Source organism: Cyprinus carpio, chromosome A24 (genome assembly GCF_018340385.1).
Source record: "Cyprinus carpio isolate SPL01 chromosome A24, ASM1834038v1, whole genome shotgun sequence".
Lineage (NCBI taxonomy): Eukaryota > Metazoa > Chordata > Actinopteri > Cypriniformes > Cyprinidae > Cyprinus > Cyprinus carpio.
Window position 1 is genome coordinate 3,462,021 of NC_056595.1, and position 72,089 is coordinate 3,534,109.

Consider the following 72,089-nt stretch of genomic DNA (forward strand, 5'->3'; position numbering starts at 1 on the left):
ACCAGCTGGAATAAAGCAGAAGCTGATTGTCATACACCTCCAAGTTTTTTTGGCAGGAAGCAGAACCAATGGGTGTAGCCACTAAGAAAGTGGAAAGTAAAAGACAAACACAAAGAAAAGCGAAAGAGAAACGAAAACCACAAACAACACACAAAACGGCAACCAGCCAATAACAACAAACACTGTGGGCGATATCGTAAAATTACTGGTTTCCATCCCCAGGTGGTCCAGTCTGATCTGGGGATCGAATATTGTGGGGAAGCAGTAGGTAGAACTGGTTTTTGCTTCCCACAAGTCCTCTGAATGCCAGTTATACTGTGAGGAGTTCATTATCGCCTGCACCTTAACCAACTAATACTAGAAATTAACACTTTCTATTTCTCTGTCGATCATATTCATAGAAAAAAAAAAAAACCTGCTACGGTGTTCGGTACGAGAACTAACGAGGACTGGTCCATAGACTTTTGATATACCGTTGTTGGTTCTCTTGTTGCATCTGCTGTTTTCTAACTGTTCTCATTTTGTAAAGTCGATTTGGATAAAAAGCCTCTGCTAAATGACTTAAATGGGTAATGTAAAATGTTTCACTGAAAAGAGCCACCCCTTGGGCATGGATGCACTGGCACACAGCTTGAGACCACGAGGCCTACTCCGGAAGTATGCATTTTCCTCAGTGGAGCCTTCCCTCGGAAAAGTCACTGTGCACAAGTCCTGGGGAGGACGAGGAAACAGAGCCATTGATAGTTGGATAGTTACTGGCCCACACCCGGACCTGGTTTTGTGGAAAACTCATGCTTCCTCGCAATAGCCCTCTTCTGGTGGTTCTCACACCTGAGGAATGATCCTTCTTTCCCAGGATCAGGGGCACCATAATGGCAACCCACATCCTCAGCTGTGGAAACCTTTCAACGTGTGGCTCCTGGATGGGACAACAGGGCACAGACTTAAGGTGTAATGCTGCACACCGGCAGGTGGTATGGTAGACGCTATCATTAGTGGAAGTGTTTATTTGCTGAGATGATTGTTCTTCTCGGCTGAAAAGGAACCACCCGAAGATTGCCACAAGTTAGAGGTCATGCTTTCTTCCTGCAAGAAAGTATATGTAGAGTATGACTGTCTCCCCCCACCTGAAAAGTGTAATGGTTGGCTGCTCTAACACAGTGCATCAACGACAGGGAGGAAAGTCATGACCAGAATCATCAGGTTGCTGAGGGGTGGCCAAAATGCTAAACCCTCCTTCGGGCCCGCCCTCGTGTCCTTCTGGGATCTCTCTGTTGGTCCGTGCGGGACTTAAGACTGGTATCAGATCACTGTTGAGCCGCTGGTAGTACAGTCGAGATTAAGTTCCTGTTTCTCTCAAAGACAGCACGTGGACCGGGCGCTCACCTCCATCAAGAGGGGCGGGGACCTACAAGCATTGTGCGGTGAGTGAAGACTGCTTGGTGGTTCAGTGCCAGGCCTACTTTCCCAGGTTCCTAGAGCCCTGGCCTGGATACGTGCCAAAACTAGGGTTCCAACTACTTGTCATTCCGGGGCCAGGTGGGGACTTATTAATATTCAGGATAAGATCTCCATCTTGTGGAACAATTTCATTTTTATTAGACTTCATACACAAAAATTTCTCTAGATTCTTACCAAAATTCAGTGGAAGTGAAAAAAAGGATGTTTGGAAAACTCATTTCATCATATTACAGTTTTCTAGACTCCTGCAATATACATTAGCTTAAAATTAAGACGTTGTAATTGGCCGTTCACTGTGTTAGCAAGCAGCCCCTCGGGCATTGCTATGGAGAAGAAGGCATGCTTGCACTATGTTTGCATTTGATGTACATTGCAGTAGAGATGTTTTTTCTGAAAATTTTATCCATCAGTAGAAAAACACACATTTGCTTCCTGTGAGAGAGATTCTTGGTAAAAACAATCTTAAGTTGTGCTTTATCAATTGTAATGTTACGTTTGATTGTGAATTGAAATGATTGACTTTATTTTTTTCTCGTTTGTGGATCATCGGAGAAAACATTTCCGAAATCACAACCAGGTTTTGCGAAAAGTGTATGTCTTTTTTCTCCTCTTTTAAATTTACACACAAACACACTCTCACATTGTGTTGATATCAGGGTTCATGAAATTTGCTATGACCGAACCCAAAATTACCCCTACACCTAAACCTCAACATAAACATTGTGCACAACAACTATAATATTAATAGAATAGCAATAGAGAATGCAAAAATTTTAAACATCCCAGCTCTCAAAAATCGTTCTAAGTCAGAGAAAAAACATGTGGAACCCAGGCCGATTACATCCTCAGATATAGTGACAACAGTGACTTTGCTTCCAGTTTTTCAGTTAGTTATTCATTACTGTTGTTTATTTGGCTTTAAAAATAAAACCAAGAGCTCAGTTATTGTGAGCAGTGTGAGGCCTCTGCCACAGGTAGCCTGAAACAGTGGAGCGTAGACACGAATTTTGTAATTTTGGAGGGCCCATCCTTAAAAATTCGAGGGGGGGGTCACGGCACAGATTTACATATAGGCTTATAATGTCTGTACTAAAATGTGTGCACATTTGCTAGTTTGTTTGTGGAGGTGGAAGGGTGGAAGCTGAAATAGCAGCGCACTTCTACTTAAAGACAGGTTTACAGGGAGGCATTCCAAAGTATTTCAATATTTCGCATGAGTGTAAGCGGTTAATAACTAAAGGGGATACATACAATGTCTTCACTTAGTCATGTTTATCATTGTATATGTTCACTATATCAGCCAGTGATAATGCATTAACCAAGAAACAGCAGTCATTCAAGTACTAAGTTCTAATCGTCCTCTTTTTGTGTTACGGTATGGCCTATGATCTCCCACTAGTATGCCGAACACCAGTAAACGCTCAACTCATCTTGTCTGAGGAAAACAGAAAGGTGACAACGGTTGTGGAAGAGACTTTTCATGCCAATATCCTGATCATTACAGAGAGATTTGTTGAGTGCGTGTCAGATTCTGTGTAACAGTCGGTCTGCGTGGACAGCGCTGTTTACTGGGAGGCTGGAATGGAGTGGATTGGTATATATATCAGTGGCATCTAAAGGAATCAGTAGGAAGAAAGAAGGGAAAAAATAATAACTCACTTGGTTTTGGATACAATGACAAAATCTTGGAGTCTGAACTGCTCTAAAAACAGCATTGCACTGTCTGGACACAATAATCACCACGAACTGAAATTCCGCGCTCTGAATTTCCTCTAATAGAGTAGGGAAGAGTATCTGGGAACGGGTTCGTAGCCGGAACTTTGTCCTTCTACAGCCATCTCTGACCACACACACACTCACCACACTTATTACAACATTCAAACACCACATTCACTGAAACCCCGTGCTATGCTGGATTTGGGGTGTTTGATTCAACTCATGGACGCTGTTTCAAATTAAACAACATGCTGAGTAGTTATAAATTATATGTGAGCTGGAATTAAACAGCATCAACTTCCTAAAAAATAAGGAGTTGGTAATTTGATTATATTGCCTTAAAATACTCAGTAATACTACAAATGACTTTCAAATTGATAACATAATTACAGATTTTTTCACCACACCTACAATACATTACATGAGATCGAATAACCTAACTGATTTCTCTATGAATTATTATTGTTTGTTTCTAAAATGTTTTATAATTTATAGATGTTATAGGAATTGTCTTGATAGAATTGCAAACAAACAGGACCAAGACACTTATGCAGGTGTATATATCTACTAAAATATTTACAAATTTTGTTAAACCACTGGATATCAGATTTTTACCACACCCAAACTCTTTTCCTTTCATGAATATTGCAAGTCAAATCATACTCCTGAATGGGCACATTTTTAATTATTTTTAACACATGGTGATTCATTTAGTGAAAAGGTCCATTTCACAATGTGAATAATGTGTTTATGGATGCTAAAATCCTTGGGGAGATTTTAATCAATAAATTAAGTCAATAAATTTAAAACCCCATTGGCCTATTCACGCATTATCTGATGTTTGGTAATATGGATCCAAATTCTATCTATTGATCCAGAGAACCCCAGGTGAATTTAACCAGGGCTATTAAGAGTATAAGTTATTTCTTGGTAGAAGGGCCGTCAGGGTCCTAACTGATGGACCTAATTAGCAAAGGCTGGAGTCCACGTGTAAGAAACTTGTTTTTTCCAAACTAAATTATGTAAAGTTTTCTTTTCTTTATTTATACCTATATTTAAACAATTTATGTATCTGTTTGCAACTAGATAATCTTGAGTATTAGTTACGATGTTCCCGGCACCCGGAGGGATCTGAAATTAGGTAACTCTTTTTGAAAAAAAAGTGCTCTTGAACTTCGCTAAATGCTAGTATGGTGTGATTGCAAAGACTTCTAATTGATAGAGACCATCGAGTGGAGTTAGGAGTTCTCCATAAAGGATTGTTAACGTGTGCAATAATGTAGCGATTATTGCAGTAAAACCTAAATACCAAAAAAAAAACGCACTAGGGCTAAGTGTTATATATTTTGTTCAGAAATTTGAGTACTTACAATATCCGCAACAGTATTTCATGAATATTGATGAGTGCTAATACAGTGAGAAAATTGTGATTTTAACCCAAGGATCGGGAAAAGATGATGGTGAGGGTGTCAGCATGTCAATGGCGTCATAGTCCCCGCGATAACACTCGGTTTTTACGCTTTTACAAGCGGAGATGTGCCGCGTAAGAACCATGACAACAAGTCGTCTCGTGGACAAAGTGTGGAAAGATTATAGTGTAGGAGTCTATCAAAGCAACTAGGCTTGTATCGCACAGTGATCGTATATGGGACACAAGTATGCTTTAACCGTTTGGAAGATGTTATCTGTCAACAAAGAAAAGTCCCCATAAATGTACCATCCATCATAGGGGATCAATATTTTGGGGACTCAGACCAAAAAGGAAACAAAAGTAAGACAAATGTAAACAAGGATCAAACATTCAGTTGTGGCAATTTCCGTAAATGGAGAAGCACTTAGAGCTGGAAAAAAACTTTCTAAGCTAGGGACAGAGGACGGCCGATCTTGCATGTGTTTTAACCGCCAGGCGATTAACTTTTTTCGATTCCTTTCCTGATAGAAAACTTATGATTTATTGAATAGCGATCAACAGTTGTTAGTCTTACGGCTCGTTCACAACGGGGACGAATATCGTGGCGATTATCCCCGCTGACGTTTAACGCCTCGTTACTAAAAACAAAGGGCCGCCAATGGGAGGTGCACACGACACGCACAAACCGCGATTCGTAAAAAAGTGCATTTTTTTAAAAAACCGCCTCGGGCCCATTTTTTTTGTGGTTTGACCCATTGCCGGCGTTAAAAAACTGTTGCCGACCAATGAGACTTGTCCGCTTTTGTTTTCACCGTGCCTGGAGTGCTGCTGCTGAAGTTACAGTAAACACCTGGACTTGGTGGCGCTCCACGCACCAACACGGTTTTTTGGCACAAGCACAATTGGATACCTAACAACAAAGAGGAAGATAAGCTAGACCAAGCGTGTATTGAGGCACCATGAATGTAGAGCGGCTGGGCTAATTGGTGTCTGAAGGACTAAAGGGCTTTATGAAAAAACCGCGACAGCGACTACAAAAAATTTCTGCTCAGAATGCGTTGTTTATGGAGTGGAATTGCCCGATCAAATTAGGATTCGATGTGTATACCGTATGTTATGTCTGTTTTTCATTAAGCGCCCTCTAATGTAAGGGAGGGACAACACTAGGCTCATCGCCAGCGAAAACCGCTTGGGTATTAACACCAAAAGAAAGCGACGACAAAAACGGCACAATACGCATATGCGATAATCGTCCCAGTGTGTGTGGAGGGCTTGTATGGTTTGAATGTCTTTGTTCTTGTCTAGTTGCATTATGATGTGTGAAAAATGGTTGAGTGTGATGTTTTATCACGCGGGGAATACTTCATTTTCAAGGCACTGTGACTGTCAGTTTTATATCATATGGCAGAATGACAGAATGGTACAGAAACAAAACACTTATTAAAGACGTTAATCAAACAAGGCGACGAATGAACACTATTAACCTCAATTATTATATGATCTCCAAATCAAAAGCGTACAACAACAAAATGGGTAGTTCTGGGTCTGTTGTTTGTCAGGGGGGTTAGCATCATCTGGAGGTCCCTGATGTGGGTTGACATCATCATCTCTTCTCAGGTGTTCTGGATCCAGAACTGGAGCTTAACGTGAACCATTCTAGTTACACAAGGATGTAATCCAATACCAAAACAACAGGAGGACCCCCCAAAAGCAAGCCGAGACCAGACCCACCAAAAAAACCAAAAAAAAAAACAAATAAAAAACACAAAAAAAAAAAAAAAAAAAAAAAAAAAAAAAAAAAAAAAAAAAAAAAAAAAAAAAAAAAAAGAAAAAAAAAATCTGGAAAAAAGAGAAAAGAGTAAATATTAGGATTAGTATGAAAAGAAAGTAAAGTAAAAGTGTTTAAAAAAGATAAAAAATATATGAAGTTAGATCAGATATAAATGCAGTCCAAAATTATGAGATGCAGTATTGACTTGATTGGCAAAAGGAGGTGTGTTTTTAAATCGAGATGTTAAAACATAGAGAGTGTGTCTGAACCCCGAACATTATCAGGAAGGCTATTTGTCCACAGAGTTTGGGGAGGGCCAAATGTGAAAACGCTCACCCTCCTTTAGTGGGACTTTGCTATCCTAGGTTACTATCAAAAGTCCAGAGTTTAGTGGCCTTAGGGAATGTGATGGTGTTTGTAGCTTGGTATGAAACTCTAGGTAGGTATGCAGGAGGGCTAAACCTTTGAATGGACCTTATAGGTACAAGTAAGTAAGAATATTTTGTAAACTGTACGGAATACTTAATGGTAGGCAGTGCAGAGACTGTAGAAATGGAGGTAATATGATCATAATTTTTTCTTGACCTGGTACAGGGACTTTAGCTTCTGCATTTTGGACTATACCTGTAGCTTGTTTATTGAAGAAAGATGCAGGAACAACCACCTAGGGAAGGTGCATTTACAATAGTCCAGTCCTAGAGGTCATGAATGCAATTAACTAGCTTTTTTCTGCATCAGAATCAGGTAATGTTTCGTAGTGTTAGCAATGTTTCTAAGATGGAAGAATGCTGTTTTTGTAACATGGGAAATATGGATTTTCAAAAGAGAAAGTGGCTGTCCTATATAACACCCAGATTTGTTGAATGTAGAGGAAAGTAACAGTATAATCGTCCTAGTTGTCACAATATCCCAAATTTAATATTGGTTCATACCAAACTTTTTACATTTTTAACACACTCTTCTTTCACACACTGTAAGTTCTTTCTTCTTCGGTATACAGGTAACAACTCTCTCTTTCCGTAATTTAGTGGGTACAGGGATCTAAGAAAACTGTTGTTGGTTTAGTTGCAGGAAATAACGTGATTAAGCTCCTTCCTGTCCTATAGCTGTACAGCACTGCAGTTTCTTCTCTGGGGTGAGTGCGGATGGATGAACTGGGGGAAGTATTAGAACACAGTGTAGAATCTTTAATTTCGTTATTGTTTTACTGATGTTATACTATGTTATCAGTGAAGAAAAATCATAAAAGTCATTACTATGTAAACTGTGAGGAAAAATATTTAAGATCAGTGTGGCATCTGGTGCAGTTGTTAATCTATCGCCACCTGGTGCAAAATCAACACCTTGGGATGGTTTATGGTTTATTTTCTATGCGGTTTGTGGGTATGCTTGTCCCTGGGCAGCTTTTAAGAGCCTAAAAAGCTTCCAAGTTAGTTTTTCCCTTTTCTCATTTGCGCATCAAGGATACGAGTTTCTTTCTTGAGAGAAGTAGGGTAGTTAATGTTGTAGCCATGGGCCACAGTACGTTTTTTCTCTGACCTTGTTCAAATGTAGTGGGGTATACAGACTTCTAATGTTATTAGAGAAGATTTAAGTGCCCATGTGGACAGGTCATTTCTGTCTAGTTTCATGTGTCTATATGGGTTACACAGAGACAAAGTTTGAGAAAAATCAGGCAGGTTATTTGGCGAGCCCGTGACCTGGAACTAATAGTTTTCTGCACCAGACGATAAACGGCGAAAGCCCATATAGTGTAAATTCAGGTAATCCGCGAAATGGCACAGTACAAGGAAATCAGATAGAGAAGTAGTTTGGGGTTTCAAGTACATCACATCATCACTTTGAGCTACGATATATTGTATCAGTAAGATCGATTCCATGCGATATAATCAAAATACTAGTTTATGATGTAAACGAATGGAGTGGGGGCCCCACGGTGCATTTTGCGTTGACATCCAAAAGAGTTTATTAGGTTAGTAAATGCAAGTACTAATGCATAATTTGTAGATCAACGTGAAGGTTTATGTTAAATCTATAAGACAATTAATCAACGGATAACCAATAAGTCTGAGAGGAAATCTGCAATATCTATTAGGAATTATGAATAAGGGCCACTGGTTGGTCAACACAGAAAGCAGCGCAAGGAAAACAAATTAATTTCTTTTGCATATATGAACCAGGGGTAACATTAAGCAGAAGTATTTCAAAAATGAATTTAAAACCTGTATCCTGGTTTCTTCCTGGGTACAATTGCAGAATATCACTACTATATTTGTTGCAACACCCTCCCCCACGACCAGTCTGATGGGGGCTACATGCTTATATAGATGTAGATTTACAGAAAAGGTGAAGGAATCGAAGGAATTTAAGGAAAAATTTGAGAGAGCCTTTATAGTAAATGTGGGTACTAGAAAGACAAATAAACGCATCTTACACAAGAAGATAAACTGCTACCCATACGTGAATGAAACATGGCCCCCCCCCCCCCTACCCGTATCTTATGCTAGGCCCACCAAGTCAATGTGTTCGAGGAAGGACAAAGTGAACCAACACGGCACTCTATTGTAACAGTGGGGAAGAGAAAGTATTCATACCCCCTTAAAATTTGTTTCACTCTTTGTTTATATTGCAGTCCACTTGCTAAAATTAACATTTGCAGTTCTTTTTGTTATTTCTTTTTCCTCATTATACTGTACACACCAGCCACCCAATATTGACAGAAAAACCACCGAATGTTTGCCATTTTTGCACAATTATATTAAAAAAGAAAAAACTGAAAGACCACATTATGGTCATAATTCATTCACAAGTTTATTTGTTATAAGCGCTTTTTACACGATACAAATCATTACAAAGCAACTTTACAGAAAAATGAAGTTTCTAATCCTTCTTCTACAATATTTAGTAGGAGCATTTCAGTAGAGTGGACGTCACGTTCATGTGCATACGGCAGAAAATGTTCAGAAAAATCAATAAAAAAGAGACTAAAACAAACAGACACGATTAAACACTTATTAACAGCAATTATGGCAATCAAACTTATAGCAAAATGTGGTAGTTCTGTAATGTTGTCTCTGGGTTAGCATCATCTGAGGTCCTCTGAAGGGGCTGGCATCATCTCTTCTCCAGGTGACTTCTTGAATCTCAGACTCTGGAGCTTGTTGTAAATCCTAGTTTACCACGGGGATGTAATCCCGTGGCAAGCAGAGAACCTAAACAATCGAGACCATAATTAGCGTAGGCCTGCCTGTTCCAGCACAAGTTAAAAATTAATTCGGTTTAAACCCAACGCTAAAATAGAATAATAATGCACATTTTGAATCAAGATATAACTGCAGTCCAAAATTCATGACGCATGGCCATTATGGAAGGCTTGTGCCAAAAGAGAGTGTGTTTTTAATCTAGATTTAAAACAGAGAGAGTGGGTGTCTGAGCCCCGAAACATAAAAATAAAAAAAAAAAATATTAATCTGTCACGAGTGGTCTGTTTATGTGTCTCCCTGGAGTGGCCATTAGAGGTCTCACTTCCCCTTAATCGTCACCCCCACTTTAGAACTGCATTTACCATAGTCCCTTGTCTGTTTCTTTTCTTGTCACTGCTCATTGCACTCAGCTGTACGTGGTAAATCAATCACTGTGTGCACTCAGAGCCAATTCCCCGTTAGATCATTGTTCATTTCCCTGTGTAGAAAACTACCCGGTTGTTCTGATCATTGTCCACGGAAAGTCCTGGGTGGAATGGTCACACCCTGCGTTTTCCATGGTTCCCTGGTTCTCGTTATGGTTTTTTGTATGTGGTTGTATTGTTTCTTGTTTGGACGGGAATTCCCTGGATGTTGACCTTTGCCTGGCTAACTTATGAGTATCTTTCTGGATTTACCCATTAAACACACTGCCATTTTGGATTACTCTGCTGTGGGCGTTAGTGACAAAGGGACTCGTCACAGCCTAGATCCAGCACGAGGTGTGTATTACGACATCTGTTCCCCAGCCACCATGGAGGAACGGAGGTTGGATATTCCGGAACTTAAACCCAACCTTCCTTCGTCCAAAGGGGGATTGAGGTGGGGTGGCCTGGCGCAATTGTTTTGGACCATGGCGGTCGGATGGGTTTATAATGATGCAGCCTAAGGACTTTTTTAAACAACGTCTGGATGACCCTTTACTCAATGGAGATGAAGGGTCTGGAGATCTAGACTTTTGGGGGTTTACCCCATAACCCTGTGCCATCGTGCTCAGTGGGATACTTTCGACCACACCTGTGTCCTCCAGAAGAAGAGGGCGCCAGCCCAGCGCCACAGCACCAGAATGTCCCCCAACCCAGCGCCACACAGCACAAAGATGGCCGCCAGCCGCGCCAGCACAGGATGGCCGCCAGACCCCGAGCCGCACAAGATGGCCGGCCAGCCCAGCGCCACAGCCACAAGATGCCGCCAGCCCAAGCACGAAACCACAGCACGAGATGACCACCAGCCAGCACCACTGCACAGGAGGGTCGAATTCGACACCTGTGTTGACAGACAGATGGTTAGACTCAACGCCTGAGTCTTTTCCGTTCAAGAACCACCGCACTGGCAATCGCATAGAGGGCTGGAGTGAGGAAGGAGACAGGCCGTCCTGCGGTTCCTCAAAGCCCGGAGGACGTTCGGCGGGGCGCTGTATGCGTCAGGAGGGCGTTCCGGCGGGCGCTGCGTCCAGGAGGGGGCGTTCCCGAGGCGGGCGCTGCGCGTCCAGGAGGGCGTTCCCGGCCGGGCGCTGCCGTCCAGGATGACGTTCCCGAGCAGGCCGCGGGTCTTCCAGTGTGCGGTGTCCGAGGTTCCCGAAGTGGTGCCGAGGTGTTCTGAAGGCGGCGGTGTGCCCGGTACCGAGGCGGTGCCCGATGCTGCTTCCGCAGTCTGAAGGCGGTGGCCGGCGGTGCCGAGCTGTGCCGATACCCGGCGGTGCCGAGGACTGTGCGATGCAGTGATTGCCGACTCTGGCCGGGTGCCCGATGCGAAGGCGATCCAATCGTTCTAAAGGTGGTTCCGGTGCTGGTATCGATGTGAGGGGTGCGATGGCGGTGCCAGGCGGTACTGGCGAAGTTTGTGCGATGCAATGTCCGATGCCGAGGCGGTGCCCGAGGCGGGTCCGCCCGATGCAGAGGCGGTGCCCGTTTGGGCCGAGGCGGTGCCCGAGGCGCGGTGCTCCGTTGCCGAGGCGGTGCCCGTTGCCGCAAGTGGTGCCTGATGCCGAGGCGGTGCCCCGATGCGGTGCCAGAGACGGTGCTGGTGAGATTTGTTCCTGATGTAATGCCCGAGACCGAGGCGGGAGGTCGAGGCGGTGCCCGATGTTGTTCCTGGATGCCGAGGCGGTGCCCGGCGTTGTTTCCGAGCACCGCAGGCTGTGCCCGATGCCGAGGCGGTGACCGATGCTGTTCGCAGGTCGGTACGGGTGCCCTAGGCTGTGCCCGGAGGTCGAGGCGGTGCCCGAGGCTGGGTACCGATGCCGGCGGTGCCCGAGGCTGTGCCCGGCGCGCAGGCCGTGGTCGCTCCCGAGGCAGTGTCCTTGTCCAAGGCCGCGTCCAGGCCGTTCTCGGTGGCTTCGCTCTCGATGCCGGTGACCGGTGCCGCAGCCCGCGGTGCCCGGCGTCGGCGGTGTCCTTTGTCTTCGCAGCTCCTGGTGTCCATTCCTCCGGCCGGTTTCCTGAGGCCTGCTCCCCGCAGGCGGTGCCCGGCGCCAAGCACGTTCCTGAGGCGGCGTCCTTGTCCGATGCCATTCCCCAGGCGGTGCCCGATGCCGTAGGTCGCTCCCGAGGCGGGGTCCTTGTCCAACGCCGCTCCTGAGGCCATTCCTGAGGCCGTCCATGAGACCGTTCCGAGGCGGTGCCCGATGCCGAGGTGCGTTCCCGAGGGGCTGTCCGAGGCGTCCGAGGCCTTCCCGAGTATAGTAGAGAAATCATACAGTTTCCTATGGTTTAAATAGTATAATCTCACCCTTTTTGCTAATGTTTTGGAACATGGATAAAACCCAGATAATGTTTTGAAATTACAAACCACACGCAGTTACCTGTTGAACACATTTAGTTGAATCATTCTTGAGCGAGACATCCCTGCCGGAGACGTTACGTACAAAGTTCCGAGAATCCCCTTGTCAATCCAACACCAACCATTCATATCTCGTCTGAGCAACACGACGTATCTCACCCCTACCCGAAGGGACAAACACATAGACCAGTTTTTGGGATCCTAACCATAGATAACAAACACAGCCCTGATCTTGTCATCAACAAACGAGACCTTTCTCCGAGCCGAGTCTCACTTCCTCAGTTTTCCGCCGACAACATTCATTTCTCAAATCTCTAAACCAGGGAGTGTGCGCTTCCAAATTACTGAACACACACAACATACAGGGGAATTTGGCCTCACAGATGGGAAAAGTCTTTAAAATGCATACCGTGGTGCGGCTGTGTCCCATCTGAAGCAAAGTCGGGAATTAAAACCATTATGTGGGAAATTTAGTCTTGGCTCACTAAAAATTTAGATCCACACGCCAGAACACGAAGCCTCGGACAGTGACCATCAGAGCCTCTTCAACATGTGTGTTTGGCCCCACATAACACAGTGAGAGGCCCCTGAGAGGGTCTGTAGGGAGGAAGCTTTTCATCTTTAGACTCGTCACGAGCTGCTAAACAGGACCGCTGATATTCAAGTATGTTGTCATGGTAAGCCACAGATGGGAGTAATTCAGGTAATACTAGCGGCATTATTATAATCAATCACCATCACACCTCAGTAAATATGCGTCTTTGGAGGAGAAAGTGTTACAGTGATTTAGGTTGTCTTCCGTCTGGTCGTGATTGCTTAAATGCATGATCCAATAGAATTAGGAAAATGCTAAATTCAACTTTCAAAAGGGCACATGATGGTAATTTAATACACTGTTGTAAAGGACTATTTCAGAATGTGAGAGTCCAAACAGCTGATAAAAACATCACAATATCCAAAGCAAACCCCCACCACCTCTCCCCCCGCATCAAGGAACTCTTATGTGCCATAAGCTGCATGTTTGTAATAAAACAAATCCCTATCATTGAGGAACCATTTTCAACTTCAACACCATTGCTCCAGCTAAACTGATGAGTCCTTTTACTCTAAACAAAACACTTCCACATCACATGATGCTTGGCAGTAGGACATTCGCTCACATGCCTCCGGAGAATGCCAATAAAAATCTAGTGTCATTCACTGCCATTTTAGCCACAAGTTATACATGTTTCCCGCATTCTATCTTATTTTATTGTAGGGGACAACGCACAGCGTAATGGGGAGAGCATCCACCCGAACCACTTATGCTTGGATAATGATAACATTCTAAAGCCAACTGCAGACATTCTGTAGGAGACGGACCAGAGCAGGATGAGTACAGATAACAGCTGCTTTATCTGGAAGGTTGACAGACAGGACGATTTGCAGTGTTGATCTCTGCTGGAAACTTCTAAATCATCCGAACGCCCTGGCGCAGCCCCTGAACTGACATAAGATAGTGCAAATGCAGCCAACAACAGTAATCTAGTCATTTTCATGAGAGGGTTTTTTTTAAAGAGGAAAGAGCAAGAGTAAAAAACGGGGCTGTTTCAACAACGTGCATAAATGATATAGAACTGTTTTGCGAGGATAAATCGAGCTCGTGAATTTTACGGCATGCCAGTAAAATCTGCTGTCCACCAGTGTACGGCAGTAGTGCCATTTTAAACATAGCACACAATTATTCAATAAGTGTGATATGAGACAGAATAAAAACAGAGGACTATGGAAGTGAAACTGATCCTTGAACTTGCAAATTAACTTGCTTTAATGTTCAACATAAATTCGTCGCAATATAATCATAATTCTGCGCCTGTACTAAAAGAATAAGTGATCATGATTACAAATTTTAATTGTTATGAAATTTGTCATTATTTCCCAAATCTTACAGTAAAAAGCGTAGTAATATTGTGAAATGATTTCAATTTACAAAAGTCAACATTTCGCAATTTCGTTCTTACTATATATTTTTAAAATTAACTTTTCAGCATAACGTACTCAGTCTGCAGTGAACATGATCGTCAGAAATCATTTTTCTAATATGCTGATTTGATGGCTCAAGAACAATTTGAGTATAATCATGGGTGTTGAAACCTAGGAAGCCCCAGTCTCCGCCATTGACATAAAGTAAAAAAAAAAAAATATTTTTGACTGTTCGGTCACTAATCTGTACTTTTTCGTACAACTTGTGTGATCTATTATAAACTGAAGTTCTCACTTTTTTTCACAGAATTGCAATATCAACTCCAATTGGAGAAATTAAGTCAGAATCTGCAAGATATAAAAAACATAATTGCAAAATATGTAAACTTGTAATTGTGAGACAATATAGGCAGAATTGTGACGATATAAACTCGCTGAATTGCAAGATATGTAAACTCACAATTCGGAGCAAATAACACGTCAGAATTGATTAGATATAAAATCGTAATTAATTGTGAGAAACAAAGTCAGGAAATTGCGAGAAAAACAGTCAGATTGCGGAGAAATAAAAGTCAGAAGGTGAGAATTATAAAGTAGAATTGCGAGAATATAAAACTCGTAATTGCTGAGAAATATCAGTCAGATTTTGTGATGATTATAAAAACTCGCAATTGCAGATATAAAATAACAATTAGGAGAACTACAGTCAGCATTGCTAGATTATAAAACTCGTAATGTGAGAAAAAAAAGTCAGATTGTGAGAAAAAAAGTCAGAATGCGAGAAATAAGTCAGAATTGTGACGTATAAACTCGTAATTGCGAGAAATAAGTCAGAATTGCGAGAGATTAAAGTCAGACATTGCGAGATATAAACTCGTAATTGTGAGAAATTATAGGCAGAATGTGAGATATACTCGCAATTGCAAGAGTATAAAACTCACATTGAGGGAAAGAAAGTCAGAAGTGTGAGATCACTAAACTCGTAATTGCGGAATAAAGTAGAATTGCGAGATATAAAGGCCAGACAGAAATTGCCGAGATATAAAGTCCGAATTGCGGATATAAAGTCAGAATTGCCGAGATATAATCGTAATTGTGAGAAATATAGTCAGATGGAGATATAAACTCATACTTGCAGAGAAATTGAAGCCAAAAATGCAAGATATAAATCATAACTGTGAGAAATAAAAAGTCAGAATTGCGCGATATAAAGTTTCAGAATTGCTGCGAGAGAAACTAAGACAGAATTGCCCGAGATATAAACTCATCATTGCGGAAGAAAAAATGGAAGTCAAAAAAGCAAGATTATAAAACTCATAATTGCTGAGAAATGAAGTCAAAATGAAGATATAAACCATAATTGCAGATATAAAAAACTCATGAACGTTGAGACTATAAAGTACAGAATCTGCCCAGATTATATAGCAACTCCCTACTGCAACGAAATAATTATCATAACATGTGAGGACTTTAAAAATGATGCAATTCTGACTTGTGAGTCTTCTATCTTGAAATTGTGAAAAGAAAAATCTACATATATGAGCTTGGTGTTTTGACAACTGGGCGTCTAAGTCCTGTGATAGAGCCGAAACAACAACCACTGTGCACAATTTGTCTTCTAATGGGAAAAAAGTATTTGTTTCAGTGTTGACGGTATCAGCAGGGAGTTCTGACGGAGGACCTTGCGAGGACCTCTGCGTGGTCACGGTCGTTGTGGAATACAAACGCTGTTCTATACAGAGAATGGCACAGGTCATGGCCGCCAGCTGGCGTGGGGGCCTATCGTTATCAGTCAAAGCTGGAGAATCTCTCTAGTACGGCTGTGCTCAGCTGGAGTACCAGGATACAGCGGGGGAAGGGAGGCGAGGAGGAGCTCTCGCCGCTGGATGTCATTCTTCATGACCACGCTGACGAGTCAAGAACTCTTGGGCTTGATGAGGACGGCGAACTAACATTGCGGTCTGCCCGCTTATGGGGCCAAAGAGCTGAAGGAGAGACCGTAGCGGACGTATCGCGAGCAGACGGATGTCTTTGACACCCTACGCTTGGGCTCTACGTCAGACAGGAGGAACCTACACCTTTTCTGTGGGTCCTGCAGATTTACCAACCACCACGTGGCCAAGCATCTAGCTCCCGTGGTCACTGTTTACGCTGTGGAGTATTGGCGGCCGGACATGCGTCTGGGACCCACCATATTTTATCGGAAGAGCTGGACGCTGAGCCCTCTCCGAAACCTGGGGGCGGACAGAGGAGAAGATGATAACCGCTGTAGAGACATGGTTGTGTGCCCGACGTGGCTCTGAGCTTCCTAGAAGCTGGGTGGAGCATTTCGAGAAAAAAGACTTTCTCACCAATTGACACACTCTGTGACTATTCAACCCCCACTAGAGAACTTGCTATCAGGAAGGGACCTGACGGTGAGGGCTAAAACACCAGTAACAGCATGGGATTGACGCAGGGTTTCTTCCGGCCCAGGTACTATTTAAGACTTTTAATATAATTTTAAGACCAAGTAATACAATTGTAGTCCATAAATGGACCGGGGAATACAATACGTCAATATATTCTCTAAACTGAAATGTCCTAGGGCCCACGCTCAACACTGACTGTATTGCACCATTTGAAAAGTCTGAAAATAAGTTTAAAAAAAAAAAAACATTTCGTGGTGGAAAAAGCTTTGAGGCGTGAATAGCTTCCTTTTCAAACAACTTTGATCACATCCGCAAAAAAGTGACTGTACGTCATTAGTATTTTTTGCTTGTGTTCCAGTGCAAATGTTTAAAGATTCTTCAATCAAGATATATTACTTGAGAAACAAATGACACAAGATCGAAGTTTGTTTTTGAGAAACATTGAACAAAATGGAACTGAGTGTGATTAAAAACAAGACACAAACATCATGGGCTCAGAAAAATCTATATATTCAAATGGAATAAAAGTTTGTTTTTAAACAGTATCGACAGTTTTTAGTGTGTTAAGTCATAAATCACTTGATTTTGTTATTCAGGAAACAACAAGATTTAAGGATTTTAGATATTTGTATTTGAAAACAAGATGTATTGAAAACTGAGGAGAGTGATTGTTCCTTGAATGCAGTTATGACTTTTTAAGCCTTAAATTGTTAGAAGGGACAAAATTAAGACGTTTGACCCGCAGAAACCCTGCAACAGCGCACATCAGTATCATGAAAATCCAAACGGCTTCAAAACTGCCCACTCAACCATAGGAGGTATTATTAATCAAATATTATTGATTGGCTCTTATTGTGGCATGTAGCAGAGGAAGTTCAATTTTATTGTGAGAGTAGACCGATTTCTTACTTCATAGCACCAGGAAAAGTGTATGCTCTTAGACGAAGTAATGCAACATTTCTCCTCCAAAACTGTGTATTAGCCACAATTTAACCGTACTTACGAGAAAGAAAACCATCATTTTGTAGCAATTGTGAAACTTGTTTATCGACATCATTACTGTTCATCTTTATTTGCTTAACGTGCGCATTTCATCACTTTTCGGCACCTGATTAACCAGTTGGTAAAACAATGCTGATAGTCCATGAAAATAATGGCAAAACTAATTCAGGGTGGATCTACCTTAAATGATTCCGCATATCAATTTTATTTAATCAGAAAAATATGATAGTGATGAAACCGATTTTAAGAAGGAAGTAAATGCAAGTGGTTCACAGTTTATTGCAATGTGAATGTAGTTAAATTAAAGGCAAATCTTATTAAATACATTAAATATGATAACATATTCAACAATGTTCTTTCCAGTATCAGATAGATTGTTATTGTAATAATAAGATTAGTTTTAGATTATTCTGCAGTCCTGTTTTATAGTCAAGTATTATAGGAATAGTACAATTAATGAGCGAAATTCCATTTTCCAGATTTCATTATAAATCTGCTGCTCTGGGGCTTGTAGGGTCCCATAATATCCAGGTTTTAGATTGATTATGGAATTATGGAGTGATAGGGTTTTATGATATAATTATTATAACGTGGAGTTCATCAAATCAAGCCAAGTATTATACAGCAAGATACAATATAATGTGAACTTAAAATATTATGACATCAACATCGGTTGGAACCGGTTATATTTTAGAGTCTGTAGACATACTCAAATCGAATTTGTGTCCAGCGAGACGATGAGATTGAGATAAATGAGGGTTTTCTGGGTTTTTTCTACACACTGCTAAAAACACCTGACATCATGCAGGCTTGTGGTTGCTCATATGAATGCCCATCAATCAAATGCCAGATAAACCATATGCCATTTTCGTAAACATGCGTTTAAGATTTTGAAGATTTTCTGCTAGTCTGATGGCTGTGTAAACACTTTGGCCATATCAACGACTGTCCTGTCCTGGTAGGTAGAAGAATTGTTCATTTCATTCACAATTATTCTTAATATTCAGATAGAACAAAAGTCAGCAGAGGCAACCAGAAGAACAGCCTGTGTCAATGCTACGGCATCTTATTCGTCTAAGAGCTGACCACAGAGGATTTGTATACAGTATTATCTAGATCTGAAAACTATTTCATCATTTAATATATTTTTGCTTCAAATCAATGTATTATAATTTCAGTTTCATCTAATACTGGAGTATAAGTCTTATATCTTGATTTTTACAATGTAAGCAGGAACATCTGACCTATACAAAGACGCTGTCAATTTGTAGCGAAATGTCTCTTAGTTGATTAGAGTCCTAAAAAAAAAATAAGGCAGCATATATATTTCTTTAATTGTTATTTTTCTGCAGCCTCTTCTTTCTTGTTTTTTATTTCTAGATTTTAATTAGATTTCAATACCAAGATTTTATGTGACCCCGCTTGGTGGTGTGTGTATATATATATATTTAATATATATGATTATTATTTTGTTTTTTCACTGGTCAGGTGCGTGGCTAAGAGTGGGACATGGCTTTTTTTGAGCCCAAAAGGAGAGACATCTTGCGCAGAACTGCACCAGCGAACAATGACTGCAACTTCTCGAATGCATTTCTAAGTGTCGATAAAGCTTAAACAACAGATGTGGGCCGAAACGCAACCCAACAGAACCGTCAGGTGAGGAGGACATTAATTATTCGCAAAATTTCGTAATTTTTATTTTTCTATATTTTAGCAGTCGCAGAATCTTTATTGGCGGGTGATATGGTTAGCCATTATAGTGATAAGGTGCTGAAGTGAAAAAAAAAAAAAAATAACGTTGGTTTTGGAAAAAAAGATGTCACCAAAGGAATACCAGGAAAATATCGGAGAGACAACATCTTCAGCTGTAAAACACTGCAAGAAAAATGACGCGGAATGTTCATAGTTCATGCTTAACGTGAAGGGAATCAGATAGCGCTGTAATTACTGCTCCAAAACACAATGCGGCGGGTAACAGGGTTTAGAATACGGGAGCTCCTATATTAAGCATTGCGAGTACAGAGCATCATCAGTGTCGCTACGGTCAACGCAACAGGGCCTGCTACAGCTCATCTGAGACTAGCTAGACGTTTGTGTTATAAATCGTTATAAAAAAAAAATGTCTGTGTTTTAAATGCAAACCAACAATTCCAATTTTTTTAAATTTTTCTGAGAGGTTGTTCACATGACTTTTTAAAAAACATAGCACATGTCAGAGTGTTTCTAGACTGCCCGCATGTGAGAACAAACACCATCACTGGCAGGTTCACCAGCGGCTGTTTAGTTTTATTGATTCAAGATAAACATTTTCAAAATCTTTATATTACATTAAAAATAAAATAAGCCACCCCGAGTGAAAATGACACAAAAATTGTTGGATATTACCACTTAAGTTAGAATGCCGAGGGAAAAAAAAGAAGAAGAAAAAAAAGATAAACAAAAACACATCATATAAAAACACTTCAATATTCAACACTTAAATATCTCATTTATTACCAGATATGCAAGAAGCGCAGATCAGAAATTTGTTGTTTAAAATTCAAAGATTTTAGCAAAAAACTATGGAAGTTTATTGCATCACAGAAAGAAAAAAAATATATATAAAAGATAAAATAATGACACTGAAAAAAATTTAAACTTACAATCCGATTTTATATCTTGACAATTCTGAAAAAAAAAAAAAAAGTCGAGGGTGAGATATACTGTAAACTCAGAAATTGGCAAAATAAAAGTTCTGTGTTGGACAAGCTTCCATAAAAACAGAGCTGTGGCCACATTCGGGGGAAAAAAAAAAAGTTACAAAATTTTTTTACTATTGCAATGAAATTACTCGAGACAGATGACCATAAACAGAGTATCATGTAACTATTTTTATGAATGCTACAACCATTAAGTTTATTTGCTACTTTTTAACTCTTTTTAAACAGTTCTTTTTCTTGCAGTTTGATATGGCAAAAGTTTACCTCTTTTTTCCCCAGAATTCTGTTTTATATAATTCTGAGAAGAAATCAAGACTTGGGAATAGTGAAATACGTCGCAATTACCTTTTAATTTTGCCTCACCATTAGTGAAAAAAAAGGTTAAGCATACGTACAACTCGGGGAGCAAAGTTATGAAAATACTATTGCAATGAATTAGAGAAAATATAAATACTGGGGTTTTCCAGATTGCCGCCACAATTACAGTATGCAGGGTTTCAGTTCTCCTAAGATACTTTGGGCAGCACGAAACGTCTTTCATCTGTCGTGAGGTTTGTTGGTAGTCATAACTGCTGTCAGTGCCAGTCCCTTAAGGAGAACAAGCAACAGACGACGGTCCGGGCCCAGGTGGTGAGACAGAGCCCATTCTCTCCGTTCCCGATACTTAACGCAACCTTGGTGACCTCTCCTTCCCATTGTAGGGCTGCCATTAAGAACAATGAGGCTTTGTAATGTTAGGCCGCCTGGGTCAAGGAGACCCTGCTTTCAAAACGGTTACGCAAATAGACGAAGATGGATGATGATTGCTCTGGAGAGATGACTGAAACGAGACCAGGATGGCGCTAATGGCCACTTTACCTCATCCCTACGCATGCTTTTCCTTTGGGGTCGATAGGCTGCATGCTTCTCTCGTTCTGTCTCCTGCAGGTGGATCTGTGAGAGATCTTCAGGCCTTGGTTTCTCCCACGCTGCTCGGTGCTAAAGCGGGGCTCACCCCTGCAGGTGGAGCTGCCGCGGGCCGTGCAGACGTGCGGCTGCAGAAAGACGGCGGGGGGACGCCAAGAATATGTGGCGTGAGAAAACAAGCTACAGGATCTGCTCGTGGAGCTCATTCCGGAGGACAGGGAAACCAGGGTGAAGGCAGGAACAGCAAGATGAGCCTTTCTCCCCCCTGCACGCGTCCCCTACGGCCACTTACTTTATAATCTCGAAAAGGATACGAAAGAACAAAATCATCAACTGCTGAAATTCTGAGAACATCTCAGATGACTATCCAGTCGAGGATTATGGTTTCAACGCAGTCCACGATACATTCGCAGGTAGTCTAATACTAATATTCAAAAATGTCGTTAACCCTCTGGTGCACCTTGGCTGTTCAGTAATTTTGAAATTTTACATTTAGTTTTTTTTCCACCCAATTTTTTTTTTTTTTTTACTTCATCAGAATGGTACGAAACATGGTTTTGGCACTAACTATGGGAATACACAAAAATCAGGTTTTCAAGTTTCAAGTTTTTTTTTTTTTTTTATCGCACATGTTGGTTTATTGATAAAGATAACAAAGTTATCTGTGCTCCCAAAGCACTTCTTAAGATTGAAAATTCTTTTAAGGGTCTATGATCAAAAGGCAATAAATAATGATGGCTAATAACTATTCTAAATTAATTTCGTACCTGAAATCCCATTTAACAATACAAAAATATTAAATAGACCATTATCAACTAAAATAAGTCATTCATGTCATGGGGCAATAAAAAATAAATAAAAAATAAAATTGGTAGCAGACCGCAGAAGGTTAGTCAGCTAAAAAAATAAGATCCCTATGAATTTTTTCTCACTCTCATGTTGTTCCAAATTATCACGAGTTTTGTGACGACAAAATAGTTTTTTTTTTTTTTTTGTTTTTTACGTGTTCCTAGAAGGAAAATATACAGGTTTGTAATTTTGGTAAAACTATCCTTTAAAGGTAAAGCTATGCCTCTTACGTTACAACATATGATAATTATATTAGCGTCACACCAATGTAAAACATCGTTCACTGCCGTTTTTTTGTCCTCTGCCCCTTTTAAATACTCACGCTTTTAAAGCAGGTTATCTTATCAGCTGACAAAAAAAAATATTTGCAAGTGATTCCGCTATATTGTTCCACTTGGTTATAGTTGAGTGGAAATTTGAAATGATTTTTAAAACTATATCTTTATTGTATTGTTAAAGTCATCGTCCTTGGTGTAACAGACCTAAAGAATAAAAGTGAGGTCAGATTTATCATTGTTTAGTAAATTTTTGCTGGCAAAATCTAATAATTTCAACAGGAATCCACATGATTGAGAATTTCAAAAAGAAAGTGAAATATTCCCCAAGCAGATTTTGCAACAGGTTCAAGTTGGTGATGAACTGATTCATCACGCTAACCGGCAGAAACCTGCTTGGTTTCTTCTCTGTGAGCTGCTTCATACCCTCTACAATACTGACACAGACTATGGACTTTTTTTCAGTGCCATTTCACTTATGTGACTACCTAAGGCTTTTACCAAAAAAAAAAACAAAAAAAAAAAAAAACTGGATCATCTCAGCTAATGTATCCCTGGTCCCCCCTTACATACGGATATCAACTGGATTGAAAGCAAATAAAAAGTATTTGTCTGCATTTGTAAATAGGAAGACACTAGAGGGAAAACAAGGTGCCTACTTTAACTAATACGAGACACCACAATACTTTCTGGAAATGTTATGTTTAGATTGCCAGTGAGGGGGGACTTATACAAAAAAAAAACTAGCAACCCTAATTGGCATTCTACACTCTCCAGAATCTAACAGTTGCTGAAAGAACAGGTTCAAAAAAAGCCAGCGTTTCATTTTGTTGATAATGAACTATAGAATAAAAGGATGTTCTTAAGAGTGGGATTTTGGATTCCTCTATTTCTCATTGCTATAAAGCTCGGAAAGACTTTCATTAGACGCGGGCTGCTGGATAAATTCCCATGTCTTTAGGAAGTAAAATCTTATGTAACACTAGTGTCTGTTATATTAACCCCAAGACTAAAATGCTAACTGAAATAAAATATAAACAATCTATTACTTTTTATTAGTTATTTAGTTACCTCAAACCTTTTATGTAATTCTTCAAACATAAACTAAAGCTTGGAAATTTAAAAGAAAAACAAACTATCTTTTTAAATACACCAACAACACACACAAAATAAACTCTTAAGTTTGCTGCTATGTAACATGCTTCTGAAAGTGTTACCACACTCACAGCCTTTAAGTTAACTATTATACATTAGCCACAAAACTAGATAAATAAATAAATAACTTTCACTAAACTAAACAACTGTAAATGTGATGTGGATGCCTTTCTCTATTCAACCAGTTTTGAACTAGAAGCAAAATAGATATTTAAATCTCAACCACTACCAGGCACGCAAAACACCGGTTATGTCTGTAGTTATTTTGCTTTAAACTTCAAATGCCTACAGAACTTTAAACAACAATACAATTGCACATTGTTAAAAATATTAATTCATAATACAATAAGCAATCTCAGCTGTCATGTCGCAGTTGTTAGCGCTACCTCAGAAGGGATTTTGCGAATTATTCCACCAAAAGACACACAAAGAATTCATCGGATATATACAGTTCAAGGATTGAATCATGGGACCAGCAGAAACGCGCACTCCATTAAAGGCTTAAGCTTGTCCTCGGGGGAAACTTAAGCTCGTTTAGAGCCACCTGGATTATGTGCATGCCACACGTGAGTGCTGAAAGAACATTTTGTTTTTTGTCACACATTGGGAGCGCAAAGTCCGGTGGCTCTTAAAGGGGGATTGAAATATGATACTGGCATCAATTAATGGGAAAGTTTTGCACGCAACTATCATTACCTAAACTGAATGTGTGGTCAGGAGCAGGCTCACCAAGTTTATAACTAATATTAACACGAACATGTGAAACTGTAAAAAAAAGTTTGTTTTTTTAGTTTTTAGAAATGTAAACAAAACTTTCTACTTTTCTACAAAATTTCATGTTTAATTTAATGTGACTGTATTAAAAAAAAGTAATTTGATTTTTTAATTAAAAAACTTAAGTAAATCTAAACATCCAAAGTCATGGTGTAGTCAATAATATATATATGCAATGATTATACAGACATTAAACTGTATCAGAATATATACTATAGATATAGTATATTCTTATACACACCACACCACCACAACACACCACACACACACACAAACAATATATATATATACTAGAATATTAGACATAAACCCACACAACACACACACACCCGCAAACCATATATGTATATATTATATATATATATATCATCAAGTTATAATGCTATCAAACATTTCATTTCTATATCACGCACACTTTTGACAGCAACTTGTACTGCTGCCCAACCTTGTGTTATCACTGTCATGAACTGTGAAATCTATGCTGACGGGAATGACATTTTTTGAGCGCCTGTAAGACATACATCAGGACACAACAAGTGTCATAAGTCTTAATATTTATAAGCAGGCTAAGATAAATATTTATATGGATCACACAGCTGCCAAGCCAGGGACCCGATACAATGATGACTGGGTCGGAGATACTAACTATGGGGTGCATGTCATGTTGGCAGTTAGGATGAAGTGAAAATAACAGAGTGGCTGTGTATTGTTGGGGTCGTAGTCAATTTGAAATTCTAAGGGAGGTTTAATGAGAAACATTTGGTTCGAGGTTTCACACTTCAAGGCTGTCTACAGAGAGTTATGGAACAAGGACGTTAATTCCACACAACATATTTTTATTTAATCATGTTATTTTGTGGGATTCTTTAATAGCTGATAATAACCCATTCGCTTTGCGAAAAAACACATTTTCAACCTGCACCGCCAAAAGGTACACTGTACACATAATTGTAAAAAACGGTAAAATCTTAGAAGATATGAAGCTCCGCACCATCAAGATCTCCGCACCTGAGCATGTCTACAGTTTTCGGACGTGTGGTTTGCTGTACTCTTCATTTTTTCTTCTTAGTACCACTTTTTACAATAAATATTGTTTTTAGTTTGATTTTTTTTCTATCTTTCAACATTTTCAGTGTTAATCCCGAGTGTTCTTGTCATTCTATTGTACTTATTTGTGAATTTCTTTTTTTCTATTCCCATTTCAATCCATGCATTCCAAACACCTCTTCATTCTAATCTGAACCATCACCGCATCTGTCATTGCCACACGGCACCAGAGAAAACACCGGCCTATCCAAATCCGGGTGGCAACAATTTAGTTCATGCAGGCACTTACATTTAGCACGATATTCTATCTACGATCCTGCGACTTCCACATAAGTGTAATATAAAGCTTAGAGGTTTGACTTTTGTTTATCTGGCGGTGTTTTACGTTAATGAAAACGTGATCCTTGCCCATCATTCAGTACATCTTCCAAACACTAAAGCTCTACTTCTCGTTGATGCATTTAAAAAACATCTGATAATCTCCTAACAGTTTAGCTTTTCAGGGCTCCGCATTGCAAATTAACCCGGTCCCGAGTGGGGATGTTCACACTATAAAACTGTTTATACGTTTTGGGCAGCAGGTGGCTGAGTAACTTTTGGGCCAGATATCCTCTTTGAATATCTCACAAGAGCTTTTTTTAAATCACACGCCTTTATCACGGTTGCCATCACACTCGTCACTGTGCTCACAACCAGGATGGTTATAGAATTTGTTGGCATGAGTGTTCTTTCCGTGGCGCGACAGTGCTGCTCAGGCTTCTCTCCCGAGTGCCGTGTTTCTCTTTAGGGGCCGCAGCTTACGTCTCCCACACTGTATATGTCTGAAGGCTAAGCTCCAGATGAGTGCTTTCCATCTGCGGTTGTGTAGACACAGTCCACTGACCATGATGGACATGTTTCATGGACTCTTCAATGTATCCTTCAAATGTTTTGTGTACGGTGGTTTTACTGCTTCAGATCGTGTCCCAGTTTTGATAGTTTCAAGTATCTGAAATCTGTCATTTGTCTGGTTTGATCTCGATGACCACATAGTTAATCCCCCTCTTCATTGGAAATCCATAAATTTACAGCATATACTTTAGATAAGCGGCTACAAAAGTCTTATTGCTTGTCACCACTCCTGCCATGTATTGTACAATAAATAACAGTAAAAAACTGTATATTGTGACTTATTATTACCAATTTCACTAACCACAGACATTTTTGTTTTCATACTATGGTGAATAGCATAATAAAATATAATGATTCATACCAGCACGCACTCCAGCACGCTTATTTCAGCATCATACTCCAGTATCAGGTCACATATCTCAGAAAGTATTATTATGTGAGTTGCTGCTAAGAAACTTTTTGATTAGTATCAATGTGAAAACAGTCGTAGTCTGTGTATTGTTTACCGACTCCCATAGGCTAACACACCCTGTGCAATTTATATATCATATATATAACTATATGATACTATATATATATATTCCGTTCATAGATTAGAATTCAATATGATGACAGAACGACATCACATACTTCAACTTATTATATAAACTTAATTGTATTTTTTTTTTTCATGGAAATTCTTCGATGAGGTCATAAAGCACAGCATTTATTCAGTAATATACACCTCCAGCTTCGGAGCACATCTATTTCTTGATTCACTTCTACTGCATCTCCTTTGCTCCGATTTACAAAATCGTACAAACTTAGTATCCATAAATTCCCCTTTACCTGACTCAACATTAAAAGCTCTGAAAAAATTTACAAGAAATATCTATTTGAGCATGTATTTGAGCATCATTGTTTTGCGATCCCGTGAGTTAATATTTTGTTATATAAAAAATGTAATGTTTTTAATTGAGCTTTTTGGGGGCGCTCACCTCCCTCATGTTGTTGTTGATTGGCATACCGCGCACGCTCACACACCCGGCAGACAATAGCGTGACCTTTTCCGTTTGTTATCCAAGTTTCCGACATAGTGGCAGTTTCTTGGTACAGTGAAAATGATGGAGTGACCAGCAGCTCGCAGACCTTCCTTATACAGACATTGCTTGGCAGGCTGGGACCTGGCCTGCACGACCCTACTAGGCCAGATGCAATAGACAATAAGACTGTTATTCTCTACGGGGTAGGTTTATCATTACCTTACATGCTCAGAAAGCCTAAGAAAAATATTTGCTTTTTCCCCTTTCTTATTTCATGTTTCATCACACAGCGCCTGGAGTTCGCTGCTATTGCCTCCTGGTGCGACTCTTCAAGAGCCACTTTAGTTTCTGCTCCCTAGAATATGGCCTCAGTATATCCCTTCTTCAATGTGCGAGTGTGGCGTTTTCTGTTTTTTTTTTTTACCAAGTCGGAAACAATATAGGTGTGTTGTGAAAAACTGGAAGTGCATGCTTTAGTAACAGTCCACACTCTCTCATCTCATTACCTCCTATCAGAAATACACACCGGTTGCGCGTAACTACTATTACTCACCTGTCTGTCACAACCAACTGTGACCCACGGATGAATGCTTAGCATAAGAGGGTTTATATGATCTGGCCTCCTTATAAAATCACCAACTCCACTAAGGTAGACGCTATCAGTATTAGTGATGCCCCCCCTCTGCTGCAAACGTGCTAAATATGTAACTATCATCCAGCACCGACAAGGATACAATGAGCACACTGACACCCGCCAAACTCAAAATAGATTATATGATGTATGCCCACTAAGCCAAAAGTATTCACTGGTGGTTGTAGATTTTCCCTGACAACAAATAATAAAATAATTTACTTAAATATGTTCAGATTACTTCTATTCCGCAATTGCAACCAAAACTTAAAAAAAAAAAAAAATCACCATAATGTAAAGATAATCACTATCGAATATGACTTAGTGGAATTTAATATATCTAGATTAAACGCAACCAGACCACGGCATGCTCGCCAAACCAACCGAATGTATGTTTTATACGTTATTCAAAAAAGTTATTTCTGATGTTTTTATAAAACCTTCGACACATGTCAAAAAAAAAAAACCTTTTGTTCTTTGTGTTTTTGTCATTCTTTATAAAAAATGTTGGAACATTCTATTTTTAGGAATTTCACCTCTGCAAAATTATGGGACTTCTTTTGAATGTTCCTGAACATCTACGGTCTAGTATATTTTAAAATAATAATATACTTAACAAAAATACCAACCCTCTGCTTAGATGTACCGCTCACAGTTTACCCTGTACCGTATAGTAGAGAAATCATACAGTTTCCTATGGTTTAAATAGTATAATCTCACCCTTTTTGCTAATGTTTTGGAACATGGATAAAACCCAGATAATGTTTTGAAATTACAAACCACACGCAGTTACCTGTTGAACACATTTAGTTGAATCATTCTTGAGCGAGACATCCCTGCCGGAGACGTTACGTACAAAGTTCCGAGAATCCCCTTGTCAATCCAACACCAACCATTCATATCTCGTCTGAGCAACACGACGTATCTCACCCCTACCCGAAGGGACAAACACATAGACCAGTTTTTGGGATCCTAACCATAGATAACAAACACAGCCCTGATCTTGTCATCAACAAACGAGACCTTTCTCCGAGCCGAGTCTCACTTCCTCAGTTTTCCGCCGACAACATTCATTTCTCAAATCTCTAAACCAGGGAGTGTGCGCTTCCAAATTACTGAACACACACAACATACAGGGGAATTTGGCCTCACAGATGGGAAAAGTCTTTAAAATGCATACCGTGGTGCGGCTGTGTCCCATCTGAAGCAAAGTCGGGAATTAAAACCATTATGTGGGAAATTTAGTCTTGGCTCACTAAAAATTTAGATCCACACGCCAGAACACGAAGCCTCGGACAGTGACCATCAGAGCCTCTTCAACATGTGTGTTTGGCCCCACATAACACAGTGAGAGGCCCCTGAGAGGGTCTGTAGGGAGGAAGCTTTTCATCTTTAGACTCGTCACGAGCTGCTAAACAGGACCGCTGATATTCAAGTATGTTGTCATGGTAAGCCACAGATGGGAGTAATTCAGGTAATACTAGCGGCATTATTATAATCAATCACCATCACACCTCAGTAAATATGCGTCTTTGGAGGAGAAAGTGTTACAGTGATTTAGGTTGTCTTCCGTCTGGTCGTGATTGCTTAAATGCATGATCCAATAGAATTAGGAAAATGCTAAATTCAACTTTCAAAAGGGCACATGATGGTAATTTAATACACTGTTGTAAAGGACTATTTCAGAATGTGAGAGTCCAAACAGCTGATAAAAACATCACAATATCCAAAGCAAACCCCCACCACCTCTCCCCCCGCATCAAGGAACTCTTATGTGCCATAAGCTGCATGTTTGTAATAAAACAAATCCCTATCATTGAGGAACCATTTTCAACTTCAACACCATTGCTCCAGCTAAACTGATGAGTCCTTTTACTCTAAACAAAACACTTCCACATCACATGATGCTTGGCAGTAGGACATTCGCTCACATGCCTCCGGAGAATGCCAATAAAAATCTAGTGTCATTCACTGCCATTTTAGCCACAAGTTATACATGTTTCCCGCATTCTATCTTATTTTATTGTAGGGGACAACGCACAGCGTAATGGGGAGAGCATCCACCCGAACCACTTATGCTTGGATAATGATAACATTCTAAAGCCAACTGCAGACATTCTGTAGGAGACGGACCAGAGCAGGATGAGTACAGATAACAGCTGCTTTATCTGGAAGGTTGACAGACAGGACGATTTGCAGTGTTGATCTCTGCTGGAAACTTCTAAATCATCCGAACGCCCTGGCGCAGCCCCTGAACTGACATAAGATAGTGCAAATGCAGCCAACAACAGTAATCTAGTCATTTTCATGAGAGGGTTTTTTTTAAAGAGGAAAGAGCAAGAGTAAAAAACGGGGCTGTTTCAACAACGTGCATAAATGATATAGAACTGTTTTGCGAGGATAAATCGAGCTCGTGAATTTTACGGCATGCCAGTAAAATCTGCTGTCCACCAGTGTACGGCAGTAGTGCCATTTTAAACATAGCACACAATTATTCAATAAGTGTGATATGAGACAGAATAAAAACAGAGGACTATGGAAGTGAAACTGATCCTTGAACTTGCAAATTAACTTGCTTTAATGTTCAACATAAATTCGTCGCAATATAATCATAATTCTGCGCCTGTACTAAAAGAATAAGTGATCATGATTACAAATTTTAATTGTTATGAAATTTGTCATTATTTCCCAAATCTTACAGTAAAAAGCGTAGTAATATTGTGAAATGATTTCAATTTACAAAAGTCAACATTTCGCAATTTCGTTCTTACTATATATTTTTAAAATTAACTTTTCAGCATAACGTACTCAGTCTGCAGTGAACATGATCGTCAGAAATCATTTTTCTAATATGCTGATTTGATGGCTCAAGAACAATTTGAGTATAATCATGGGTGTTGAAACCTAGGAAGCCCCAGTCTCCGCCATTGACATAAAGTAAAAAAAAAAAAATATTTTTGACTGTTCGGTCACTAATCTGTACTTTTTCGTACAACTTGTGTGATCTATTATAAACTGAAGTTCTCACTTTTTTTCACAGAATTGCAATATCAACTCCAATTGGAGAAATTAAGTCAGAATCTGCAAGATATAAAAAACATAATTGCAAAATATGTAAACTTGTAATTGTGAGACAATATAGGCAGAATTGTGACGATATAAACTCGCTGAATTGCAAGATATGTAAACTCACAATTCGGAGCAAATAACACGTCAGAATTGATTAGATATAAAATCGTAATTAATTGTGAGAAACAAAGTCAGGAAATTGCGAGAAAAACAGTCAGATTGCGGAGAAATAAAAGTCAGAAGGTGAGAATTATAAAGTAGAATTGCGAGAATATAAAACTCGTAATTGCTGAGAAATATCAGTCAGATTTTGTGATGATTATAAAAACTCGCAATTGCAGATATAAAATAACAATTAGGAGAACTACAGTCAGCATTGCTAGATTATAAAACTCGTAATGTGAGAAAAAAAAGTCAGATTGTGAGAAAAAAAGTCAGAATGCGAGAAATAAGTCAGAATTGTGACGTATAAACTCGTAATTGCGAGAAATAAGTCAGAATTGCGAGAGATTAAAGTCAGACATTGCGAGATATAAACTCGTAATTGTGAGAAATTATAGGCAGAATGTGAGATATACTCGCAATTGCAAGAGTATAAAACTCACATTGAGGGAAAGAAAGTCAGAAGTGTGAGATCACTAAACTCGTAATTGCGGAATAAAGTAGAATTGCGAGATATAAAGGCCAGACAGAAATTGCCGAGATATAAAGTCCGAATTGCGGATATAAAGTCAGAATTGCCGAGATATAATCGTAATTGTGAGAAATATAGTCAGATGGAGATATAAACTCATACTTGCAGAGAAATTGAAGCCAAAAATGCAAGATATAAATCATAACTGTGAGAAATAAAAAGTCAGAATTGCGCGATATAAAGTTTCAGAATTGCTGCGAGAGAAACTAAGACAGAATTGCCCGAGATATAAACTCATCATTGCGGAAGAAAAAATGGAAGTCAAAAAAGCAAGATTATAAAACTCATAATTGCTGAGAAATGAAGTCAAAATGAAGATATAAACCATAATTGCAGATATAAAAAACTCATGAACGTTGAGACTATAAAGTACAGAATCTGCCCAGATTATATAGCAACTCCCTACTGCAACGAAATAATTATCATAACATGTGAGGACTTTAAAAATGATGCAATTCTGACTTGTGAGTCTTCTATCTTGAAATTGTGAAAAGAAAAATCTACATATATGAGCTTGGTGTTTTGACAACTGGGCGTCTAAGTCCTGTGATAGAGCCGAAACAACAACCACTGTGCACAATTTGTCTTCTAATGGGAAAAAAGTATTTGTTTCAGTGTTGACGGTATCAGCAGGGAGTTCTGACGGAGGACCTTGCGAGGACCTCTGCGTGGTCACGGTCGTTGTGGAATACAAACGCTGTTCTATACAGAGAATGGCACAGGTCATGGCCGCCAGCTGGCGTGGGGGCCTATCGTTATCAGTCAAAGCTGGAGAATCTCTCTAGTACGGCTGTGCTCAGCTGGAGTACCAGGATACAGCGGGGGAAGGGAGGCGAGGAGGAGCTCTCGCCGCTGGATGTCATTCTTCATGACCACGCTGACGAGTCAAGAACTCTTGGGCTTGATGAGGACGGCGAACTAACATTGCGGTCTGCCCGCTTATGGGGCCAAAGAGCTGAAGGAGAGACCGTAGCGGACGTATCGCGAGCAGACGGATGTCTTTGACACCCTACGCTTGGGCTCTACGTCAGACAGGAGGAACCTACACCTTTTCTGTGGGTCCTGCAGATTTACCAACCACCACGTGGCCAAGCATCTAGCTCCCGTGGTCACTGTTTACGCTGTGGAGTATTGGCGGCCGGACATGCGTCTGGGACCCACCATATTTTATCGGAAGAGCTGGACGCTGAGCCCTCTCCGAAACCTGGGGGCGGACAGAGGAGAAGATGATAACCGCTGTAGAGACATGGTTGTGTGCCCGACGTGGCTCTGAGCTTCCTAGAAGCTGGGTGGAGCATTTCGAGAAAAAAGACTTTCTCACCAATTGACACACTCTGTGACTATTCAACCCCCACTAGAGAACTTGCTATCAGGAAGGGACCTGACGGTGAGGGCTAAAACACCAGTAACAGCATGGGATTGACGCAGGGTTTCTTCCGGCCCAGGTACTATTTAAGACTTTTAATATAATTTTAAGACCAAGTAATACAATTGTAGTCCATAAATGGACCGGGGAATACAATACGTCAATATATTCTCTAAACTGAAATGTCCTAGGGCCCACGCTCAACACTGACTGTATTGCACCATTTGAAAAGTCTGAAAATAAGTTTAAAAAAAAAAAAACATTTCGTGGTGGAAAAAGCTTTGAGGCGTGAATAGCTTCCTTTTCAAACAACTTTGATCACATCCGCAAAAAAGTGACTGTACGTCATTAGCTATTTTTTGCTTGTTTTCCAGTGCAAATGTTTAAAGATTCTTCAATCAAGATATATTACTTGAGAAACAAATGACACAAGATCGAAGTTTGTTTTTGAGAAACATTGAACAAAATGGAACTGAGTGTGATTAAAAACAAGACACAAACATCATGGGCTCAGAAAAATCTATATATTCAAATGGAATAAAAGTTTGTTTTTAAACAGTATCGACAGTTTTTAGTGTGTTAAGTCATAAATCACTTGATTTTGTTATTCAGGAAACAACAAGATTTAAGGATTTTAGATATTTGTATTTGAAAACAAGATGTATTGAAAACTGAGGAGAGTGATTGTTCCTTGAATGCAGTTATGACTTTTTAAGCCTTAAATTGTTAGAAGGGACAAAATTAAGACGTTTGACCCGCAGAAACCCTGCAACAGCGCACATCAGTATCATGAAAATCCAAACGGCTTCAAAACTGCCCACTCAACCATAGGAGGTATTATTAATCAAATATTATTGATTGGCTCTTATTGTGGCATGTAGCAGAGGAAGTTCAATTTTATTGTGAGAGTAGACCGATTTCTTACTTCATAGCACCAGGAAAAGTGTATGCTCTTAGACGAAGTAATGCAACATTTCTCCTCCAAAACTGTGTATTAGCCACAATTTAACCGTACTTACGAGAAAGAAAACCATCATTTTGTAGCAATTGTGAAACTTGTTTATCGACATCATTACTGTTCATCTTTATTTGCTTAACGTGCGCATTTCATCACTTTTCGGCACCTGATTAACCAGTTGGTAAAACAATGCTGATAGTCCATGAAAATAATGGCAAAACTAATTCAGGGTGGATCTACCTTAAATGATTCCGCATATCAATTTTATTTAATCAGAAAAATATGATAGTGATGAAACCGATTTTAAGAAGGAAGTAAATGCAAGTGGTTCACAGTTTATTGCAATGTGAATGTAGTTAAATTAAAGGCAAATCTTATTAAATACATTAAATATGATAACATATTCAACAATGTTCTTTCCAGTATCAGATAGATTGTTATTGTAATAATAAGATTAGTTTTAGATTATTCTGCAGTCCTGTTTTATAGTCAAGTATTATAGGAATAGTACAATTAATGAGCGAAATTCCATTTTCCAGATTTCATTATAAATCTGCTGCTCTGGGGCTTGTAGGGTCCCATAATATCCAGGTTTTAGATTGATTATGGAATTATGGAGTGATAGGGTTTTATGATATAATTATTATAACGTGGAGTTCATCAAATCAAGCCAAGTATTATACAGCAAGATACAATATAATGTGAACTTAAAATATTATGACATCAACATCGGTTGGAACCGGTTATATTTTAGAGTCTGTAGACATACTCAAATCGAATTTGTGTCCAGCGAGACGATGAGATTGAGATAAATGAGGGTTTTCTGGGTTTTTTCTACACACTGCTAAAAACACCTGACATCATGCAGGCTTGTGGTTGCTCATATGAATGCCCATCAATCAAATGCCAGATAAACCATATGCCATTTTCGTAAACATGCGTTTAAGATTTTGAAGATTTTCTGCTAGTCTGATGGCTGTGTAAACACTTTGGCCATATCAACGACTGTCCTGTCCTGGTAGGTAGAAGAATTGTTCATTTCATTCACAATTATTCTTAATATTCAGATAGAACAAAAGTCAGCAGAGGCAACCAGAAGAACAGCCTGTGTCAATGCTACGGCATCTTATTCGTCTAAGAGCTGACCACAGAGGATTTGTATACAGTATTATCTAGATCTGAAAACTATTTCATCATTTAATATATTTTTGCTTCAAATCAATGTATTATAATTTCAGTTTCATCTAATACTGGAGTATAAGTCTTATATCTTGATTTTTACAATGTAAGCAGGAACATCTGACCTATACAAAGACGCTGTCAATTTGTAGCGAAATGTCTCTTAGTTGATTAGAGTCCTAAAAAAAAAATAAGGCAGCATATATATTTCTTTAATTGTTATTTTTCTGCAGCCTCTTCTTTCTTGTTTTTTATTTCTAGATTTTAATTAGATTTCAATACCAAGATTTTATGTGACCCCGCTTGGTGGTGTGTGTATATATATATATTTAATATATATGATTATTATTTTGTTTTTTCACTGGTCAGGTGCGTGGCTAAGAGTGGGACATGGCTTTTTTTGAGCCCAAAAGGAGAGACATCTTGCGCAGAACTGCACCAGCGAACAATGACTGCAACTTCTCGAATGCATTTCTAAGTGTCGATAAAGCTTAAACAACAGATGTGGGCCGAAACGCAACCCAACAGAACCGTCAGGTGAGGAGGACATTAATTATTCGCAAAATTTCGTAATTTTTATTTTTCTATATTTTAGCAGTCGCAGAATCTTTATTGGCGGGTGATATGGTTAGCCATTATAGTGATAAGGTGCTGAAGTGAAAAAAAAAAAAAAATAACGTTGGTTTTGGAAAAAAAGATGTCACCAAAGGAATACCAGGAAAATATCGGAGAGACAACATCTTCAGCTGTAAAACACTGCAAGAAAAATGACGCGGAATGTTCATAGTTCATGCTTAACGTGAAGGGAATCAGATAGCGCTGTAATTACTGCTCCAAAACACAATGCGGCGGGTAACAGGGTTTAGAATACGGGAGCTCCTATATTAAGCATTGCGAGTACAGAGCATCATCAGTGTCGCTACGGTCAACGCAACAGGGCCTTACAGCTCATCTGAGACTAGATAGAAGTTTGTGTAAAAATCGTTCTTAAAAAAAAATGTTTATTCAAACTGCAAACCAACAATTCCAATTTTTTTAAATTTTTCTGAGAGGTTGTTCACATGACTTTTTAAAAAACATAGCACATATCAGATGTTTCTAGACTGCCCGCATGTGAGAACAAACACCATCACTGGCAGGTTCACCAGCGGCTGTTTAGTTTTATTGATTCAAGATAAACATTTTCAAAATCTTTATATTACATTAAAAATAAAATAAGCCACCCCGAGTGAAAATGACACAAAAATTGTTGGATATTACCACTTAAGTTAGAATGCCGAGGGAAGAGTGAAAATGACAAAAAAAATTGTGACTATACCACTTAAGTTATACTGCGAGGGAAAAAAGAAGAAGAAAAAAAAGATAAACAAGATATGATATTTTTTTTTTAAAATTTAAATTTTTTAGAAAAAATATGTGGGTTTTTTTTGTATCAGAAAGGAAAAAAATATATATAAAAGATAATTGTTTGTTGTTTAACAATAATGACACTGAAAAAAATTTAAACTTACAATCCGATTTTATATCTTGACAATTCTGAAAAAAAAAAAAAAAGTCGAGGGTGAGATATACTGTAAACTCAGAAATTGGCAAAATAAAAGTTCTGTGTTGGACAAGCTTCCATAAAAACAGAGCTGTGGCCACATTCGGGGGAAAAAAAAAAAGTTACAAAATTTTTTTACTATTGCAATGAAATAATCGAGACAGATGACCATAAACAGAGTATCATGTAACTATTTTTATGAATGCTACAACCATTAAGTTTATTTGCTACTTTTTAACTCTTTTTAACAGTTCTTTTTCTTGCAGTTTTGATATGTCAAAAGTTTACCTCTTTTTAGCCCCAGAATTCTAAGTTTATATAAATTCTGAGGAGAAATCAAGACTTGGGAATAGTGAAATACGTCGCAATTACCTTTTAATTTTGCCTCACCATTAGTGAAAAAAAAGGTTAAGCATACGTACAACTCGGGGAGCAAAGTTATGAAAATACTATTGCAATGAATTAGAGAAAATATAAATACTGGGGTTTTCCAGATTGCCGCCACAATTACAGTATGCAGGGTTTCAGTTCTCCTAAGATACTTTGGGCAGCACGAAACGTCTTTCATCTGTCGTGAGGTTTGTTGGTAGTCATAACTGCTGTCAGTGCCAGTCCCTTAAGGAGAACAAGCAACAGACGACGGTCCGGGCCCAGGTGGTGAGACAGAGCCCATTCTCTCCGTTCCCGATACTTAACGCAACCTTGGTGACCTCTCCTTCCCATTGTAGGGCTGCCATTAAGAACAATGAGGCTTTGTAATGTTAGGCCGCCTGGGTCAAGGAGACCCTGCTTTCAAAACGGTTACGCAAATAGACGAAGATGGATGATGATTGCTCTGGAGAGATGACTGAAACGAGACCAGGATGGCGCTAATGGCCACTTTACCTCATCCCTACGCATGCTTTTCCTTTGGGGTCGATAGGCTGCATGCTTCTCTCGTTCTGTCTCCTGCAGGTGGATCTGTGAGAGATCTTCAGGCCTTGGTTTCTCCCACGCTGCTCGGTGCTAAAGCGGGGCTCACCCCTGCAGGTGGAGCTGCCGCGGGCCGTGCAGACGTGCGGCTGCAGAAAGACGGCGGGGGGACGCCAAGAATATGTGGCGTGAGAAAACAAGCTACAGGATCTGCTCGTGGAGCTCATTCCGGAGGACAGGGAAACCAGGGTGAAGGCAGGAACAGCAAGATGAGCCTTTCTCCCCCCTGCACGCGTCCCCTACGGCCACTTACTTTATAATCTCGAAAAGGATACGAAAGAACAAAATCATCAACTGCTGAAATTCTGAGAACATCTCAGATGACTATCCAGTCGAGGATTATGGTTTCAACGCAGTCCACGATACATTCGCAGGTAGTCTAATACTAATATTCAAAAATGTCGTTAACCCTCTGGTGCACCTTGGCTGTTCAGTAATTTTGAAATTTTACACTTTAGTTTTTTTTTTCCACCCAATTTTTTTTTTTTTTTTACTTCATCAGAATGGTACGAAACATGGTTTTGGCACTAACTATGGGAATACACAAAAATCAGGTTTTCAAGTTTCAAGTTTTTTTTTTTTTTCTGCCATGTGGTTTATTTATAAAGATAACAAATGTTATCTGTGCTCCAAAGCACTTCTTAAGATTGAAAATTCTTTTAAGGGTCTATGATCAAAAGGCAATAAATAATGATGGCTAATAACTATTCTAAATTAATTTCGTACCTGAAATCCCATTTAACAATACAAAAATATTAAATAGACCATTATCAACTAAAATAAGTCATTCATGTCATGGGGCAATAAAAAATAAATAAAAAATAAAATTGGTAGCAGACCGCAGAAGGTTAGTCAGCTAAAAAAATAAGATCCCTATGAATTTTTTCTCACTCTCATGTTGTTCCAAATTATCACGAGTTTTGTGACGACAAAATAGTTTTTTTTTTTTTTTTGTTTTTTACGTGTTCCTAGAAGGAAAATATACAGGTTTGTAATTTTGGTAAAACTATCCTTTAAAGGTAAAGCTATGCCTCTTACGTTACAACATATGATAATTATATTAGCGTCACACCAATGTAAAACATCGTTCACTGCCGTTTTTTTGTCCTCTGCCCCTTTTAAATACTCACGCTTTTAAAGCAGGTTATCTTATCAGCTGACAAAAAAAAATATTTGCAAGTGATTCCGCTATATTGTTCCACTTGGTTATAGTTGAGTGGAAATTTGAAATGATTTTTAAAACTATATCTTTATTGTATTGTTAAAGTCATCGTCCTGGTGTAACAGACCTAAAGAATAAAAGTGAGGTCAGATTTATCATTGTTTAGTAAATTTTTGCTGGCAAAATCTAATAATTTCAACAGGAATTTAAATGGTTATAGAATTTGATTGAGAATTTGAAATATTAAGTGAGATGTTTTTGCAAGCAGGTTTTGCTTGGTGATGAATAGATTCATTCACGCTGACCGGCGAAAAACTGCTGGTTTTTCTCTGTGAGCTGCTTCATACCCTCTACAATACTGACACAGACTATGGACTTTTTTTCAGTGCCATTTCACTTATGTGACTACCTAAGGCTTTTACCAAAAAAAAAAACAAAAAAAAAAAAAAACTGGATCATCTCAGCTAATGTATCCCTTTTAAACTACTTTTAACAAAACAACAACAAAATAACTCTTAATGTTGTCTGTATGTACATTGCTCTGGAATAAACTCAAAGCCTTCAAGTTAACTATTATAATTAGAATAGACACGAAATAGATAAATATATAATAAAATAAACACTGTAAATTGTATTTTGGATGCTCTTTTCACCAGTTTTGCACTAGAAGAAGCAAAATGATTTAAATCTCAAACTGACCAGTGCAAAACGAAAAACACGTTCGTCTGTATATTTTTGCTTTAAACGTCAAATTGTCCCACAGAACTAACACAAATCACTTGGCACATTTTTCAAAATATAATTCAATACAATCAGCAAATCAGCTGTCATGTCACAGTTGTAGCTCTATCTCAGGGGATTTTGATGAATCTTCCACCAAAAGACACACAAAGAATTTCATCGGATTATTCAGTCAAGCATTGAATCATGGGTACCAGCAGAAACGCGCCTCCCCATTAAAGGCTTAAGCTTTGTTCCTCTCGGGGAAACCTAAAGCTCTGTTTAGAGCCACTGGATTATGTGATGTGTCAACGTGAGTGCTGAAGAACATTTTGTTTTTTGTCTACATTGGGAGCCCGCAAAAATTCCTGGTGGCCTTTAAAGGGGGATTGAAATGATGATTACTGGCATCAATTATATGGGAAAGTTTTTGCACGCAAACTATCATTACTAAAAATGAATGTGTTGGCAGGAAGCAGGCTCACCAAGTTTATAAATAATATTAACACTAAAAGGGAACGGTAAAAAAAATAGGTTGTTTTTTTAGTTTTTATGAAATGTAAACAAAAAGTTTCTACTTTCTACTAAAATTTCATGTTTAAGTTAATGTTACCTGCTATTTAAAAAACAATCGTAATTTGACATTTTGTTAATTAAGAAAAAATTAAGTTAAATCTAAAACCTCAAATGTCCTGTGTAGTACAATAAATATATCAATGGAATGCATTAGATACCGTACAGTAATGAATCTACAGTATATATATATATATAGATATATATATTAAGATACAACACCAACCACACCACACACACAACACACCCACCACACACCGATTAATATAATATATATATATATATTATATACACACACACACACACACACACCACGCAACACATTATATGAATCTCTTATGATACTATAATATCATATATCATACATTAATAATTCTATCACACTATTTCATTCTATATCATACTTTTGACAGTAACTCTGACTGCTGCAAATCTTTTTAAACTGTCATGAATGTGAAAATATGCTGATGTGAAGTAACATTTTTGGCTCCTATAATATCTACGGATCAGGACCCAAAAGAGTCTCTAATTCTTAATAGTTAAGCAGGCTACGATAACATATTATACTGAATTCGAACCGCTTCACGCCGACAGAAATCAAATTGATGAATGGGCTGGAGATACTAACGATGAGGTGCATGTCATTTTGGCAGTGAGGATGAAGTGAAACAGACAGGTGGCTGGCTGTAATTGTGGGGTCGTAGTCATTTGAAATTCTCAGGATGTTTACTGAGAACATTTTGGTTCAGGTTTCAACACTTTCTAAGGACTCGACAGATAGTTATGGACAGGAGTTAATTCCACACAAACATTTTTTAATGTAAGCATTTTAATTTGTGGTGAGTTTCTTTAAATAGATGATTAATAACCCATTCTCCTTTGCTAAAACATTTTCAACCTGCACAGCCCAAAAGGTAACACGGTAACATAAAATGTAAAACGTAACCATATAGTCAGAATGACGAGTACTTTTTACATCAGATCTACGCACCTTTAGGCATGGTTTTTACAGTTTTCCTGGCCGTGTGTTTGCGGCTACCCTATTTTTCCTTCTTATTACTTTTTACGATAAAAATTATTACTTAGTTCATTTCTACTTGTAAGTATTTTCATGTTTACAGTCGATGTGTTGCTTGGTCGATTTTCCATGTAATCATTTGGACATTCTTTGTCGTCTCATGCCCATGTCACACCTCGCCATTCAAACCACCTCTCTGTGAATTCTGTACCATCCATTGTTTTACAAGGAGAGAAAACAGTAATCAATAGGAGGGCAAAAGTTAGGTCTTACATTCATTAAGGTTAGCAGAGCTTTTATCCAGCGCGACTTCCAAATAAGTTGTATATATAAGCTTGAGAGTTTGAGTATTGTGTTATTCCTGGAAGGTTGTAGGGTATGAAAACGTGCCTTGCCCCCATCATGTCAGTACTCTGCAAAAACAACTAAAGCCTCTACTTCTCAGATTGATGAATGGTAACCAACATCTGAATAATCGCCTAAACAGTTGAGCTTTGTCTAAAGGGCTCAGCATTGCAATAAAACAGAGCAGATGGTGGAGGTCAGCCACACAATAACCTGTTGAAGTAGGGGGGCAGCATGTGGCTTGAGAAGATTTTGGGCAGATACTCGTATATGACCTACACAAGAGCGGTTTTTTAATCAGCGGTGCCATCTGTCACCTTGTGCACCAAAACAGCCAAATGTGTATAAATAGAAAAAAAGTTGTTGGCAACTCGAAAGTGTTCTTTTTCAGTAGGCGCGCTGCTGCAGGCCTCTCGAGTCGGTTTCATGCGGTGTTTATACAGCTCACTACATAGTGAAGGTGTTAAGCATCAAGACTGGTCGGTCATGAGCGAGGTGTGGTAGACCATTGCTTCCCACTGACTAAATGATGGACTTGTCAGTGAAAGCATTAATTGTCTTTGTAGTAGGTTTAATGCTTCATAAGGAGGTGCAGGTGGGATAGTTTAAGATATGAAATGGGATGGGTTGGAGAGAACAAGATATTCATTTTGCAGAATTACAGCATTTACTTTCTATTAAGGGCTACAAAAGTCTATTCTGATCACCAAACCTGGCATGCTAGTTTTGACCAAAAAATACAGTAAAAACTGTAATATTGTTTGGGAAATATTTATTACATTAACATATCGGGTGTTTCTATGTGAATAGTATAATAAAATATAAGGATTTCTGTGATCACAGCTGAGGGTGCAGCATCATTACTCCAGTCGCCAGTCCATGATCTTCAGAAATTATTCTATATATGCTGATTTTGATGCTCAAGACACTGGTTCTGATTATTATCAATGTTGAAAACAGTCGGACTGCTTCATGAGTTGTGTAAAAACTTGTACCAAGAGTAGATATATATATATAGAGATAGATATATATAGATTCTATATATAGAAATATAGGATATTTCTAGTAATAGTGTTTTAGTATTAGTAAGGAGTGTTTTGCATGATTCTTCGATGAGGTCAAAAGAACAGCATGTATTAGAAAGAAAACCGGTCACTTTGTGATCAATTGGAATGCAGCCCGTTGCCGATTACAAATCTTAAAACTTATTCAAATAGACCTGATCCAACTTTTGAACATCGTTAATACACTCCAAAAACCACTGATTAAAATGGCTCTGAAAATGTTTACAAGGAAATTAGATTTGAGCAGTGTAAGTTGAGCCTCCATTGTTTGGCAGATTCCCAGGATTTAGATATATTGTGTTATAGATAAAATGTAATTGTTTTTAATTGAGCTGTTTGGGGCCCACTGTATGTGTTTAATTGGCATACGAGAGTTATCCGGCCTGACAATGCCCGGGGTCTCAGGGTGGTATCCCAGTTTTAGGTGCGTGGCTTGTAAAGTGAAAATGATGGATGTGACCCAGGAGCAGCCTATACAGACAGGGCGTATTCTGGGCAGGCCGGGACTGGCCTGCGCTCAGGCCAGATGGAATAGAAACTAGACTGCTATTCTCTAGGGGCTAATGTGTAAATCAGTACCTTTACCTGCTAAGAAGCATAGCAGAAAATATGGTTTGCCCTCTTATTCATGTCCTCACTCAGCGCTGGAGTGGTGCGTGGCTGACTGGTGCGGACTCTCAAGAGCCTGTGAGTTTCTGGCGCCCGAGATATGGCTGCAGTTCGTGCCTTATTGCAATGTGCGAGTGTGGGTTTTCTGTCTTTTTTTTTTACAGCTCTGATAAAATATATGTGTGTTGATGAAAAAAGAAGTGCAATTGCTTAGTAACAGCACACCTCCCTTCAGCAATACATCACGGTTGCGGTTATCCATATCATGTCTGGTCGCACAAACTGTGCAGGATGAGTTAGTAAGAGGGTTTAATGCTATCAATCACCAGCTCTAAGTATGACAGCTATAGAAATTAGTGATGTCTTGATGCAAAACAGTGAGTAAATATGGAACTATCAACAGCACGGACAGGATAAATGATCGCACACTGACCACCCAAACTAAAAGTATGGCATGTAGGTCCCTAAGCCAAAAAGTATTCACGGGTTTGTAGAGTTTTCCATGACAACCAAAATAAAATAATTACTTAAATATGTTAAGATTATTATAGTCAGCAATGCAACCACCTGGAAACTTTAAAAAAAATTAAAATAATAATGTACAAGATAATCACTATCGAATAGGACTGTAGTGAATTTAACTATATTCAGATTAGAAGCTCAGAAATGATGTGCCAAACAACCGAAGTATGAATTGATAAGTTATTCAAAAAGTTATTTATGAGGTTTAAGAAACCTTCAAACATGTGCACAAAAAAAATTGGTTTCTTTTTGTCTTGGCATTCTTGTGATTAAAAAATGTGGGAACACTGCTATGTTTTAGAATTCTGCTAACATTATCGGAACTTTACTTTTGAAAGGTTCCCTGACATCTACGTCTTAGTAGAAATAGGTAAAATGAATAATAGCATTAAAAAAAACCTCTAGATGTACGTCCAGTTAAAACGGTTTAGAAGAAGCAAATGTCCTATGAAAGATGTATAAATACAACAGGTTTGTGTCTCAGGGTTTGGAACATGATTAAAGACCAGCTAGTTTGAAATAACACACAGAGTTACTGGAAAACACATTGGGGTTGATCAATTTTGAGAGAAACTTGCGAACGTTAGCCAAAAGTTCTGAGAACTGTCAAATCCAACAATTAATCTTCTGGTGCTTGACCCGAAGGAAAAAAAATGAACCAGTTTTGGTGATCCTCAACCACTAGATAACAAACACAGCCCTGGATTTTTACAACACAAACGAGGTCACTTTTCCCGCTCCGGAGCGATGTCTCACTCCGCCAGTTTTCCCGGATACACACCATTCATTTCTCAAATCTCTAAAAACAGTGAGGTGCTGGCATACTGAACACACAAACCTACAGTGGATGGGGCCTCACCGTGAGGAAAGTTTGACCAGCAAAGTGAGCTGGTGTCAATCTGAAGCAAAGTATGGGAAAGGAAAACATAGGTGGGAAATTTAGCGGGCACTAAAAATTTAGCTCCCCACAAGCATAGAACAAGGAAGCCTCGGAGTGACCACAGGAGCTCAAACATGTGTGTTTGGCCCACATAAACACCAGTTGACGAGGCCATGAGAGGGTCTGCTAGGGAGGGAAGCTCTTTCTTTCTTAGCCTCAGTCGAGCTGAGAACAGACCGCTGAAGATGCCAGTATGTTCTCATGGTTAAAGCCACCAGCTGGGAGTGAATTCACGGTAATTACCCTGATGCTGCGAGTATTAGTAGGCGCACTCACTCACGCCACACCAAAAGATATAGATAGGGCGTCGTTTGCGAGAGAAAGTGTAACAGTGATTTAGTTGTCTTCAGTATGGTCTGTGATGCTTTAAATGCACTATGATCACAATGCAAACAGACTCATTGGTCTTATGACTTGTTCACAATCAGGAATTTAGGGGGAAAAAAAAAAAATGGCTATATATAATCTGCTAAATTCTAAAGAGAGGCTAAATCACTTTTTTCAATAAGTCGTTATTTGTTAAAATTCTGTTCTGTGCAACGCAAAGCATGGATTAGGTTTAATTTTCTTTGAATACACTGTTTGTTTGTGAAAGGGAATAAATAATGTAAAATTATATACTTATTCTATATATTGATTTCTTCGTATGTGATTATGTATGTCGAATGAGAATAGTGGACTCTTTCGAATACGCTTCCTACTGATATGTTCATTGAGGGTTATAGATCTACTAAGTTCCAACTCAGTACATTAATCTACTTAACATCACAATTTTGCTAGAATTGCATTAGCCAGAATATATGTAGTTATCAATGAGAACAGCAAGTCCTCTTCTTTTTCCAAACAAGCTGATTTATTAAAATAATATAAAAAAAAACATCACCATTAATCCACACGCAACCCCCACAACAACTCCCAAAGTCCACAAGGCGGAAACTCGTATTGATGCCCAATTAAGCTGCATGTTTGTAGAAACAAATCCCAGCATGATGACTTTTTTTAACTTCTAACACATGCATTTGTTTCCAGCTAAAGATAGAGTCCTCTCCTCTAATCAATAACATCTTCCCACATCCACATTGATGTTGGCATGTGACATCCGCTCACATTGCTTCAGCAGAATGCAAAAATCTAGTGTTATTACTGCCATTTTTTAAGCCAAGTTTATACAAAATGTGTGATTATTATTTTATTGTTTAGGGGGACCACGCAAGTATAATGGGGTGTGAGGAGAGCATCACGAACCTTATGTACATGATAATGTGATAAACATTCTAAAAGCCAATGGCAGAGTCTGTAGGAGCCGGACCAGAGCCGGACTGAGTCCAAGATAACAGCTGTTTACTTTGGAAGGTGAACAGAGGAAGACGATTTGCATGGTGATCTCGGGTGGAACCTCAAAATCAATCGGAAAAGCCCTGGAGCCCTGAACTGACAGATATATGTGCAAACTGCAGGCACACAACCAGTAAATTACGCTCATTTTCATTGGAGAGGCGTAAAGAGGAAAGATGCAAGGAGTTACACCGGGGCTAGTGTGGTGAAACAACGTGATAACAATGATTATGTAGGACTGTTTTGTGGCGAGATTAAATGTGTCGAATGTACTGCATGCCAGGTAAATATGCATGTCAGGTGGATGGGTTGCCCAAATTTTTCTCAACATAGACCACCAATTCAATAAGTGTGATAGCAGAGAGAATTAAACGCACGAGACTATGGAAGTTGAAGTTGAAAACTACACTTGGACCTCGTTGTCTTGCATATAATTGCCTTGAAATGTTTTCAACTAAATTCTGTGAATATAATATAAATTCTGAGCTGTACTAAAAGAATAGGATCATATTAAAAAGTGTATTTTAGGAAAATTGGTATCTATTCCCAAACTACAGGGTAAAAAGCAGTAATATTGTTGATTATGATTGCAATTTTATAGTCAAATGTATTCTGGGTTAATATAATTTTAGAAATTAAATTTTTCAGCATCATTCCTCCAGTCCTTCTCAGTGTCCCACAGATGTTCAGAAATCATTTCTAAGATGCTGATTTGCTGCTCAGAAACCATTGCTGATTCTAATCACAATGTTGAAAACTATGGCAGACCAGTGCCCCGCGCATGCCATACAAGTAAAAAAAAAAAATATTTTTGTGACTGGGTCGGTCACAACTCGTACTCCCCCTTTTTCTTACAATGGTGGTGAATATAAACTTGGCAGGTCTAGACTTTTTTCACAGAATTGCAATATAACACTTCACAATTAGGAGAAATTACAGATTAGTCAGAATTGCAAGATTAAAAACACATAATTGCAACAATATAAACTTGTAACTGTGAGGAAATTAGTTCAGAATGTGAGGATATAAACTCGCAATTGCAAGATTATAACTCACAATTGGAGAAATAAAGTCAGAATTGCTAGATATAAACTCGTAATTGTGAGAAAAAAAGTCAGAATTGTGAGAAAAAAAGTCAGAATTGCGAGAAATAAAGTCAGAATTGTGAGATATAAACCTCGGAATGCGGATATAAATCGTAAAGTGAGAATATAGTCAGAATTTGAGGATTAAAGTCAGAATTGCGAGATATAAACTCGTAATTGTGAGAAAAGTCAGAGTCAGAACTCGTAATTGTGAGATATAAAGTCAGAATTGCGAGATATAAACTCCAGTCCGAATTGCGAGAAATAAAGTCAGAATTGGTGATATAAACTCGTAATTGCGAGAAATAAATCCGAATGTGCGAGATTATAAAGTCAGAATTGCTGAGATATAAAGTCAGAATTGTGAGATATAAACACGTAATTGCAAGAGATAAACTCAAAGTCAGAATTTGTCAGAGAAATAAAGTCAGAATTGCGGAGAGATATAAATTGTATAATTGCGAGATATAAAGTCAGAATTGCGAGATATAAAGTCAGAATTGCGAGATATAAACTCGTAATTGTGAGAAATATAGTCAGAATTGTGAGATATAAACTCATAATTGCGAGACTGAAAGGGTCAAAAATGCAAGATAAAAACTCATAACTGTGGAAGATATAAAGTCAGAATTGCGAGAGATATAAAGTCTGATTTGCGAGAGATATAAAGTCAGAAATTGCGAGAATCAACTCATAATTGCGAGAAAATGAAGTCAAAAATGCAAGATATAAACTCATAATTGCGAGAGAAAATGAAGTCAAAAATGCAAGATATAAACTCATAATTGCAAGATATAAACTCATAACTGTGCAGGAAATAAAGTCAAGAATTGCCAGGATATTTAGTCACTCACTACTGCAAGAAATAATCTCACGAACTGTGAGTGACTTTAAAATATGCAAATTCTGACTTGTGATTTTCTATCTTGCAAGGGTGAAAAGGAAAACATCATACATAATATGATGGCCGTTGGTGTTGGACAATGGGGTCTAAGTGCACTGCTGTAGAAAATCCGAAAACCCAAACCACTGTGCACATTTGTCCTTAGAATGGGAAAAATTGTCTTTGGTTTTTCAGGGTTAAGCGTATCTATCAGGGAGTTAGGAACGTTGACCTCTGCGAGGACCTCTGCGGGGTCCGGTCGTGTGGAATACAAACCCTGTGTCTATTAACGAGGAATGGCAAGAAGGTCATGGCCGCCAGCTGGCGTGTTTTGGGTGCCTTCGTTCGCAAGTCAAAGCTGGAGAACTTCTCCTCCTATGAGGCTTTAGCTCTGCTGGAGTACCAGGATACAGCCGGAGGAATGGGAGGCGCAGGAGGAGCTCTCGCCGCTGGATGTCATCTTCTATGCCACGCTGGAGATCAAGAACTCTCTGGGCTTGGAGAGACGGAACTGGATACTTGAACGTTGCCCCGCTATGGGGCCAAAAGCTGAAGGAGAACGATACGAGGACGTACGCGCGAGCGGAGCTGGCCTCGCTCTGGGCTCTCCTTTCAGCAGGGGAGTACACCTTCCTCAGGGTCCTGCAGGATTTACACCCACCACGTGGCCAAGATCCTAGGCTCCTGTGTTCACTTTTACGCTGTGGAGTACATTGGCGGCAGGACATGGCTGGAACCAGCAGCATATTCTCATCTTTTTTTTGGAAGAGGGAAGAGTGACGACTGAGACCCTCTCCGAACCCTTGGGGCGTGACAGGAGAAGATGATTAACGCGAGGAGAGCATGGTGCCCCGAGTGTCTCTAGCTTTCCTAGAGATTGTGGAGCTTTCGAGAATGGACTTTTTCCTCAACCACTTACACCTCCTGTGATATGTTCAAACCAGAGAACTTTGCTTATCAGGAAGGACGCTCCTGACGGTGAGTAAACAATTAACAGCAGAGATTCTGCAGGTGTTGTCATGAAGGTATATTTAAGACTTTTAATATAATTTTAAGCACCAAAGGTAATACAATTGTAGTCATAAATTAAAGGGAATACAATCGTCAATATATTCTCTAAATGTAAATGTCTAGGGAGCAAACAATGACTTGTATTAGCAACATTTAAAGTCTGAAAATATAGATTTGAAAAAAAAAAAACATTTGTAGTTGTGCAAAAAAAAAAGCTTGATGTGTGTTGAATAAGCTCCTTTTTCAAACACTTTGATCACACCGCAAAAAAAGTGATGTACGTCATTAGTATTTTTTGCTTGTTTTCCAGATGCAAATGTATTTAAAGATTCTTCAATCAAGATATATTTACTGAGAAAACAAAATGACACAAGATCAGAAGTCTTGTTTTTTGAGAAATTTGAAAAAAAAAAAAAACAAAATGAACTGAGTTTGTGATTAAAACAAGAACACAACATCAATGGGCTCCAGAAAAATCTACTATATTCAAATGGAATAAAGTTTGTTTTTAAACAGTATCGACAGATTTTTAGTTTGTAAGCATAAACTCACTTGAGGATTTTGTTATTCCAGAAAGAAACAAAGAGGGAAGGATTTTGTTAGGAAGTATGGATTTGAAAACAAGTATTGGATTTGAAAACTGAGGAAGAGTGATTTTTTGCCAATTCAGTAGTTTATGAACTGGGGAAAGCCGTAATGTCAAGGCAAATTAAGCCTTGTTAAGACCCGCAGAAAACCACGCAACAGGCACATCAGATCAATATGAAATCCAAACGTTTTCAAAACTCCCCACTCCAACATAGAGTATTATACATCAAATATGTATTGATTGGCTCTTATTGTGGCATGTAGCAGAGGAAGTTCAATTTTATTGGGGATAGACATATTTCTTCACTTCACCTAGTCACTAGAAAATGTATGCTCTTGGACAGAAAATAATGCACATTTCTCTTCCAAACTGGGTATTTAGCCACAATTTAACCGTAAGTTACCGAGAAACACCAGCATTTTTGGTAGGTTAATTTGTGAAACTGGTTATAGACATCATTGTACTGTTCATCTCTTATTTGCTTAAAGCTGAGCATTTCTGCAACTTTTCGGCACCTTAACCAGTTGGTTAAACAATGCTGATAGTCATTGAAAATAATGGCAAACTCATTCAGGAGGGGGCTACCTGACCTGAGCCCCAGAGCATGTTAGGGAACAGAAAACTATGAGGGATGAAACAGAATTTAAAGAAGGAAGTAAGGCAAGTGTGCACAGTTGATTGCACTGTGAAGGGAGTTAAAAGTAAAGGAGCAAATCTTATTAAAACCATGGAAGGATAATACCCTATTCAACAGGTCTTTCCAGGATCAAGGAAAAAAATGTTTGGTTTTTTTTGTAGGGTAATAATAAGATTATTGTGCTATGATTATTCGGCAGTCTTTTTGAAGTCAAAGTAGTAAGAATTAGATTACAGGAATGAGAAATTCCGTTTTCCAAAATTCCTATAATCTGCTGCCTGGGGCTTGTATGTCCAAATAGTCCAGGTTTAGATGAGGATGAATTAATGGATTATTATGTGTTAGGATCTTGAGTATTATACCGTGGAGTTCATCAAATACCAACCAAGGTATTATACAAGCAAGATAAAATATAATGTGAACTAAAAATATGTATGACGCCAAAAGCGGATGAAAGGTTATATTTTTTTAGAGGTTCTGTAGATCTATACATCAAAGGAGATTGTGTGTTCCAGCCGAAGACGATGTAGATTGAGATAAATGAGGGGTTTCCTGGGTTTTTTCTACCACACGGTAAGCAAACCTGACATCATACACTTTGTGTTTGCTATGACTACCATCAATCAATGCCAATTCAACCATATGCCATGTTTGTAAAGTCGTTTAAGATTCTTCTGAGAGTTCCTGCTAGTCTGTATTGGCTGTGTAAACACTTTGGCCATATCCCCCCCAAACGACTGTCCTGTCCTGTTTTTGTAGAAGATAGGTTAATTCACTCACAATCTATTATCTTCAGATAGAACAAAAAGTTCAGCCATGAGGCAACAGAAAAACAGCTTGGCATGCCTACTGCATCTTATTCGTCTAAGACTGCCCACAAGAGGATTGTGCTACAGTAATCTATCTAGATCTGAAAAGATTACATCATTACTAGTTTTTTTTCATTACAACTCATGTAAATTTCTTTCATCAAATAACTTGATTAGAAGTCTTATATTTTGATTTTTTTACAATGTAAGAGGGAACATCTGACATATACAAAGCACGCTTGTCAATTTGTCAGAAAATTGTCTCTTAGTTGATTAGAGTCCTAAAAAATAATGCAGAATATTATATATTCTTTTAATTTGTTATTTTTCTGCAGCCTCTTCTTCTTGTTTTTTATTTCTAGATTTTAATTAGATTTTCAATACCAGATTATTTATGTGACCCCGCTGTGTTTGTTTTTTTTTTTTTTTTTTTTTTTTTTTGATTATGATTTTGTTTTTCACTGGTCAGGTGGTGGCTATAGATGTGGACATGGCTTTTTTTGAGCCCAAAATGAGAGATTATTACTTGAGCAGAACTGCAATTCAGCGACAATGACTGCAACTTCTTCTCGCCAAACTGCATTTCCAAGTGTGATAAAGCTAAAAACAGATGTGGGCCGTCAAACGCAGAAACAAAGCAACCTTCAGGTGAGTGGAGACATTCATTATTCTGCAAATTTGTAATTTTATTCTTCTATGCTTTTTAGCATTCGGAGCAATCTTTATGGCGCAGATAATGAGTTAGGCAATTATGTGATAAGGTGCTGAAAGTGAAAAGAAAATAACTTTTGTTTTTGGAAAATGTCACAAGCGAATACCTCCAGCAAAATAGCCGGAGGAGACAATCATTCTTCAGCTGTAAACATTGCCAAGAAAAATGCGCGGAATGTTAATAGTTCATGATAACGCTGAAGGGAATCAGATAGCGCTGTCATTACTGCTCCAAAACACAATGGGGGTTAACGGGTCGACAGGGAGTCTCTTATATTGCCGGCGAGTAACAGATCATCATCAGTTGTCGCTACGGTCAACCGCAACAGGCTACAGCTCATCTGAGACTAGCTAGACGTTTGTGTAATAAATCGTTATAAAAAAAAAATGTCTGTATTCAAACTGCAAACCAACAATTCCGCGAGTAACAGTTTTTCTGAGAGGTTGTTCACATGACTTTTAAAAAAACAGGCATTATCAGATGTTTCTAGATCTGACCCGCATGTGAGAAACACCCTACACTCGGCACAGCGTTCACCAGCGCAGTCTTAGTTTTATTGATTCAGATTAAACATTTTCCAAAACTTATATTACATTAAGAATAAAAATTAAGCCACACCGAGTGAAAATTACAAAAAATTGTGACTATACCACTTAAGTTAAACTTAAAAGATAATTGAGTCTTTTTATGCCACAATAATGACACTGAAAATTTTACTTACAATTCAGATTTTATATCTTGTAATTCTGAGAAAAAAAGTCAGAATTGTGAGATATACTGTAAACTGAGAATTGCAAAATAAAAGGTTCTGTGGTGGAAATAAGCTTCCCATAAAAAACAGATCTGTGCCACATTAGGAAAAAAAGTTCCAAAACTACTGTTTGCAAACGAAATTACCGAGTAGACAGATGACCGTAAACAGAGTAACTATTTAACTATTTTTATGAATGCTGCCACAATTAAATTTATTTGCTACTTTTTAACTTTCTTGCAGTTTTGATATGTCAAAAGTTTACCTCTTTTTAGCCCCAGAATTCTAAGTTTATATAAATTCTGAGGAGAAATCAGAATTGTTAAATAAAGTCGCAATTACCTTTTTAATTTTGCCTCACCTTAGTGAAAAAAAGGGTTCACACACTGTACAACATCGGTGAGCAAAAGTTATGAAAATACCATTTGCAATGAAATTAGAAGAAAATAAATACTCGTTTTCCAGAATGCCACCATTACCTGGTAAATGCAGGTTTCAGTTCTCCATAAGATACTTTGCGGCAGTCACGCAACGTCTTTCATCTGTTCGTTGCGGTTTGTTGGTAGTCATCACCTGCTGTCAGTGCCAGCTCCCTTAAGGAGAACAAGCTAACAGACGAGTCCGGGCCACAGGTGGCTGAGACAGAGCCCATCTCTCCGTTCCCGATCACTTAACGCAACCCTTGGTGACCTCTACCTTCCAATTGTATGGCCTGCCATTCAGAACAATGAGGGCTTTGTAATGTTCAGGCCGTTGGGTCAAGGAGACCATCGCTTCAAACGGTACGCATAGCGAATATGGCTGATGATTGCTCTGGAGATGATGAAACGAGACCAGGATGGCGCTAATGGCCGCTTCCCTCATCCATACCCATGCTTTTCCCTTTGGGGTCGATAGCTGTCATGCTTCTCTCTTTCTGTCTCTCTGCAGGTGATCTGTGAGAAGGTCTTCAGGCCTTGGTTTTCTCCCACGCTGCTCGGTGCTAAAGCAGGGCTCCCCCTGCAGGTGGAGCTGCAGCGGCCGTGCAGGAGTGCGCTGAGATAGACGGCGGGGAGGACGCCAAGCATATGTGGGCCGTGAGAAAACAGCTACAGGATCTGCTCGTGGAGCTCATTCAGGAGGACACGGGAAACCAGGGTGAAGGCCAGGAACACAAGATGAGACGCGTCCATACGGCACTTAATTTCTAACTCTCGAAAAGGCTACGAAAGAACAAACTCATTCATGTGCAATTCTGGAGAACATCTCAGATGACTATCACAGTCGAGATTATGGTTTTCCAACAGTCAGATACATTAGCATAGTAGTTATACTACTAATATTCAAAATGTCTGTTAACCCTCTGGTGCTGTTGGCTGTTCAGTCATTTTGAAATTTTACATTTAGTTTTTTTTTTTTTTTTTTACTTCATCAGAATGGTACGAAACTTGGTTTTGGCACTAACTATGGGAACACACAAAAATCATGGACATGATTAGAAAAGGATAAATAGTTCAGAAAAAAAGTCACATTTCTACTGTTTGTGGTCAAAAATGACCTTGTCTGTTTTCATTTTTTAAAAAAAAATTCTTATAAGATTTATAAAAAAAGTATTTTTGTGCATTTGTAATAATGATACACTTCTATTTTTTTTTTTTTTAGTTTCAAGTTTTTTTTTTTTCGAGGTTTTCAAGTTTCAAGTTTGTTTATTTATAAAGATACCAAATGTTATCTGTGCTCCAAAGCACTTATTAATTTTGAATTTTATTTTTAGGTTTTTTGTTAAAAGTGTGTATTAATTAATGATTGGTTGATAATTATTTTTTAATTATTATTTAGTACCCTGAAATCCCCTTAAAAATACAAAATATTAAATAGAACATTATCAAACTAAAATATAGTACATTCATTTCATTGGGGACAATAAATAAATAAATAAATAAATAAAATTGGAGCAGCACCAGAAGGTTAGTTCAGCTAAAAATTAAGATCCATATTAATTTTTTTCACTCTCATGTTGTTCCAAACTTATACGAGTTTTTGTGAATTAAGATCCATATTAATTTTTTTGTTTCTTATTTTTTTAAATCCATACAGGTTTGTAATTTTTGGGTAAACTATCCCTTTAAAGGTAAAGATGTGTTCCATAGAAGGAAAAATCCATACAGGTTTGTAATTTTTGGGTAAACTATCCCTTTAAAGGTTAAGTTATGCTTTTTTAAAGCAGGTTTATTTCATTTTTTGGATGTGATTCCAGCTATATTGTTCCACTATGTTGTTATAGTTGAGTGGAAATTTTGAATGATTTTTAAAACTATATCTTTATTGTTATTGTTAAAGTCATCGTCCTTGGTGTAACAGACCTAAAGAATAAAAGTGAGGTCACATTTATCATTGTTCGGTAAATTTTTGCTGGCAAAATCTAATGATTTCAACAGGAATCCACATGACTGGGAATTTCGAATGAGAGTGAAATATTCCCCAAGCAGATTTTGCAATGAACTGATTCATCACGCTAACCGGCAGAAACCTGCTTGGTTTCTTCTCTGTGAGCTGCTTCATACCTCTCTACACTACTGACAACAGACTATGGACATTTTTTCCAGTGAAATTTCACTTATGTGACTGAACCTTAAGGCTTTTTATATATAGGCCTAAAAAAAAAAAAAAACTCTGGATCATCTCAGCTAATGTATCCCTTTTATTTGCTTAAGGAAAATTGTCTACCTGTGATTTTGAATAAACATTTCAATAAACCATGGCTCAGGCACAATCCTTCTGTTTGGAAGAAAATTGTTTTGGTTTGTTTCGTCAATGCCACATTATAGTCTGTTTGCATATCTGGCTACCTGCAGAGTGATCTAAACCGAAGCTCAAAAGATCAAACCAACATTTGGTTCCTATTGACGAAGAGGAACAATCTGTGGATCTGTTTGGATCTACCTTCCAGCCGCCGATGGTCTTCTTCTGGAGATCAGGTTCTGGTCTGCCTCCAGTCTTTCAGGAGAGCGGGGGTAAGAGAGACCAAACACAAACTTCAGGACCAGGAAAAGTGATTAAGTGCTCGAAATGCATGCATTACAACACTGCATTACTCCCTCAAAAAAAGTAGCCATTGTGTACTGCATTTCTACTTTTTGCCGGAAGTGATGCGTTACATTACTTTCACGCTACTTTTAACTCATCTTGCGCAAGGCTTGTTTGTTTGTTTTAATATAAAAGCATTCTATTTTTTTAGCAAGTATAAAAAGACCTTTCACATGTAGAAATGCAAGATGCGCCTCAGGCTGGCAAAGGAAATGTAAATTCAGATCTGTACAGTTGAGGGGAGCAGCTCAAACAAACCTTTCAGGAAGCAGGAGAAGAGAGTTTATCTAAAAGTTTTCAAATAAGCTTATCTAAGATATTTTGTATATTAGTATGGTTGGATTGGATCATCAAAAGTCAGCAGCAAAGACACAGATGAATAAAATGGGATTAAATGCATAAAGTATGTGTTATGTAACTTATTTAATTATAAGCGCACACAACACCTCTGCACTCACTCCTGATTCTTCTCAACATGAAGAAAAGAGAGCTGCCAGTCAATACACGGAAAAAACTAAGTAACAGGCATTACTTGTTTGAAAAAGTAACTCTTTCTAGTAAATTAAAAAGAAATGTGTTACTTTACTAGTTACTTGAAAAAAGTAATCTGATGACATAACTTGCAACACTAGATGAGACGCATGGGTTAGAAAGACTGGAGGCTGGAGCTTATAGGAACAGATCACCTGCTGGTGAACTTCACTGATTTATGATCTTCTGCCTTGTTTGGACTCCAAACGGTTTCCAGCCTGGCTTGCAGCGGTCATCAAATTATGCATCTCCATGGCAACGACAGGGGTCTGGTTTTGATCTGCTCAGACGTAACATACTGACGGCAATGAGGACATCAATTTGATGTATTGTGCTCGAATGTGGTCAAACAATGATTAAACCAAAGAGCGGAAATCAAGAGGATTTGGTCGAGATTCATGTAGTTGTTTATCTTGACACGGATTGGCAGTGAATCCTACATTTTTCAAGAGGTATTGCATTATTTCAAACTAGCTGTGAAATAATGAAGCACAGTGCAATGGTTATCTACTGTTTACACCACCCAACAACCACCCCGAGCTCACAATTTTAAAACAAGCGTGGAAAAACTGCAGGTTTTATTTATTATTCAACTGGCCACATTAACAACCTGCTTTGTGCTGAATAATTCTGGGGTCTTCAAGCTCTAGAAATGTCTGGAAGACTTACTCAAAGCTCTTGAATGCTTCGCACCATAATAATACTTTACCAACCATGTACAGGAGCTGACCGTGATACGTGGGTTTTCACAAAGAAAAGCGCAAAAGCCAGTACGTGAGTACAACCCTCAAAGAAGTCTTTAGAAGGAAGCATCTGAATAATATTTGACCATAATTTCAGATTTTGTTTTTATAAAGCTACAGAAGGCATATTAATGGAAGTGAAAGAGTCAATTATATTGATGTTTATTTGTAAAAGAAAATAAAAAGAGACGAATAATACTGCTGTAGTGGCTTTGTGATGGACAAAAGTATTCTTAGAATCTTTTGGATTATAACAGCATGTAAATAAATTCATAGTTTTCCGACTTTCATTTATTTTCTTATAATTGAGCTTCATATCTTGTGACTTTTACTTTTGGTTCATCTAACCAGCTAAATATTAAACCAAGAAGTGGGTGTAATTTTAATAAATAAAAAATCGAAAGAAACTTCAAGCAACAACATATTCATGAAAAGACTACAGGGTTTCCTCATACTTGTAGATAATTGGTAGATTTTGTTCAGAGGTGGGAAGCAAATATTTGGATATTCTGTGGTTGTCAGAAGCCAGTAGATAAATAATGAACGTTCACCACCACGGTAAGTATTAATGGTGATGAAGGGACCCCTTGGTTTACGCTGACAACTTGTGGGAATTAGCGGTAAACTGCAGTTCCAGGCTGAGCTAACGGTGATGCAAATCATTGATCTATCAGTTTATAATCATAGGATGCACTAAAGTGTTATGAGGTGATAATGTATATATAGTATTAACACTGTATAATTGTGAAAAGGTAACCTTGTGGAGTGAGACACCTTCCATTCATATGATATCTGCTGTCTGCCTGTGAATCATAATTTTTACTCAAGAAAAAAATATATAATATAAAAAAAAAAAAAAGCATAAAATAAATGTATTTTGTGTTTACCCTAACTACTGTGTTTTTTTTTTGTAAATTGCAGTAAAATTATAGTTAATAGGGTACATTTTTGGAGTTTTGCAAAAATGTTGGTAGAGGCATGTTTTTCCAGTGAGTCTAGGCTGGTTATTTTACATAAAACAAAACAAAAGGTGAGTGATTAACTTTACATTCGTTGTCTATAAGCTCCCTTGAGAAAAGCCTTAATATTACAAAAAAACAGCACAGGATATTAAGATATTAAAATAACGTTGCAAAATAATTAATTAATATTCACAAGATTTCTTTGCCACTATGTTTCACATGTTTCCAGTGCAACAACTTGGCTACTTTTGTATCATCTACAATTCATAATTTTCCTGGTGTTGATGAAGCCTCTGTTTTCATAAGTTATGAATGCCAATTGAAGGACTGTTCAGATCTGTTCTGATGAAGAAACAAACTCATCTACATCTTGGATGGCCAGAGGGTGAGTAAATATTCAGCAAAATTTTGTTTTTGGGTGAACTATTCTTCTCCCAAAGTCGTATTTGTAAATTCGCCCTCTGCACTTTGGTAACAAATTCACAACTACATTTCAGGATACTTTGGTAACAAATTCGTCAAACACATACAGTATGTCAAAATATACGTGCATTAAGCCTAGAGCACGCTTACAAATTTCAGAAGCACAGAAAAAGGAAAGAAAGTGGATTTCTCTACCAGCATCAAGGATGATTTTTTTGTTTTATTAAATGAGGAAAAGGAAAAGACAAGTGGGTATTTTTTGGGTCATCTTATTTTTGAGAAAGAGAAGAGCACGGAGAGTTCATTAGATTAACAGTATGTGTGTTATCTTTCTACTGCTTGTTAGAAAAGAAGCAAATTAATGCTGTTAAAAAAAATGAATGTTGCATTTTTTCTCAGTGGTGTTTTATAATACAATAATTTTTATATAAACAGCTTTGCTTCAGTGTAAACACTGGTTTTTTCAAAACAGCTTTCTGTGCTATAGCGCCACACCCTTGCCCCCGGGGGAATATAGGCTATATATAAAACACTCAAACGGGCTATTGTGAAAATGCACATTCAGTCTCTGCCAGCCATGAGGCGCGTTTAGGAGCATCAGAAATAGCTGTTTCCCCGTACGGCTGTAACAAACAGCACTGCGCTCATGAATGCTGCTTTATCAGTCTTATTTACAGCGTTGTCGTTAACCGAATATGATTATGTTATCGCCCACTTTCTGTTGATCATAAGCCATACGAGCAGTTGTTGTTTGCTTTAAAAGCTGTGCGCTTGAAAGGTGATTCTGATGGCTGTCATGTTTTTATCATTCTCGTAAGATAAAGTTGCATTTATGAAAGTGTTTTTATTGTTATAGCTGTAAAATTGGGGGGTGGGGGGGGGGGGGGGGGGGGTGACTTCCCTATTCTCTAAAACTTTGACAGAACAGAAGAGGACAAGTCAACTTTTAGATTAGCCTGTGCGCCTAAAATGGTCAAATACAGGCTCCTTCGCAAAAAGTCGCATATTGTGATAAAAAGTTCATTATTTTCCATAAGTAATATAAAAAATTAAAGTTGGGTCATTACTCAAAACCCCGCAATTCATGGGTCGACTGAGACAGGGACTCCGCTCACAGAAGGCCATCTCAAAAACCCAATGAAAACGTACTATGAACCCTCAAAAAAAAACAACGACCTCAAGAAGAAAAGCGGAGGGTAAGACCAGAAAGAAAATTCGGAATGATAGAGGCTGTTCCAGATTGCTGTAATCAAGGCACCTCAGTGGGAAGTCTTGTGGGACGGACAAAAGTGTGTGTTCAAAAAAACGCTGCATCGAACGAGGCAGAACAGAGGTTAGCCGGACCCTGAGGACGTGCGTGGAGAAGGACCGATTTCCAGACCTTGGGGGGGACCTGCCGGAAGCCGGTGGAGTAAGAGTCTGGAAGTACGACAGAATCCACGAGCCACCGTGGCACAGGCGTGGGTGGCTTTTGAAACCCAGAAAACGCAGCTGCAGAAGCGCTGCTGACCGTGCCTACATGAGAAGCAGCACTGGACGTTGCTCAGTGGTCCAAAGTACTAGTTTTTTCGGATGAAAGCAAATTTGCCTGTCATTCGGAAACAAATGTGCCAGAGTTCTGGAGAGGAAGACCTGGGGAGAAGGATAATGATCAAAATGCCTGAAGTCCAGTGTCGAAGTACCCACAGTCCAGTGATGGTCCTGTGGGTGCCATGTCAGCTGCTGTGATTTTGGTCCACTGGTCACGTTATTATCAAGCGTGGGCAGGGCCCAATGCAGCTCAGCTATCAGGAGATTTTGGAGCACTTCATGCTTTCCCCGTCTGCTGAAAAAAGCTTTATGGGAGATGAAGATTTCGTTTTTTCAGGCACGACCCTGGCACCAGCTGCTCACAGTGGCCAAAACCACTGGTAAATGGTTTACTTGACCATGTATTACTGTGCTCAATAGGCCTGCCAACTTTCCCTGACCGGAACCCTCATAGCTAATCTTTGGGATATTGTGAGAGAACGTTGAGATACGCAAATGACCCAACACTCTGGATGAGCTTAAGGCCGCTATCGGAATTCATCCTGGGCCTCCATAACAACTCTGCAGTGCCACACGGCTGATTTGCCTCCATGCCCCGCTCGCACTGAAGCAGTCCATTTCTGGCAAAAGGATTTTCCGACCAATATTGAGTGCATAACTGAACATCATAATTATTTGAAGGTTGACTTTTTTTGTATTAAAACACTTTTCTTTTTATTGGCTATCGGATTAAATATGCTAATTTTTTTGAGATAGGAATTTTGGTTTTCAATAAACAGTTGAGAATGAAAATAACGTGCTTAACTAAGTAACAGCACGCATATATTGCGCTGCTGCTGAACTGTGTGATTAATACTTAATCAACAAAAAAGGACAATCACTCACTGCTCTTGACTGAAGTCTTAGTAGTTTAATAAGAAACAAAGAAACTGTAATTCTTAGAGTGAAGACTATGCTGTTTTATTTTACATTCAGTTATTCAATTTCTGAGTAGGCTGTTAGATGAATACTTTAGACTTTTGAAAAAAAAAAAAACTCTTAAAAGCAGTTTGTTTAATTTGTTTCTATTTTGCTATCTTTTTGGACAAAATTTTTCAAGCAGCCCTACAAAATCCCTCATACATTATGACAACGAAACACAGCAGGTTACAAATATCATTGCCTTTTCTTAATGTTAAAGAATAAAGGGTATATTGTTGAAATTAACACTGCTCTTATGTCAGGGCTTTAATCCACACTTTTGAATCCAAGCTCTTGTGTAAATCCGTGCCTGTAAATTTTTAACTAATTAGACATAAACACCTTACATATGCTAAACATTTAAACACATCCTGTTATGGTTAACTGAAGCAAAACTGTTAAATAATGTATTTAGAGTGAAATAAAACTGAAATAAAAATTTAAAACCTCAACTTAAATATCTTCAATGGAAATTAGAAATGTTGCCTTGGAATCTGAATGAAATAAAAATAAGCTGAAGTACTAAAATGGCTAAAACTAAAACTGAAATAAAAACTAAGCTATATAGAAATTTACAATAATAATAATAATAAAAATGGCAAAGCACATAAAATTACTAAAGCTAAAATTAAAATAAAAACTGAAAATATAATTATAAAATCTAATTATAATATAATATATTTTTATATATATATTAATATAATTATTAATACTAAATAATATGTAATAATAAGAAGAATAGCACTGCCAAAAGCTTACTAGCCAAGGGATTTTTTGCGGTAAGCAATTAATTTTCTTATAACTTAGAAAAATCACAAAAAATAAAAATAAAAAAACTGTGGTGACCAATTGTTTTGAATGCAACTGATTTTAATTGTAAGAATGCTATTAGATAGATTTGTGTAATTTCTGTATCACTTGCAGCATAAAACTGAATTAAAATAAAAATTAACATTTTTAAAACAGGATACTCTGTTCATTGTTTGTCCTCCATCATTGTTCAGCCAAACAGGAAGTCCCGCCCCAAACACACTCCATCAGTGCTAACTGTAATCAAAGGTGACATGTTAAAGTGTATATACTTCTTCAGGAAGTCCGCCTACCAATAGCTTAACTCATCACTGTCACTACATATAGGGCAGGAAAAGTACACTGCCATCTGAAAATGTACATATTTGCAAGCTTTTCATTCAATTTGTCTTGAACTTCCTGGAGTGAAATGTTAACACATCCCATATATCCGTGCTGTAAACAATGGCCATGAAATCCTGCTGAAAACATTTCTTTTTCTTGAGGCGGACTGCTTCAACAGAACCCTTCTTGCATTGGTGGAACAGTGTTCAGGTGAGCAAGTTTTAGAACCCCAATGGAGCGTTTTTACACCTGACCTCTATAAACAAGGTCCCTCACCCTTGACGCCAATGAAGAGTGACATTGTTGAATTTTATATATGAGCAAAGTGAACTTAATGGAAAGCATGAGCATTTCTTTCTTTTTTTCCCTCAAAAACCCCTCCAAGAAATTCAGGCATTGCTTGTCAGGCATTCTTGTGTGGAAATGAAAACCAGACACTGGATAGTCTGTGCAGATGCCTCAAGGGAAAACGCAAGAGCCCTCACACCACAAACATCTGTAAGTAACTTATGAGGCCGGGAGAGAGACTGGGGAGGGGAGGGAGGTGATTGAAATCATGTAGTAACGAACAAAAATGAAAGGGCAGTCATCTAGGGAATGACTGAGCCAACATGCTGCCCCATGCTCTAGCTATTCTCTTTGTTTGGACAGAATTTACAAATTAGGGCTGACACGGATTATGACAAAAATCATAATTGTCGATTCTCCCCATTGAAATTTTAATGCGGATTATTAATAACGATAGATCACAATGGTAAGTTGAATGATGTTAATACCAGTGTTTGATGCAAATGCATGACCGTATGTTTTATATGAAATAAAGCAAGCTGAAGACACTCTAACTGAAAAACCTTTAGTGCTTTTCTATAGGATTAAACCTCAAATGTCAAATATACGTCGGATTGCTTTCTTCTTTTAAATGATAAAAAAAAAAGTAAAAATAATGAATTATATTATAATGTTCTCTTAAACTAAATTAAAATAATGGGAAAAAAACAAAAAAAACCCTTTAAGATAACATGATGTCTAAAAAAAAATAAAGATCAAGCTTGAAAAAATAAAATAAGGGCAAATCTTAAGCTTGCAAAAATACAAAGTGGGACTTGAACGTTACATATTTGTTGCTTCCATAGATTGTAATCCCGTGGATTAGAAATTCAATTAATTGTGCAGCCTATTTAAAATCACAAAAAGAGTAAAAGAATTGAACTCTCTTACAAGGTTGTTGAGCCCAGAGGCACCTCATCTAAAGGCACTTTTAAGCCGAAAAAGAGACTTTTTCAGCTCAGTATCCAACTAATAAAACAGTATCCACCTAATAAACATGATGGAAAACACGGGCACGCCTAAGCTAAAACAATGCACCTAAGCCTTCCTAAGCCTTCCAAAGCCTTTAACCTTCATATTTGTCTTGCAAGCAAAGATGTTTTCAGTTTTTTTTAAGCAAACATGATGCCAGATGACCAGTTTTGAAATAAAACCTTTTTCAATGCTCTTCATGTAGGCCTGTGAGTTCTTCTGTGGCAGTGTGGCCTCTTCTATGTGAATGTGTACTGAGCATGCGCAGGTTGGTTGTGGCTTTTGTTTGGCAAGCGCATCCATGGACTGTACTTCCGATGTTCCGATTACTGTGATCAAGATGTTATAAATACATTTTCATAGATGGTTTGCAAAGCTGAGAAAATAATTAGAGAAAATGATATTTGACTAGAATATTATTTTAAATTTAAATAAACAATATTAAATTAATACTTTTTAATACTTAAAACATTCATTTTCATGCTATAATCATCACAAAAAATACCTTCTACAATAAATTTGAGAGACTTTTATAACATTCAAACTATTTTGCAGTTGGAAAACATTAGACCTTTTTTTTTAATTAACTTACATTTTAAAATTTAAATGATTAATGTAATATTTTTTTAAATGTTTTTGTTATAATTATGAATGTTTCTAACATTCAAACAGTTTTTTGCTCTTGCAAACCACTTTTTATAATTTAAATAAAATCAAATGTAACGTTTACTGAAATTATTCAAATTTAAACATTTTGAATGTTAAATGAATCATTTTTTACTAAATATTTCCGGTTAAATTTGTTATATTTTAGGCAGACATTTATATTTAAATGTAATAAGTTTATATTAAAAATTTGAATTATATTTTAAATTTTGATGTAAAATATTTAAAATGTTATAAATGTCATTATCTGTTTAAATATAATTTTCTTCTTTTAAACGATCTTATTAATTAATACACTATGAAATTCCTGATATTTTCTGGTTTTTCCCTTATGTGTTTGAAAAACCCTCGGGTGTCCCCCCCCCCCCCCCCCCCCCCCCATATACACACAGAACTTAAATGGGAGCGACCCAACAGAGCAACATATAAAACTAATTACATGTGAATGTGCCAGAGGCTGTATTACACCTATAAAAAGGCTGAACATTTTCGGCAACCCCTCTTTTAAAATGATGGTTATTATTTTACAAGCATAACGTACTTTCCAGCACTGCAAGGCTTTGTGTTACACTGGGGCTGTGAAGGGTAAAGAGCAGATTTTCGATGGGTGGTTTTGAAGATGACCAGGCTGCCACCTTGCTCCGCTCCTCTGAGGCTCGGCGCTGGTAACGTCCCTCTGGTATTTCATACATTAGGGCACATTAAGGCACGGAGGATTCTTCTTTGCTTGGCCAGCAGCAAACGTAGCATGTGTTGAGGATGTGAGAGGAGAACGACAGCGTGACCGAGCTGCATTTTATTCACGCTCAGTGGGGTGTTACAGCTGTAAGCACATTAACCTGCTCTCAGGGGCAGCTTTCCCACCCTTTTTGGTATATCTAACCCTAATCATCCTTAATATTGCTCCTAATTTTAACATTTAAACTATAATATACGACACAATATAATAAATAAAACTACATTGTAATAAGTTGTTATACATCCTTAACTACAATACACACTGGACCCACTCATTCGATTTGATAATAGATTGTTTTAATTATCTTTTGATGCTTAAGCAATTACTCTGTACCACCAGCACAATAGCAGCTGGGAGTCCCACAGCATATAAACGCCTCTAGTGTATTGATGCTGGCATGCTTGTGGTATTCGACAATTTGCTTTGCCCCTTCAATTATATAGGTTTAATTTTTGAGAGAAATGTATCCACATACATTTGGTTCAACTATGTCAGCACCAGATGGGGTGTTCAGCACATTTGAAATGTAAAAACACCGTAGGGGACCATTCACATCAAACCGCTGCAGACAATTTTTTGTTCACGAGATAATCAGTTTCAAAACCTTGTATTTGTCAACCCACCCGCAATCCAGTTTAACCAGCTTGCTCTGACTGACAACGCTTTGCCATTCACTTCGCAAAATTATATAATTATTATTTTACATACTTGAATGATTGCACTATAAATTTCTCGCTATCAATTGACGATCCAGTGTTGTTTGTGTAACGTTTTTTTGCATTCGTTGTCTAGATCACAGTCAGTAAGCAGTCAGGTTATCCACCCAAGTCAGGGGTTTCTCAGACTTGGGGGGGTTTGCAAATTTAAGTTTAACTCAACAAATGTAACATTAAAAAAATGAACAAATGGGGCTAGCACAAATAAAACTAACTAAATAAACATGAAATAGTTATGTATCTTATGAAATCTGGAATTATCCCAAATCAAAGGGCTGTAATTGAAGCAGATAAACTGCTGTGGAGTTCATTTACACACATACTGTACAGCTCCATTTAAATAGTTTTCACACCTGCATTTGCGAGCGCAATGTGCGTAGGTGCAACTTTATTTACATCCACATATTTACAATGATTTCTGGTGGACAGAAATTTTGAAGAATTTTACGACGACTATTCTGTTAAAATTGGAGGATTTAAAGTTGGAGACTGTGTAGACAAAATAATTACAGTATTATTTTTTGTATAACTAATATAAAAAGTTTGTCAAAAAAAAAAACTTTGAAAATTGGAACTTTAGAAAATTTTGATGGTTTTTCAGTTTGAAAGATCAAGTTTTAGGAAATGTTTTAAAGGCAAATACATTTCCCCCCCCCCCCCCCCTATAAGATCAGTTCTGCATGTACTTATGATTTTATTTTCATCACCATCGAAACTCACGAATGAGCTTATAAAAGGCACTTTTACCTCCTCGTTGCTCCACGGTTGCCCTCTCTCCCTGGCCATTTTGTTCTCAGATTACACCTCTCGTTCCGTTGTCATCAAATCATGTCGCATAAGCCTCTCTTCTTGTCATTACTTCCTATTTCTTTTTTGGTTCGTTAGAAGTTCTGGGAATTGCAACAGAGTGAAACGTGTCAGAAAGAAGTGAATACAGTCTTCCTACATACTTTCTTGCTTGATTGCTTGGTGTTGGTAGACCAAATTTAACGTCCTTTTTATACTTCAAAGAGTAAAAGAAAAAAAATGAACTAAAATGTCACTACAAATAAAAGAGTTATAATAGAAATAGCCCAGTCTAGGCCAGCATTATTTAACTATCGGTCCTAAATGCTTCAGGTTGTAAACGCTCATCACGTTGTTTTGAGGCATAGCAGACTACTCTTTGACTCTGTATATTAATCGATTGTAAGTAGAGTCAGAACTCCTGTAAACAGGTCTAAATCGAGAGTTCCCGAGGCCTGTACCGCCTGTCAGATATGAGAGCATGAAAACCCGCCTGGGGCCCACGCAGGAGATGGGAATTTTTACGCATGCTTTGTGGTGATTGGCACCTTAACAAAGTGCATTCTAGGGTGCGCTGATGTCAGGAAATGATCGAAAAAACTAACAGAAGAGCGACCGCGCATGTGAATATATTGTATTGTAGTCTCTGAGGAGAAATATGGACATGAACTGATGTTGATTGTGTTTTTAAAAACACCATTGATTAGCCAATAGTCAAGCACACATCATCTATCAATTGCTGCATTTTGCTGATGCCGTACCAAAAAATGGCTGATTCTCGCAAAAGTGTGGGAACATTTTTTCCAAGGAAAACATTATTCTTTAACTGTGACGTGAGTTTGAAGACTTAAACTAAGGAGCGATAACTCAACTAACCCCTGTTCGCAGAGTAGGTCTCCAGAAACAAAAGCCAATACATCAATTAAACACTGCTGATATTGAGAAGCGTGTTTATGGGATAATGAATAACAGTTCACACCCCTGTTAGTCCCAGCGTGGTGGTAGCAAAAAACTCTGTTGCACATTCAAATCTTTGATTGTGCAAAATGCACTGCCCTTTTTTCAAGCCTGACAGTGATTTGCCGTGGCAGAAGTTGCATTCTTTGCATGTTCTTGCATGACCTCCCATACGTAGGTGCAAATCTTTTCAAGTCAGATGCGAAAGGGTCGGATTAAGGCTCTGTCAGTATAAAGGACAGTAGAGACAAGAGTAAGAGAGTAAGCAAAGTACAGCGTACTTTAGGCCCTATCATTAGCCATCAAAGTGGCTGGGCCTGTGATTTCCATCTCAGTCAAGAGCTCCTGACCTTGGACTCTGGATCATCATCTTTGGGAGTCTGGTGGTGACATTAGCATTGATGAAAGTCACCTTGAATGATCACAAGATCTCCTGATCGGATTGAGATTATCAACAAAAATACTGACATCTGCAATCAAAAAGAAAAGATTTTAAGATACACCTCCCTACATGTTTATTATATTCCTTATGAGCTGATATGTTTATGAATTATTACAGCTCTATAATCTTGCATGTCAATAATCGGTCTCATTTGTGAACGATTTTACTTTGAAAGAAACTTTAAGGATAAACTTTGTGAGAAAGGCATTTGGGTCTTTTACAAAGTCTTGATAAAGTCTACTATAACAAAGAAATACATTGTTTTTTTGTTTTTTTTTCTTTATATCTATCTCTGTAGCTCCTCCATATCTCCTTCCGGTTCTCTGCTTCTGGACTCGCCCGTCTTCGCCATTCACTTCAAAACACTCTAAAACTCTTGGATCCAATTAAATATGACATTTTAGCTTGGAAAAAAAGCTTAACTAAATGCATGTGCAATGAATGTGGCTAATGTCATGGAAATGTAGTGAACTGTACCAAGAGTTTATCAAGACATAAGCAACAAATTCCGTATGCTATGTCTCTACAGTGTGTTTTTGAGGTCAAGTACCCCAAACCAACACACCTCTCTAAAGTTTTCACTCAGCACGTCATGACCTTTGACCCCAGCTCCGTCTTTCTTATCCTTTTATCACAACATTGATCCCGCGACTCTTCAACCATGCCTGCGAATCTGCGAGTTTGACCTTTGAGAGCGAAACAAAAAAAAAGAATAAACTCGAATGTTGCGGAGTAACACATTACTAAATTGTACAATGCAAGAACGACCTGAACTTGATTACCTAACAAAACAGAATCTGCAGAAATTTCCCCACTCTCTGTTGTGTACTGATAGCTTATTATCATACAGAATTAGTTTAAACATGGTAAGAAATATGCTGGCTGAGGCATCAAGTGCTTACCGTACATAGTAGCTGAAAGCATAAAATCATACAAAATATTTAATTAATGAAAAGGTAAAGGGCAGAGTTCATAAATGTTATCAGGCATTTTATGAATTTTTTCTCATGATACCTGAAACTCGTGCTGGTTAATATTTTTTGTAACTTGACACATGAAACTCGTGCTGGTCAGCATTAATTTGGAATACTAGGGCTTTTAAAAAAATTTTTGATCTAATTATTACACATCCAACTTGATTGAGAAATTACCCACAAAAAATAATTTGGAAACCAGTATTGTATTTACATGAGAAAAGCTTGTAAAATAGATATTACAAAAAGTAATCTCATTTAATTTATCTCTTATTAATATAGGATTTTTATTTTCAGATTTCTTATTAATAATACAAATATGTTTTTTTTTTTGTAAAATGAAACAATACTCTAACTAAGAAACTAAAACTGCCAGTAGGTGGCGGGGCAGGGAAATGTCTTAATGAATAAGTCCACTGGATTCAATTCATTTCATTCGATTATGTTCAGATGGCTGATTCATTTCAGGAATAACGTAAAGTACACTCTAAATCCGTTGCTTTCGGAGACACACAGTGGATTCTGCTGTGGCGTATTAATATGATAATATTTGCAGTGGCAAAACTGAGCAAAAACTGAAACTATACAACGTCTTAAGTCTTTTATTGTATTAATCTGTGTTTTCAGAACTGCAATAATTACGATGGGCACTTCAGAGCTATTTGGGCAAAAAAAAACAGTCACCTGCGTGATATTGCTGAAAACTAGATCAAATGATTTAAATATGAGGACAAAACGACAATCTCATACGTGTATTTTTTTTCGCCTTCTCTCTTCCCCGCCCCAAGCTCTTCATTTTCTTGGGAATATGAACTGGCAGTTTTAGGCCTCCGATTCATGCAGTGGAGTTGTTGTTAGCATCATTTTGTCATCAATCAGCCGTTATAATTCCCCCGTGGCCCTTTAAGCAGGCATTGCGCAGGTTACCCGATCGGCTGTAAGAGAATAAAATGTGGTATGCTTTCAAATCACTCTCGTGGTACTTGATGGTCAACACTGTTAAATCTGCACTGCTCTCCACTTCAGTCGAACACAATGTAAGATTACGTCGGGGGGCAATCCATTGATTCCATGAAAAACGTAATGTATTATTTTTTTCCAAAACAATTAACTAGTTAACCGTATTAATCAAACACCCCCTATTTCAAAAACCGAAATTTTGCAACATTACAAAGCCTTTACTGGGCAACCTTCTTCAATCAATCAATGTAATGCATTGTTTCTGAATAAAAGTAATACTGTAATTTCTTTCTAGACTTTCTTTCAAGACTCTTCAACTTTTGAATGGTATTGTATCTTGATGCAAAACTCTGCTAAGAGCTGTACACACTTATTATTGTTCCTACAGTTCAAGGTCACCCATCAAGCCATAAAAAAAACCCAGCCATGGGTATGATATGGTTTTTATTTGGCTGCACCTGTTAGTAACCTCCATCATAAAGATAAAATAGGAGCTCATCTTCTCTCTTAAGACATCCAATAAAAACCATGAACACATGCCAGGCTTATAATGTTTTCATTATAAGCATTCACTAAGTGTGCCAATGAGCAGTCACACTGCCTCTGGACTATAGCACCCTGCAAAGGTGAAACACGGCAACAACGCCAACGCTCAAACTACAGCTTTGGAGTTTTTGACTAAAGATAGTGGGATGCCCTTATGAAGACTATTTCTGTGGTGAATTTTCTACATGTCCCGTATTTTGAATTTTAAAAAAAAAAAAAAATTTTTAAAAAAATTAAAAAAAGGACAAAATTTTTGGATTTTATTTCAAGTTCTTGAAAATTTTTTTTAGAGTTTTTTTGTTTTTGATTAAAAGTTTTTTCCCTGATCATTAGAAGCATTACACCAGATTTAATCATTCATGTAGGTTCATCAATTATTTTCAGAAAACTGCACGTTTAAATTTGCCTAGTCTTTCTAAATCTGGCCGTGCAAAAGGTGTGTAAGATGTCCCATGAGAAAAGAGCAATTTGCAAGCAAAACTTTTACATGAGAAAATGTAAGCAGTGCTTGCCTGTGCAAAACTTGCCATGCATTTTCTAAGGATTTCTGTTTAACTGCTTAGAAATTAGGGGCCCTGGGGATTTCAATGGAGAAAACGCGGACAGAATCACAGAATCAGGTCATAAAAGGAATTTCTCTATAACGTAAGTGTTCAGAACTTTAAATCCAAAAGAATATTTAAATATGAAGTATGCAGGTTCTGCTTTGTCTCTGTGTGAATAAGAACTGCAGTTTTGTCTGCTTCAAAAAAAGCAAGCATCATCACACCCGAGTGTTTCTCAGCATTTGCATCTCACATGAGGACATGAGATGCTCTTTATAGTTACTTCATGAGCATTTTTCATTTAATTTGAGAAAATCTTTTGTCAAATATCATACACAGAAACTTCACAACAAAATTTTTGGTTTAATGTGAAGATGTGAGAGAAAACAGTTAATACATTCAATAGAATGTACTACTCATAGTAGAAGTAGTAGTAGTAGTAATAATAATAATAATTTTTTTTTAATTTTGTATTAATTTTTTAATAATTTTTTAAGGAATAACCACACAATTTTCCCTCCATGTTTTAATTTTAACTGCAAACCCTTTGTTGTGCAGCGCTTTGTTTGCTAAAAAGTAAAAAGAATTGCATAATTTTTATTTTATTAACAATTTAGGGCCAGATATACTGAACAAGGCTACTTTACTCAACTATTGCCAGAGGGAATTCCATAAAATAATGGTGCAAATACCAGGGAAATTGTCACCGCAAAACCTAGCCAGGAGATATTTGCAAATTATCATTCTATTATTGTCAATGCTTTTGGGGGGCAGGAAATAATGGCACAAAAACCAGTAAATGGACTACAGCAAAACTCAGTCAACGCAACATGCCTTTTCATCACTTATTTCCCCCACAAAATTGGATTTTTAAACCCCAAATGGGGTTGGGGTAAATCTGGCCTTAATCTTTTAAAGAATATTTTTTTTGTTTTATTGATTACCACCATTTCTGATAGTAAATTGATTCTAAAAAATTTTTTATAATAAAACATCCAAGAAAAATTTACTTGCCTACTTAATTTAAAATAAAATAACTAATAGAGCTTTATTTTATATAATACAATTCTGGTTTTCATTCATTGAACATCGTTTGATTAATACTATTTATTAAACAATAAAAACAGAAAACACACAAATTTAGGAAAATATATAATAAATTTGAGAAAAAAGATAAAACATGTTTAGCCAGAGAACTAAAATATAATTTTGTTAAACTTTTAATAAACTGTAGTATGAAATGGTATCCGTTGTATTTATACGATTACTAAAAATTTAATTTAACCAATAATACAATCCAGAAAATAAATAAATAGCAAATAAATAAGCAATAGTAAATAAATAAATAATAAATAAAAAAATGAGTGAAAAAAGCCAAATAGATTCTTGAGCTCTTTTGTCCAGCAGTTTATTACAAGTTAGATGTACTTGTTTGCATGGCAGGAAACTGGTTAGAAAGGATGGTAGTGTGAGCATTGCTAGGTTTTATAAGACGATGACGAGGCCTTATAAACTGCTGTCAGCTTACTGCCCCTTCGGCACCTCGCTACTGTTTCCT

General features: G+C 38.0%; 1 pseudogene; it reads left to right on the forward strand.

The window, feature by feature from the left end:
• The first annotated feature begins 11,840 nt into the window (after positions 1 to 11,840).
• LOC122135445 lies at positions 11,841 to 54,162 on the forward strand (annotated as a pseudogene).
• Positions 54,163 to 72,089: the final 17,927 nt, after the last annotated feature.